Raw genomic sequence first — 72,089 nt, 5'->3', positions numbered from 1 at the left:
GCATTGCTCTCATTTCTCTTTCCATTCTTTCCTCCATCTCTCTAAATCTTCCTTCTATCTCTCCTACTTTCTCTTCAAAGTCCCTTTTGAGTGCTTCCATGGCCTAACACCAGTTCATATTTTTCTTGGGAGCTTTTGATGTTGAAGTTTTGACTTTGTTATTATCTTCTTCTGAGGGTGTATTTTGGTCTACTTCACCCCCAAAAAGCTTTCTGTAGTCTGCTGCTTTCTTTGCCTACTCATCTCAACTCAGAAGCAGATGTCTGCTTGAAATCTGATTCTCCAGGTTAGGAATCTTTGTGTGCCTGTTCCCCTCCCCCACTGGGCCACCACCACATGATTCAGCCCACTGGTTCAGAACCAGGGCACTCCACACCAACTCCAGCAGAGATCACAGCCACTTTACCTCGGCTAACATCCAAACCCTCTCCCTGGTCCATGAGCTGAGCCTCAGAAGAAGCTACTGGCACTGAAGACTCTGAGACCCTGTAGGCTCGATCTGTTCCTGGCCGGGTCCAGACCACGCTGAGCTCCTCTCTTAGCCCAATCAGCAGGTGATCCCAGTTGCTGTCTTTGGATGGAAAATAGTCTCACTCTCTTCTTATGTGAGTTAGGCTGCTCCACGGGTTATTTTATGGCATTATTTTGGAGTGAGTAGGCAGTTTAGTGGGAGCTTGCAGGAGTCACAGCCTCTCCTCTGCCAACTTGGCTCTGCCCCCTAACCCTGGTCTATTGTTAACAAAATATCTTTGGTATTAGATCTGTGCCCTTCCCTATTACTTACAGCTGGAAGAAGAAAAACTAAGTTAAGAAACCCAGAGCATAAGCAGATAAATCAATAGAGAAGATACTAAGAGCAGAAGGAAGGATGTGTAACGAAACTTCTAAAAGACTGCAAATATCTCTAAATAAATATTTCAAGACAAAGGCAATTGAACCAATATTTGATGAAACATAGATTTCCATGGATTCCCCAAAAAACATGGAACCACAAGAGGATGTTCCAAAATGACATGAGAACCTTGAGAGAAGAATTTAGATGAAAAACCATGGTCTTTATAGAAAAAAAAAATCATTAATGTAATAGAAAAGCTTTAATCCACAGAGGCAAGTCCTTCCAAATAAGTTAAAGAACAAGAGATTGAGAACACAAATATACTGAAGTGAAGGACAATCTGGAAGAAGAGAAACAAAAAGAGAGAGCATTAAAAGAACCAATGAACTTTACGAGCAAAATGCATTGATTTCAGAAGACAGGCTGTATAAAAACAATTGAAACATCATAGGCTTCCCAGAACATTGTGACAGAACAATCACTTTGGCAGCTAAGTGGAGGATGGTTTAAATTGTAACATGAGACAGGAAGACCAATCAGGTGACTATTGCAATAACCAAGGCCACATCAACTTGTCTAGTGACTTATAGGGTAAATCACTGGTGTTAGGAGAGTGGAGAGAAAAGGATGCATACAAAAGATGTGAAAGTAGACACAATAAAATTTGGTGATGGTTTACATATGTGAGGTGGGTGAAGACTGAGATATCAAAAATGATACCAAAATCACAACTGGGAGAATGTTAGTCCCTTTGACAGGAATAGAAAAGTTGAGAAGAGAAAAAGGTTTACAGAAAAAGATAATGATTTTTGTTTTGGATATATTGAGTTTGAGATGCCTATGGAGCATATCTCTTCCTCTTTCCACCAGAAGAGGATCAGCCCCAGTAATTACTCAAAGGATATTAGAAAGGTTGATGTTGTCTCCTTATTCCTCTTTTATAGTAGAAGGACCCACCATCTGTAATCCTTTTCTTTTTGGGGGGGATCTTCCCCTCTTTGAGACATTTCAAATTTAATTTATCAGTGCCTTTAAATTATATAAGCTCTGTGTGTATTTGGTTGGGTCCAGCTATTCTTCCGGCCTTCACCTTCTTGAGTTCCATTGCTACTCCCTTAACCTCTGGTACAGAGGTGGTGGCTGCATACAATGTGACCATCCTACTATCCTCACTTATGAGAATAAAAATAAAAAGAAAAACTGAAGCTGTGTTTCCACTGGCATTGGAAAGTCCTAAATAAGGAAACTCTATTAATTCAGATCAGCACATTTTCTGCAACCAACTTAGATTATTTTTTTAATGGGGCAATAAGGGATAAGTGATTTGCTCCAGGGTCACACAACTAGTAAGTGTCAAGCACTTGAGGCTGGATTTGAACTCAGGTCCTCCTGAATCCAGGACAGGTGCTTTATCCACTTTGCCACCTAGCTGCCCCCAACTTAGATTCTTATAAAGTTGTGTAATGATTGGAATGACCCCACTGCTGGAGACTTACTGTAGGAAAACTCCAACATGAGTAGAGGGTCTCTGATGGCAGGACCATGCGGTTTTTCTTAGGCGTCAAGAAGTGATGTTGGCTTCTGGGAGGAAGAAAGGGGAGGCTGGCGCTCTGACTCGCTCTCTTTCTTCAGGACTCTGATGGAGAAAGGCAGCTAGAAATGCTCTCTCCCTTTAATAGATAGATGAATGTAGGCCTTTCTTTCTCTCTTTACCAAATTCTTATTCTCCTTAATAAATGCTTAAAAGTCTAACTCTTGCTAAAGCTTATAATTTATTGGTGACCACTCATCATATTTTAGACAGTATAGCTAAAATTTTAGCCCCTTACAGTTGTCAGGAGTGCTGGAATCAAATAGAAATGGGGACCACTCATCTGGCCATAAAGATCCTTACAGGTCACATATTGACTTAGTTTTAAAATGCAGTGTTACCTATATTTCACTATATTTTTATTTATTTACTTGCTTATATATTTATTATATTATTTTATATTATATATATTCTATTATTTACTCTATTATTTTATCTTATTAAATATTTCCCAGTTACTTTTTCATTTGATTTGGCCACACTTAGGAGTGCTGTGGGCTATGGGCAGTGTTTTTGACACCTCTTACCTAAACAACTGAGAAATTAAGTGATATGCCCGGAACCGCACAGCCAGTATATGTCAAAGCTGGGACTTTAACCTAGGTCTGACTGGCTCTCTAACCATGACAATGTGCAGCCTCTCAAGATCCATGGGATCACTCAAGATCACTCTAAAAATGTCAACAGATCTTTTCCATTTCATATCTCTTGTCTTCTTCCCAGTTTCATCTAGAAATGTGTACAGTATAATCTGACTTAGCCATTTATTTCTCAGCTAAGCTTCTTCCAGACTTACTTTTTCCTCAATTCCTATTCACTGTCTTAGAGGCAATTATGCTTGTAATCATTGAATCTCAAATATAAAATATGCTTTAAAGATTATCTAGTCTAACCCCATAATTTTATAAATGATGAAAGTGAAGTGATAAAGTAACTCATCCAAGGTTAGTGACATGAATGGGACTTGAATACAGGTCACATGTTTCTCAATCTAATTTTCCTTAAACTACATGACACTTCCCTCTGCCCCCCTCCCCATCGCTGTGCCACTCTTGGCTTTAATAATCTTCCCTTTATGTTTTATAAATGCAGTTTCATTTGAAACCAGTGTTCTTCATGACTATCTTATCTCTCTGTTTGGCTAGTTAACTAGTGCTGGCTAGGGCAGTTTCTAGGCTATTAAAGTCTCCTCATTGTGACATTTGTTTATCAGTTAAACTCTGCAAAATTGTCATATTCACAGTCAATGTTTTCACTTTTGTCTATTTCTCGCTTTTTTGAGGTATATTTATTTTAAAATTTTAAATTGAATCTCTTGTAATGGCATACAGCATCTCCCAGTTGTAATTTTGGTATCATTTGGTATCTCCCTGGTTCTGAACCTTTGGTTGTCATTGTTTTATGTAAATCTCCTCCTCTCAATTAGCTCACTATTGATTTTTAAAAATGTAGCCTTGTGGCATTATAGTGTAAATTTTTGCAAACTCTATTTTTAAATCTATAACTTAGTTTGTTTCCAGTTAGGGCTAATTTGGTTTGTTTAATCTTAATGACATTGGAGAAATCTTGGAATCATGATTCTTTTTGACTGTAGAAGAGTATATTGATACAACTCATTTGGTATTAGCCTCTTCTAAGTTGCCTGCATCATGAGAGGGTAGTTTTTTTTTTTTTTAATTAAAATCTTGCATGAGATTAAAGTTAACTAATGATGTTTCATACCTAAATCAGCTCTCCTGGCTGTCTGTAATTGTGGTAATTCTGATAATAAATTCCCCCCTCCCCAATAAATGGGGACTTACTTCCACTGGCACTTGGATTAGACTTTTCAGTGAGAGAGGAGGTTTTAGAATAGGCTTGAAAATCTGTATGTTCCAAAGCTTTCAAAAAACATAATCTTTTCTCAATCTTCTCAATCCTGGCCAGTTAATATTGTAGAAATAAAAGCAGACAAGAGAAAGGAAATCTCTTTTTCCAGTTTGCAGAAATTTGAGGCATTGTCAACTAATTAGAGATTAAATTTGTAACTAAAAGGCAGTATCTGTATTTTAAATCTCCAAATGTATGGTTTCAATGTTTTTGTAAATGCTTAAATATTCTACTGAGATTTGTGGGGTGAGGGGTTGCAGCCCCCTAGGAGTAAGTTTAGATGCAAACAGCACTTTTTAATCACTCTTCTCTCCCACCCTCCCATTTACCACCTACATTCATAGATTCATTGTTTTAGGGAAGAAAGTGATTTTACCACCTAGAGAATTCTAGGAAAGCCTTAAAGTTGGGGGTGGGGAAGGATGGTTTCCAGTCTGCAGCTTTTAAGCCTTATTAGGTAATTAAGGAATTATTTATTAACTCTTTTCTCCACCTTGGAAAAGAAGAGGGTTGTTTAATTCTGGGAGCAACATGAAAATAAGCAAATTTAATTTTATGAGGATGTTTTACCTTAACACTCTATTTTCTTCTATGAATGATTTAACAGAACTTAATTGCTTAATTAGAAATGAAGTAACCTAAAAGAAACTGTTAAGAGACTATGCAACCTGAAATGGAAATGTTTTGCAACTAATTGATATAAGAATTGATATAAGATATAAGAAAATTTATTCTTTTTTTTTTTTTGGTGAGGCAATTGGGGTTAAGTGACTTGCCTAGAGTCACACAGCTAGTAAGTGTTAAGTGTCTGAGGCCACATCTGAACTCAGGTCCTCCTGACTCCAGAGCTGGTGCTCTATCCACTGCGCCATTTGGCTGCCCCGTTTTTTTTTATTCATTTTTTTTTTTTGGATATAAGAAAATTTATAGAGAAGAGATACAACAGAGTGTGGTGGAATTTGGAAATAAAGAAAAGATGAACTAAGAAAGGAGAAAAGAGAAATTAAGTATTAGAATGTAAAAGAAGTGATACAGTTTGAAGTTTGTGTAGAGCAAAGGAAGAGAGAAAAGAGAGGAGGTTGAGGCAAATAAAGATAAGACAGGAATGGATAGAAGGTTAATGAAAGTAGGGGACAGTTAGGCAGCGCACCAACCCTGGATTGGACCTGAGTTCAAGTCTGGCCTCAGACACTTGACACTTACTAGCTGTGTGACCCTGGGCAAGTCACTTAAGCCTCATTGCCCCACCAAAAGAAAGAAAGAAAGAAAGAAAGAAAGAAAGAAAGAAAGAAAGAAAGAAAGAAAGAAAGAAAGAAAGAAAGAAAGAAAGAAAGAAAGAAAGAAAGAAAGAAAGGAAAAGAAAAGAAGGTTAATGAAAGTTAGAGTCCATTTGTACTGATTGTGTGAATAAAGGGTTTGAAAATAAAGGTTTAGGGGAGGGGGCAGGTAGGTGGTGCAATGGATAAAGCACCAGCCCTGGATTCAGGAGGACCTGAATTCAAATCCAGACCCAGACACTTGACACTTACTAGCTGTGTGACCCAGGGCAAGTCACTTAACCCTCATTACCCTGCAGAAAAAAAGGTTTGGAATTATGGAAAGAGAGGTTTGAGGAGGTTTGGGGAGTTTTATGCCATTGATATAAGAAGGATATGAGAAATTTTCTATGCCTGTAAATTTGTGAACACTCTTTGGAGAAATGCCAGTTAGAATCAGTTTTGAGATTTCTCGTGATCTCTGAGCTTTATTTTACTAATTTGGATATTCTTTTTAGATAGAAAAATAGTTAGAATTGAGATTAAACTTTCTTTTTACCATGTGATGTCACTCTCATACTGCATCAAACCCTATTTATATGAGTACCTCCCTTTTGTTCAGGGCTGTTGCTATTTACTGGTCAACTACCTATCAGCTGATGCTAGTTAAAATTTTTATCGTCTAGCTTTGCTTCCTGATTTGTTGACCTCTAGTCAAAGAGGCCTGATACAAGTTAGTCTAGATGACCTTTGAGACACTTCCAACTCTCAGGTTCTTTGACTTGACTGACAACTAGACTGAGTCTATTATTTCAGCCTATATATATAGTCATTTGTTGTGTGTGCGCACGTGATATTATTCAGATATTGGTATATCTAGCCCGTTGCAACTGTCTTCTCAAAGAAAGTATTCATGATGTACTAGCATGAGGCAGCTGAGCAATCTAAGTTTTTGGCCTCTTATTTCTTGGCTGCAAATGATATTTTCCAAAGTAGTTTCTATTGCCCCGATTCTGTGTCTAAAACCACTTTTGATTTGAATGAATAGCAAGACATATGATTAACTTATTTTGAAGAATCCTGTCAAATTTTCAACAGAATTTATATACCTCTTCATCCTCTATGATGAATATTACTACATAAATTATAATTTTTTCCTGATGGTCTGTTTGCTTAAGTACTGCAAAGCAAGATGTTCCAATTATCACCTAAATTATGTTTCTAATACTTTGGCATACAGCCTAAAACAAATTTTGCCAACAAGGACAGAGCATGCTATAGTAGCAAAAATGCTGGACTTAGATACTCTTATTCAATTCCTTGATCTACTACTTATATAGGGCATGCACTTCCCTCTCTGGGTGTCAGTTTCCTCATCTGTAAAAGGAGGGGGTTAAATAAGCACTCTAAAATAATTTTTAGCTCTGAGTCTAATCTTTGATCTGTCTCTCTAAGGAAAGTCTATGCATAATCCTTTCATATTGGTCTGCAACATCTTTATATCTTTTCTTTTCCGTTACAGAGAAAATATCAATATGGAAGTGGTCCATTTCCTGCAATAAGTGTGTCAACTCCTTGGTAATTGGACAAAAGTCACAAATTAAGAGTGCCCACAGTTAAATTAATGTTTGTAGACAGGCTAAGAACTGGAATATTTGTAACACCTCTGACCCCTTTCTTGTAACTCTACCACAGTCATTATGGAAGCATTAGGAAGCCATTTATGGCTTTAGTTCTTTAGAACTAAAGGCAATGTAACTTTTTTAACCATTCCATTAATCACCTCTCATGGCTTGAAAGCCCTCTTGAAATCCTTTTTCAGAGTTCTTTTCAGCTTTCCCTTATGGTACTGCTGACTATTAGTCTCTTACCAGAGTCTATTTTGCTCCATTTGCCCTAACCTGAAATTCCTACTTATTTTCTCTTTTAAACAATAAAAGGAAGGACATTGTTTCTCTTATAAACATATACTGATATTAAACCTTAGATGAAATTTACCACCCACTTTAGGGGGCATTCTCAAGCATCCCAGGTCAGAGAAGGCCTCATTCAGTAGGCAAAGAGACTGCTGTCTACCTCATGCTATTAACCAGTGCATAATTATGATAGATATGTGTCCATTAGTGGCCAGGCCCACTTACGGGGTGCTACCCTATTGATGCCACCCACAAATCCAAATCCTATGGATCACCTTGGTAAAAAAAGAAAGATTTCACCCAGTGATCAACCTTTAGATGATATCTTTCTGTACTTGGATAGGCTGGTCTTTCAAACAACCAAACCATTTTGTTGTTGAATTCATATAAATATTCCAGTTTTGTAACACTTGCTCAAGTTTGTGTTGTACTGACAAAGATTTCTGTCCAATTGTCAATGTATGTCTCGACATTTAATTTAAATCAAATGTGATATTAGGCACAAAAGCAGAACAAAAGACACTATATGATCTGTAATCAAGAAATAAAAGAGGCCAATGGTTTATAAGCTACTCAGCTACCTCAGGCAAGCACAGTTGAAAGGAGCTAGACATGCCAAAGTCTGAATCACATCAAGAAGATGACACTGACCATATCTTAACATATAGGAAAGTACTGATTGCAGAAATAGCAGTCATTTCAGAATCAGCTGTGTGGTAGGATTCTTGGATGATTAGAGCCTGGGTCAAAGTTGACATCACAGAATCAAAGGATTGAAAGAGACCTTAGAGGTCATCCAGCCAATTTGTACAAAGCATAGGAAACTTTTCTGCAAAATTCTTGAAATTCTTCAAGAACCCAGAACCATCTCTGCATAAGTATGAAACATTAGAAGGATTCCTTTTATTTTACATAAGAGAAAAGTGAGGCCCCAAAAGATGAAATCATATTCCCAAGGTCCCATAGTTAGTCATTGGCCAATAAAGGATGTGAATTCCTTCAGCTCCAAAGTCAGAGTTGCTAAAGGCAACTATGTGGCATGGTGGATGGCAAACTGGGACTAGAGTTAGGAAAATTTTAATTCAAATATAGCCTCAGGCACTTAACTAGCTGTGTAACCTTGGGCAAGTCACTTAACTTCTATTTGCCTCAGTTTCCTCAACAGTAAAATGAGGATAATATCAGTACCTATCTCATTGGGTTGTTGTGAGGATCAAATGGGATAATATTTTACCTGTCACATAGTAGGCACTTAATAAGTTATTGTTTCCTTTCTTCCTCTCTCTTTCCACTATGTCATATCAGCTCCCTGTTCCCTGGTAGTCATTATCTCTTTTTCTATGACCTATTGTTGTTAGAACTTCATAGTTTGGGTTTCCATCAGATGAATCAAATGCTTTCAACACAGACTTCATTCTCTAGCCAACAGTTTTCACCAAAGTCCATTGGCATGATTAGTTAGAAAGAAGTAAATCTAAACTTGATCTTGCCTTTCCATTTCGTGGGACAAGCATCAAGATACTATCTTCAGTCTCACAGAAAGAATGATTTCATTAGATATCTGTGCAGTTAGGACCTACTTTTTTCCCATGGCATCAGCCAAATGTTTATGAAACCACTAGCATCATTTAATCATCTTCCTACGAAATACTGATCCTGTTAGTCAGCTACTGCCCATCTCCTGCTAGTATGGTGAGAAATTGTACCTTCCCAAGGCACGCCATTCTGTTTTCTAACCACAAGGAGCGACTCCAAGAGTTTGAAGACACCTCACAAATTAAACTTCATTTCCACCTTGGAATATATAGGGGATTGCCCTCATTTTTTAACTAACTGAAGTTCAGAGGCAGGTAGATAGTAAAATGGAGAGACTTGGAGTCAGAAAGATCTGAGTTCAAATTGGGCTTCACACACTTGCTACCTGTATGGCCCCCAAATAAGTCACAACATTGAGAGTCTCAGTTCCTCATCTGCAAAATGGTAATAATAAAGCACCTGCCTCCCAGGGTTGTTGTAAGGATAAAATGAGATAATATTTGTAAATTGTTTTGCAAACCTTAAGGTGCTATATATAGGTTACCATTATTATATAGCTATTATTAAAAGACATGGGCATGAAATGTGGTCATGGCAAACCACAGAACAATTCAATGCAAGACTCACTGATGGCTTCCTTTAGTGGACTTTGGGGATGGGTAATGAGCTTTCTCCTCCTGGCCCTTCCTAGCAATACACTATCATGCTTTCTTTTATCAGATTAATTTATTTGCTCCACCTTTCACTCTAGTCAAGCCAGTCTTGTATCGTCAGCAACAAACTCCCATGCCAGTTCTCACCTCTGTGCCTTTACTGTTTTTTCTCCCTTGTCTAGAAAGTCTACCACTTTCTCTGTTCAAATACTACCATTCTTCAAGCCTATCTTCTGCTGCCTCCTCCATGAAGCCCTCCCTGACTAATACAGAATCATGGTATTTGTGAGTTGAAAGGGACTTCAGTGACCATCTAACCCCACCTCGGCCCTCAAAAATCTCCCTTTCCTCTTGGCACTTATAGTCAGCATTTAATAATAAACTTTTCTATATGTTTACTATTGTTTCCTGGAAATTTTATATCTTTCCCAACTAAATAATGTAACAATTGGAATGACGCCACCTGCTGGAGACTTACTGTAGAAGAGTTCCACCCATGAAGCGAAGGTCTTTGAGGGCAAGACCAGGAGTCTTTTCTTTGGCATCAGGAAGTGACGTTGGGTAGTGGGAGGAAGAAGGAAGGGACTAGCACTCTGTCTCGGGCTCTCTTTCCTGAGGACGCTGGTGGAGAGTGGAGCTAGAAATGTTCTCTCCCTTTAATAGATAGAAATCTAGGCCTTTCTCTCTCTCTTTATCAAATTCTTATTCTCCTTAATAAATGCTTAAAAGTCTAACTCTTGCTAAAGCTTATAATTTATTGGCGACCACTCATTAGATATTTTAGACAGTTTAGCTAGAATTTTAGCCCTTAACAATAACTACCTTATACTTTTTTCCATCCCCCAAAATGCTGGACACATACTAGATATTTGTTGATTATGTGATTGATTAGCCATTACCCTGGATGTTTAAGAAACAGAAGAAGGCAGGCTCTAAGATGCATTCATTTCAGTGGGGTGAGGGTGAAAGGAGAATGACAATATATAACCTCAGACACTCTTTGGGGCCATGGGATTTTGTCTTCATACTCTCTCTCTTTCAGAAGGTCCTTGACTTCCCTGCTCCTATATCCTTCATCTCCTAATTAAAAATACCACTAACGATCTGCAAGACAGACCATCTTTGATGGAGGGCAAAGATCTAGATCGTAGATCTATAGCCTGGAAGGGATCTTAGAAGCCATCAAGTGCAAACTTCTCCTTTTGCAGATGAGGAAACTGAGGCTCAGGAAGGTTCAGTGACTTACTCAAGGCCATCAAAGATGGGATTTAAACCCATATCCTTTAACTTCAGATTCAGTGCTCTTCCCTCTGTACCACATTTAGGGAACTTAGGGTTGTGGGGTCCTGGGTGTAGAAAAGCTGGAATACAATGCTGTAAGCCCTTATTCAGATCACAGCTTTAAAAGACCACACCTTCACAGAAAGTATTATGAACGAGCTGTTCTATGGTGGAGGATTCTTCTAAAGGAATGTGTACCTTACATCAGCAATCGCTTGATTTGCCAATTTTGATATTTTCATGTTTTCATCAGATTGTGCCTCACCAAACCCCTTTCAATACCTGACTGCCAATGCTTCTCTGGCCTTCTGGCTATGTCATAACAGAAATCCCAGGGAGGTACAACCTGTTACTGGGAATGGCATCAAATCAGCAATATGAGTTTGGAAGAATGAAGGAAAATATGTAACCACTAGGGGGCATCAAAGTATCTCACTTCATTTTATCGAGTCAAAAATCTACCTACGTTCAGTTGATAGAAATTTTATCCTAAGAAACTGATGAATTGGGTATGACCATATAGCTCCAGTAAGCGTGGGCTTTGGGAAAATTATGAACTGAACAAGATTATTTTTCTCCTTTGTCTCCCACTTGTCATCTCTATCACCCAGTACCTTTTTTCAATTTAATAAACACACCTATATTCAAGGAGCTCTATTAGGCACTAGGGATACAGAGACAAAAATGAAAAATAGTCTTTGCCCTCAAAGAACTTGCATTTTGCTATTGTTCTTTGACTGCCAACTCCCTATACCAGGTCTACCTCCTCAAAGGTCCCTGTACTCAAAAAAATGATTCTCTTCCTTCTGTCCTAAGTCAAAATAGTTTCTTTCATGGTTTTTAAAGTAAATAATTAGTTTGAATATAGCTAATAAGCTAATTCTAATTTTATTTTTTAACTACTGGTACACTAAATGTAATTCCATTATTATCTTTCCCAAGGGGATCTATATTTTTTAAAGGATGCCCTATGGTCAAACAAATCGGGGTACATGAATGTGATGGAATATAGCTGCACTGTAAGAAATTATGAACTTCATTAATACAAAAAAGCATTGAAGGACTTACATGAACTGATGCAGAGTGAAGCATAACCAGAAAAACAATATACAGGATAACTTCAATAGTATAATAGAAAGAACCACCACAAAATAATCAAAACTGAATGTTATGAAAGGTTGAACCCAAAGAAGAATGAGAAGATATCTCCACATCCTTGACACACCTCTTTTGTTGGTCGATAAACATTTACTATGTATCCACTGTGTACCATAAACTGTGCTAAGAGCTGGGAATACAAGAGGCAAAAGACAAACCTTACCCTCAAGGATTTCACAATCTAATGGTCTTCTTTTGCAGAAATGTTGTGGAACATTGCATTTAAAAAATCAGTTTTTTTCTATGTGTTGACTAATTTTAATGAATTCTTTTTTCTTCCTCTTTTTTCTTTTTTTTTTTTCTTGTAAAAATTTCTGGTTGAAGGGATAGCTCTCAGATCAAGAAAGGCTCAAATGAGATGATGGACATAAAACACATTTGTAGATCTTAAAGCACTATAATGCTTGTTATAGAACTGATTATTGGTATTGTTACTATTGTTGTTATTATTATTTTTATTATTATCATTATTACCAGGCCTCCAGATTGGGGATAACTTCAATCCCTGTGCCTTCTATTTCAATCCTGCTGAGCTCAAGCAGTGTTTACAGAACAATAAAGGGGTGTGTTAATAAATGTTTAACAACCAACTCCACAGAAGAAAATATACTTCTAAATTTAATCTGCACGACTAACACTTTCTTAAATCTAGACAACTAACAAAACAATAAACCAAGCCTTGATTTGCAGCAATTGCTATTTTTGAGGTATAAGTGCTCACACTGCAAATTTAACATGTCCATTAGAACTGCTTCCAACACACCTCTGCTTCATAATTAATCTTTTCTAAATTTCCTGGTTTATGGGGCATGGTTCTTTCTAGAGATCTCACCTTATCTTATTATGGGTACTCCATCTACTATCTAATTTTAATCTATGATGACTAGATTATATTTGGTCACTACCCATGAAAAGGTTTATTCATTCAATAACTACCTTTTGTGACTAACTCCTTTGAGAATCTTGATAATCAAGGCAGCTATGTGGTACAGTGGGTAGAGCACTCGTCCTAGATTCAGGAAGACTTATCTTCATGGGTTCAAATCTGGCCTCAGACATTTACTTGCTGTGTGATGTAGGGCGGTTACCTTACCCTGTTGCCATCTGTAAAATGGGCTAGAAAAGGAAATGGCAAACCACTCTAATATCTTTGAAAGAAACTACCCAAATGGGCGTTGGATATGACTCAACAACAACCTTGATGATCTAAAATTTTCTCTCACTGTCTTCTTAACTCTCTGTAGTCTGGCTTCTGTCTTCATCATTTACTTGAAACCGCTTTCTCCAAAGTTAACCAATGATTTCTTCCTTACCAAATCTAATGGCTTTTTCACAAATCTTCATTTTTCATTCTTCTCAACCTCTCTGCAGTCTTTGAAACTATCAATCACCCTTTTCTCCTCGATACTCTTTTCTCTTTGGATTTTCATTGTGCTCTTCTCTTTTGTTTCTTTTCTTACTTGTATGACTGCTCTTCTCAGTTTACTTAGTTTTCATCCAGGGCATACCTTTTAACCATAAATGTCCCCCAAGGCCCTGTCCTGGGTCCTGTTCTCTTCTCCCTCTATGCTATTTCATTTGGTAATCTTATTAGTTTACACAGATTCTATTATCATCTCTATACAATGGTAATAAGTTGCCCCAAACTCTGTCCTGACCTCTATTATTGAATCTCCAACTGCCTATTGGATATATTGAATGTGACGTTCCCCTTAGACATCTTAAACTCAGAATGTCTGTTTCCCCCAAACACCTCCCATCTTCCTAACTTCTTTATTAGTGCTGAGGTCACCAACATTATCCCAGTCACCTAGGTGTCACTTTGTTAGTCAGTAGGTCAATAAATATTTATTAAGCACTTATTATAGGATAATCACTGTGCAAAGTTCTAGGGATATTATTGTTGTTTGTCTTTTGTTCTCAAAGATGATTATGAATTGGATTTAAGTGAGGGTCACCAACTTCACTCTTTCCCCCAGAGCCATCAGGGTTGCAGTGGAAGGATATATATCAGGACAGCTGGAGATGTCCTGGATGTTTGAGGCAATTGGGGTTAAATGACTTGCCCAGGTTCACATAGTTACTGTCTGAGGTCAAATTTGAATTCAGGTCCTCCCAACTTCAGTGTCAGTGCTCTATCCACTGTGCCACCTAGGCAAAAGATCATCCCCACCTTCAAAGAGCACATTCTAGTGGAGAAGATAGCAAGCAAACTCATAAGTACAAATGAGCTAAATGGAAGATAAATAGGAAGTAAGTAAGAGAAGAACGGCTTTAAAATTAAGTGGGATTGGAAAAATCTTCCTAAGAAAGATGAGATTTTAGTTGTGACCTAAAACTTCCAGGGAAGCCAGTGGGAAGAGATTAAAAGGGAGACCATTCTCTACTCTTCACTCTATCTCATCCCCCATATGTGATTTGTCACCAAGTTCTATTGATTCTACCTTTCTCTTCTCTCCTTTGATACTACTACCAAGCTGATCCAGATCCTCATCACTTCATGGTTGGACTATTATAATAGCCTTTGGTTTAGTCTCACTTCCTCAAGTCTCTACCCTACTCTTGTCCATCCTTCACTCAGCTATCAATGTAAACTTTCTAAAGCACATGTCTAACAATGTTATTCCAAATCAATAAACTCCAATGATACCATATTACCTCCAGGATCAGATGTAAAGTCCACTATTTGGCTTATGAAGTCCATCATAGCCTGGGCCCTTCCTATATTTCCAGTATTTCATACATTCCTTACTCCCTTCCACATACTCTACAATTCAGTGACACTGACCTACTTTTCTGTTACTCAAGACATTCTCTCTCCCAATTCTGTTCATTTTTCTCTGGGCATCCCCCATCCCTTAAAGTCTCTCCCTCCTTTTTTGAGTTCCTCAGGTATCAGCTAAAATCCTATGTCCTGCAAGAAGTCTTTCCTGATCACCCTTAATGCTAGTACCTTCCTTCTGTTTATCTAGATTATCTCTAATTTATCCTATCCACATCTTATTTGTACATACTTGTTTATATAATATTTGTACATACTTGTTTATATAATATTTCCTCTGTATTACTGTGAGCTTCTTGAGGGCAGGGACTATCTTTGAATATCCAACTAATAGTATAATTTTGGGTACATAGTAGGTGCTTCATAAGTGTTTTAACTTGACTTGACATTCTAGCTGTAACCTACCCACTCTCCCCAAGCTTTCAAATAACACCTGATAATAGTTTCACAATCACATCTGCTGGTCTTTCAGTACCATGGGATGCAATTTGTCTAGGCCTGGCTACCTGAGCTCATCAAAGCCAGGTAGGTGCTTTCTTACAATCTCAACACATACCTTAGGTTTTAATTCCCTGTTAGTCATTTCTGTTTTTCCTTCCCTGTGCATCTCTACCTTCTCACCATTGTCATCCCCTTAACGTAGATTCTATGCCTTAATGAAATTTCTCACACCAAACATAATTTAATTATCCATTGTTATTGTCCTTAGCTTTCATCACTTAGGCTTAAGTGGTTTGGGGACTTTGGTCCATCTGACTCTATTTTTTTTATATTTGTTTTTTGTGGGTATAAGAATTGATTGCGATTTGGGGACCCCTTCTTTGTCTAAAATTAGAAAGCCTAGGATGTGCCTGCATGGCTCCCTCTGCCCCCAGGGGTACCCTGGCCCCACAGCCTCCTCCATGCAGGCATGGTGCTCCAACCACTGGCTGTGGCCATTGCCATGGCACTGGAGCTCACATCATCACCATGCACCAATGCCTACATGGGCCTGGCCAAATTATAATGACTAGAAGTCCAGTGAGGGCAGTCATGTGACTGTCAATCAGGGCTGCCAGCAATTAGCTTGGGGCTGTGTGCAGACAGCCCAGGGTTTTCTGGGAAGGAGAAGGGAGAAGTTTCTCTATTCTGGCATGTGAGAGGGAGAGACATGGGGTGCAGCCATTTTGCTCTTTGGTAACAGCTGAGTCTGGTTGGTGTGATTCCAGGTCATAGTATTTTCCTTCCCCTATTCCCTTTTTCCATTGTCCCTAGTTCTACTGATCTTATTTGAGTTTTAAATTCATTCTTGTTAATAAACCCTGTTTCGTTTTTGTTTTGTTTTGTTTTTTTAGAAGAGGATGTTAATCTCCTTCCTTACCCCAATATTATGGCAAGCCACCTAACTAACACTCCCCAATTAAAATTTGGCCCTTACATGGGGCAATGAGGGTTAAGTGACTTGCCCAGGGTCATACAGCTAGTGTCAAGTGTCTGAGGCCGGATTTGAACTCAGGTCCTCCTGAATCCAGGGCTGGTGCTTTATCCACTGTGCCACCTAGTTGCCCCCATCTGACATTATTCTTACTGAACTTTTTCATTCTTTCATATTCATCATCCATCACCTGCTCTTGCTTCTACCATTCTAAATATGTCCAATCTATTTTTCAATGAGTTTCCTTTAAGTTTCTCTTTAATGTTTCACTTTAAGCATCTTTCTATTTCTTGCTCCTCAGAATTCTTTTATTTTATGTCTTTTTAGGTTTCTCCTTTCATATTTGAGACTGTGTTGCTACCATTCCTTTCCCAGAATCCTTTGAAGTCTGCTGTCTCAAAATCTAAAGCAAGTGTCAGATTATCTATTCCTTAGTGTTACTCTCTTCTCGCAAATACTAAGATGGGCTAGTCACTTGCTCCCATACGTCCATCAATTTGATGGTAACAACCACTTCTTCCTTATCAGTCAAAATCTAATCCAGTCTATTTATCCATCATTACTTTCTTTAACTTATGAACATTCATTCTTTATGATCCTAAAGACAAGTCAAGAATTAATCAGCTGCTTTGCTTTTGATATAGAGAAAGTTTGAGTAGTGGATAGCTAGCTTGTTAAAGCCCCACATCACTATTTTATATCTTTATACCAGGTTTATGACCCTGAACTCTTCACTTATTTCCTTTCTCTGACCTAATGCTCTGTATATTTATTTGAATGACAATATGGCTTCTTTATAGTCAGTCATTGAGCCTCATCCAAATATTCCCCACCGTGTTTTCCCAATATGGTTCCTAGGTTCCCTACAGTGGCTATACCTTATCTATTACACCATTATCTTTTTGTTAGTTTGTTTTTTAATAAGGTATTCTTTTTTGTGATTTGCATCCCATCAAACTCTGTAACATCTATGGACTTGAATTTATCTTCTTGCATTATCATTTTTGTGAGACTGTGTGGCATAATGGATAGAGTTCTGAAATCAGAAAGACTTGGCCCAGTCTAACCTCCTCATTTTACAGAAGAGGAAATTGAGGCATAGAGAAGTGACTTGTCCAAGGTCTCATACTTAGTAAATACTAGAGCCAGTATTTAATCAAGCACTTCTCTTATATACCACACTGCCTCCTCTTAAGAACCTCCTGGAGCCATGAGAATTTTAACTGCACTAGCCTCAGAACAGGCTACATGTTAGTACAGGCTGGCATATTAGTAGAAATTCATTCATGTCATTAACTCATTAACTCAACTCTCCTTTATCAGAGAACCAGGCCCTAAGGGGAAAACATCCCTGGGTTGGATTAAAAAAAATTCAGTGAACCCTTCAAGATCCAGCTCCAAGGCTACCTCTTTTAGGAATCTTTCCATGATTCCTCTTAGTCTGAAAAAATCTCTCCCTCCTCAAATCTCTCATAACACTTTGTTCTTTTGTATCCATTTCTCACAATCTATTTTGTATTGTAGTTATGTTTGTTCATATTTTATCTTCCCTACCATACTACAAATTTCTCGAGGAAGGGGTCCTGAGCTCATTATACTATGTCCATACTCACATCCCTTTTCAGCACCTAGGATGGCTCCTTGGACATAGCAGGTGGTGAATAATGTTGAATTGGACTCTGAAGGATTGAATAAGATAGGAAAAGAAAAGGTTTAAAGGCTGAGGTGTCACCTGGCCTCAGAACAGCTAGAGCAACTTTGAGAAGAAAGGGTACTGGACAAGGGAAAGGGACATTGAAAGGAATGCTTAATCCTGGGCCTTGGTATTAAGAAATTATTCATTTCAGTTTAGACAATATGACTTAAATAGAAAAATGAGCACATTTCTTCCTGACAGAATGGGAGGTTTGAAATTCATTCTTCTTGAGAATGTAGACTTTCTTACAGAAATATCTCAACACTAAAGCAGATGATGTAGCCTTAACGAATTTATTTAGAATGCAAATTCAAAGCATAGGTTTAGAGCAGAAAGATATCCTAAAGTTCATCCAATCTAAACCTCCCCCCTTATTTTATAAATGAAAAAGCTGAGTCTTTAGATGGACTAAGTTACTGATACAAGGTCACACAGGTAGTATCAGGGCCATGAATAGAACCAGGTCCAATTCGTGAATATTTTGATGTTAATTTCATCCGTGTTAACTATTAACTTTTTTTAGAGACTTACAGTATGACTATGGACAAGTCACTTAAACTTTTTATGCTTCTGTTTCCTTATATGTAAAATGAAAGGGCTGTTTTAAATCTATGTTGGTGTATATATGTGGTACCTGTGTGTATATGTATATGTGTATGTGTGTATACACACCAACATAGATAAAGATATAGACATGGATGTGGATATAGATAATATATCCACATTATTTCAAGAAATACAACCAGGGATTTGATAGTAAGGACAGTTGATGCATAGGGAAGTGTTAACTGAGATTTTGTTGTTGTCATTGTTTGCCAAAATATAAAAGTCTAGGTACATCTGGCTCTGGCTGTTTCATAGGATGTTTCTGTGGTGTTGTCAGTGTGCCTAGTAAGGCAGAATCAAAACAAACCAATGCTAACAAGGAATCACTGAGCCATGATGAATGGAATGAAACTCTTTGGAAGTGATGAGTCAAGGTGCATAGGCCTTAGTCTGTTCAGATCTGCTTCTCCCTCTTGTTTTCCAGAGCCCTGCCCATCCACATACTTACCAGATGCCATTGTTGTAAAAGTACTCACGGAATCCCACCCTCTTATTTTACAGATGAATACATTTAAATTTTTTTTTTTTTAGTGAGGCAATTGGGGTTAAGTGACTTGCCCAGGGTCACACAGCTAGTGTGTGTGTTAAGTGTCTGAAGCCGGATTTGAACTCAGGTACTCCTGACTCCAGGGCCGGTGCTCTACCCACTGCACCACCTAGCTGCCCTGAGATGAGTACATTTTGAGTAGAGAAGTTAAGTGACTTGTCCATGGTCTCACAGATAGAATGTTTGATATTTGAACCCAGCACCTCTGACTCTAGAGTCAGAAAGGAAACAACTTGCCCAACGTTGTTTATTTGGTTACTGGCAGAGCCAGGAAGCTTCAGGTCTCCTAACTTCTGGTCCAGTGCTCTTTCCCTTACACTATGGAGATAAGAACGATAAATCAACCAATCAGCAATCATTTATTATGCACACAGGAACTGCACTAGGCTCTGAAAATACAAATACAACAAAACAATCTTTTCTCACAAGGAGTTTCCATTCTGAGGCGAAGGTGGGCAAAAAAGCTTCGCTGGGGTCCAGAGCCTCACTAGAGTTTAGAATTCAATGAGGAAAAAGGTGAGAATGGCAGCAGTCATTGGGAAGGTAGCCCCCCCACACACACACAGATACAACATGAAAAGCTCTCATTAGTCTGTGCAACCTCATCCTACCCTGTCTATCCAATCTTATTTTCCAGTACTCCCTATTAAACACCTTTGTTGTGGTCAAGCCTACCCTATTCATTTCTATCTTTGAGGTTTTGCTCAAGCTGCCTTTGTAGCTTAGAATTTACACTCCCCTTTACATATCCATCAAGGCTCAGCTAAAAATGCCTTCACTCCCCTTATAAGAGCTTTTCTGACAATTCTGATTCCCAATGACTTAATAAACATCCTTATACTTTTTATGAATGTAACAGAGTTCCTCATCTGTAAAATGAGCTAGAGAAGGAAATGGCAAATCACTCCAATATCTTGCCAAGAAAACCCAAATAGGGTCACAAAGAATTGGACATGACTGAACAACAACAAAAACTGGGGGGTTCAAGTTTGAGCATTGGAAAAAGACTCTCCTCATTGGTGGAAAATACAATTACTCTATGTTCTGTGCCTGTGTGAGGGGTAGAGCTGCCAAGAGCCTGAGAGAAAAGACTTCTTCTGGCTTCTGACTTTGAGGATATACACAGTTCCAAATTCTCTTCAGTTAAAAGCTCCCTGGAGACCCCGGGAAGAAACTGACATGTAGAAGAGCTAGTGCCTCAAGCATGTCCCTCATTTCCCACTTAGCACAATAGAGACTTTGACTTCTTTCCTCTTGAATGAGATTGGGAATTGTCTCTCTTGGCTGAGTGGCTGAGTTGAGATGTCTCGGTTGCAATGGGAGATCTCATTCACTCTGCATGTTTTCTAATATATTCTAAACTGTATAGCTTTTTCTGATGTCTCTTTGCCAGAAGCTTGGATAAAATGGGGTTATTTGCCATTTACTGTTTGTGAAGGTCTTCATTTAACTAGGATTTGGTAGAAAAGAAGTTATGCCTTTGGATCGAGCTTGGGGAACCCTTTCTCAGTCAAGGAATAGCAACCAGGAAAATGCCTTGAACCTGAAAATCATTTTCCCTAGACTAGCAATATTTGGGGGAGCAGATAGATACAATTCTATTCCAGTCCCTTCCCTGAGGTGAACAGAACAGCCCAGCCTGCTGGCCTCAATCTCTTACTCCCCTCTAGGCATTACTCACAATCTCTTTTGGAGAGGAATAGACAAGATGCTATAACTATTCACACCTCCCTCTGGGACATATTTAAACAAACCCATGTGGACTTACACATAACTTACATGGGGGACACATACACACCTTACATCTAAGTACCACAAATTTGGTATTTCATTGTATGGGCCCTCCCTTCAATTGATTGATTTCAAAAGCCACATGCCTCAGATGTTAGTTCTCAAAAGTTATTCAGAAAAAAATGGGAAAGAATGGGATCTGCAAAGGAGAAATAATGCTCAAATTAGGATCACATGACCCTGATTCAACTTCAGATGCTGGTTACTACCTCATTACTTTGGACCAGTCACTTAATCTCTCCAAACCTCAGTTTCCTCATATGTAAAATGAGGGGTTTGGACTTCCCTTCTATCACTACATCAAAGCTAAAATCATCCTAGGATACTGTTTTCTGTTCCTAGCAAAATTGTTGGGGAACATCTAGTAAAGAGAACAGTGTTTGCAAAATCTGCATGTCTCCATTAAGAACAAGTCATGACAGACTTTTTTTTTGACAGCTACTAGACTGGTAGATCAAGGAATACAGAATATAGCCAGGGGTGTTATAAGGCTAAAATGAGATAATGACTATAAAGTACTTTGCAAATCTTAAAGTACCATATAAATGTCAGTTATTATTATTAATTATTGTTATTATTATTATCATTATTGGTCTACAGTCTCCAGGCCTCCAGGCTTGTGATGACTTAATTCCCTGAGCCTTCTTCTACCCTTATGCTAAGCTCTAGTAGTATTTTTTTTTTTTGGTGAGGCAATTGGGGTTAAGCGACTTGCCCAGGATCACACAGCTAGTGTTAAATGTCTGAGACCGGATTTGAACTCAGGTCCTCCTGAATCCAGAGCCAGTGCTCTATCCATTGTGCCATCTAGCTGCCCTCTAGTAGTATTTATAAAGCAATATAGGGGTGTTTAATGACCAGACTCTCCAAAAAAAAGCATGAACATAATTTAACATTTGACCTCAATTATTAACTCTATCTTAAATCAAAACAATCAACAAAATAATAAATAAAACCCTGTTTGTAGAGTTGCCTATTTCTGAAGTATAAATGCAAATAATGAAAATTTAACAAATGGTTCTCAAACTTATTTAGGACTGCCTCGAACACACATCTGAAAATACAGTTTACCTAGATTTTAGAAAAGTATTTGAGCTGAATGTGATGGCAGGCATGCCTGTGAAGATCTGCTACCTTGGAGCCTGGAGCAGTTGGGTCATTTGAGCTCAGGACTTCTGTGTATTAACAGGGCAAAAACTGATCGGGTATGCACTAAGTCCTGAACCAATGTGGTTAACTCCTTGGATCAGAGGGCCACCAGACTACTATCTAAAGAGGGATAAACTGGGGCAGCTAGATGGCTCAGGGGCAGCTAGATGGCTCAGTGGATAGAGCACCGGCCCTGGAGTCAGGAGTACCTGAGTTCAAATCCGGCCTCAGACACTTAACACTCACTAGCTGTGTGACCCTGGGCAAGTCACTTAACCCCAATTGCCTCACTAAAAAAATAAATAAATAAAAAAATAAAGAGGGATAACCTGGTCCATGTCAGCCATCAAACAGGTCAAAGGTTTTGTACAGATCAGAAGTTGTATCAAACCTGTCAGGAGCCACTGTACTAGAAGAGATAGGAAGGTTTTGTATCAGAAAAAGAGAAGAGGAAATCATTTGATAGTTTCTCATACTGTTGTGGAAAAGATAGAGAGATATAGGCTAGATAATAGCACACATAGGCAGATACAGACCTGCTGGGAGATCTGTCCCCAAAGTGTACTCATTTTTTATCAATTTGTCTGCAGTTATTTTAAACAGAATTTCTCTTTCTAACTTTTCCTGGTGGATTTTATTGGTAGTATATAGAAATATTGATGATTTGTGTGGGTTTATTTTATATCCTTGGCTAAAGTTGTTAATTGTTTCAATTAGTTTTTTTTTTGTTGTTGTTTTTGTTTTTGTTTTTGTTTTTTAGTGAGGCAATTGGGGTTAAGTGACTTGCCCAGGGTCACACAGCTAGTAAGTGTTAAGTGTCTGAGGCCAGATTTGAACTCAGGTACTCCTGACTCCAGGGCCAGTGCTCTATCCACTGCGCCATCTAACTGCCCCTCAATTAGTTTTTTAGTTGTTCTCTGGGTTCTCTAAGTATATCATCATCTCATCTGTAAAAAGTGATAGCTTGTTTCCTCACTGCTTATGCTTTTTTTTTTTAATTTCTTTTTTTGTTTTTGTTTTTTGGGTTTTTTTAGTGAGGCAATTGGGGTTAAGTGACTTGCCCAGGGTCACACAGCTAGTAAGTGTTGTCTGAGGCCGGATTTGAACTCAGGTCCTCCTGACTCCAGGGCCGGTGCTCTATCCACTGCACCACCAAGCTGCCCCTATGCTTATTCTTTAAATTTCTTTTTCTTCTCCTGTTGCTATAGCTAGTATTTCCAATATAATATTGAATAATAATGGTGATAATAGACATCTTGCTTCACCCCTGATCTTATTGGAAAGGCTTCTAGTTTATTCCCAATACATATAATGCTTGCTCTTAGTTTTAGGCAGATAGTATTTTTCATTTTAAGGAAAGTTTACTTATCCCTATGCTTTTTAGTGTTTTTAATAGGAACGGGTGTTGCATTTTCTCAAAAAATAATTTTCTGAATCTACTGATATAATCATATGATTTTATTGTTTTGTTATTGATATGGTCAATTATATTGATAGTTTTCCTTATATTGAACCTACCCTTCATTCCTGGTACAAATCCAGCCTGGTCATAGAGTGTGATCTTTATGATATTTTGCTATAATCTCTTTGCTAGTATCTTATTTAAATTTTTTACATCAATACTCATTGAGGAAATTGGGTTCTAGTTTTCTTTCTCTATTTTTTATCTCTCTGGTATATATATTAAAACCATGTTTTGTCATAGAAGGAATTGGTAGAACCCCTTTATCTATTTTTTCAAACAGTCTATGTAGTATTGAAATTTATTGTTCTTTAAATGTTTGGTAGAATTCACTTTGGTAAAATTCACATCTAGTCCTGGGTTTGTTTGTTTTTTCCTTAGGGAAATCATTTATGACTTATTCAATTTCTTTTTCCTAAGATTTAAATATTATTAAATTTTATTTATTAAATATTATTTAAATATTTTATTTTCTCTTTCGTCAATCTGGGCAATTTATATATTTATTCTTCAATTTCATTTATTCTTCAGTTTTAATTTTGATTGTCAGTTTTGTTTGTTTGCTTGTTTGTTTGTTTGTTAGTGAGGCAATTGGGGTCAAGTGACTTGCCCAGGGTCACACAGCTAGTAAGTGTTAAGTGTCTGAGGCCGGATTTGAACTCAGGTACTCCTGACTCCAGGGCCACCTAGCTGCCCCGCATTGGTTGTCAGTTTTAAGGGTATATAATTGGGCAAAATAGCATCTAATAATTGCTTTAATTTTGTCTCCATTGGCTATAAATTCACCCTTTTCATTTTTGGTACTAATAATTTCATTTTCTTCTTCCTTTTTTAGAATCAAATGAGCCAATAGTTTTTCTTTGTTTATCTTATGTTTGTTGTGCTGTTGATGTTTTTCACAAAACCAGCTCTTAAATTTTTTGCTGTCAATTTTATGAATTTCTACTTTGATTTTCAGTATTTTCATTAAGGTGTTTCATTGGAAATTTTTAAATTTGTTTTTTTCTAGACTTTTTTAAAATTAGATCTACTCTTTCTTTCTTTTATTGATATGTATTTAGAGAAATGCATTTTCCCTCACTGCATTGGCTTTATCCCACAAATTTTGGTATGTTGTTCCATGTCAGACTGGAAGAAAGTCTTCAATGATGTGACAAAGATCGACCTCTGTTCTGACCTGTGCCATTTAACATTTTTATCAGTGACCATCTACAAATATTAATTTAACTGTTGGTGATCTTAACATGAAAGCAATGAAATTAGATGGATAGAGAGTCAGCCTTGAAGTGAGAAAGAAAAGGATTCAAATACTGGGTCAGAAAAATACTGGTTATATAATCCTAGGTAATTTACTTAACCTCCAGTTCCCTCCCAGCAGCTCTCTAAGATTATACATTGCAGAAGAATTGTTGATCTTCATTGGTTGAAGTAGACTTATTACTGAAAGTTCCCTGAACCAATGAAATAAAAGGTGTGGATAAAAGCAACAACAACAAAAGTTTTCTTTGTCCAATGTGTTGACATTCTATTAGAGGAACTGAACCATAAACCATCTTGCATCTAGGGTAGATCTTCTATGAAAGATTTGTAGAAAGATGAGGACAAGAATACATGAAGAGGTTGAAATCTGGTCAATGAACTGGCTGTCGCCCATTTCTGTAATTCCCTCCTAATCTCCATCTCCTGGATGGATCTCTTCCCTCCTTCAGGACACAGTTCAAGTCCTACCTTCTCCAGGAGATCTTTCCTGATCTATTCCTCAACAGCCACCACTATGGCTTTTCTCTTCCCTCTATGTGAACATTTGCTGCACCCTTGCTAAGCATCCTTTTCATGCTATTACTAAGTTAACTTCTTTTTCATAAAATTTTGGATGTTTTATGAGGATTTTATTTTGTTCTAGTCCTGAACCTGGACCACTTGAATATACTGGCAGGCCTGGCCCATAATAGTTGATCATTGTCAAAAGATGGATGTGTCTTAGGTAATCTGGCTTCCATTCACTATGATCTTAAGAAAGGTCAATCAAGGTTGATCTTAATTTTATCTTCTGTACAAATATTTATAGCATCTCTGAAAATCAAAAAGAGACCCATTTGCTCCAGTAGTCTTAAAAACTGGCTTCCCACTCCCTGGGTAGACTGTGGCATCAATTTTTATCTTTGTGCCTCAGCACCTAGCACAATGCCTTACATATTTAAAATGTTTAATAAAAGTTGAATGGAATGGAATCCAATTTCTAAAAGATTGGCTTGGAATACTCTTAAGAGAGCATGGTAAATCACAGAATTTTAGATTTAGAAAGGATTTGGGGGATCATATATTTCAAATAGTTCATTTTCAGATACCCAAGTTCAGACAGATAGTAAATGGTGTTCCTTCCACAACATGTTTGTTCCCTATGTTTTCTGTTGGTCGCAATCCCAACTGTCAATAATTAGATGATGATGATTGGGACACTGAGAAGGTAAGTGACTTGCCCAAGGTAAAGAGATAATGTGGTTCATAGGTAGCCCAATGTAGTAGATAAAGAGCTAACACTTTTACCCACAATGGCTATGTGACCACGGGAAAGTCATTTACCTTCTCACTGCTCCCAGACAGTTCTCTAAGGTAATAAATTTCTGAAGAGTTTGTAGACCTGCCATGGTAAAGGTAATTTGCTCATTAGGAGTTCCCTGCATCAGTGAAATCATGGGCTGGTTCAAAAATAATGATACTATCTGATACACATAATGCTTTAAGACTTGCAAAACTCTTTCTCCCCACAGAAACTCTGTGAGGTAAAGTTGTGGTTGAACTATTTGGGACAAGCAATAATTTTGATATAATTTCCTTTTGTGAAAGCAATGATCATGTATGAGTGCTTTTACTCACTAAGATGAATCAGAACACCTGACTTTGACCAAACAGAATTAAGCTCATATTCCTATGTCTGCTTAACTAACCAGCTCCAGCACTGGATTTTGTACCATAAACACATGGTTTATAACTTTTTTTGTTGTGTTTTTAACTGTCATTTTTAATAATGAATATTACTCAAAGGAAATTTGTGAAAGGTGTATCTTTTTTTTTTCAGGGCAGTGAGGGTTAAGTGACTTGCCCAGGATCACACAGCTAGTAAGTGTCAAGTGTCTGAGGCCATATTTGAGCTCACAAATGATTGCTGCAAAACAGCCTAATTAATCTTCACAAAAGAAGCAAGGCTGTTCAGAGGCATCTAACATCTGGGAAGGTTTTTATTGATTCCTCTATAGCATTAATATAGGCCTCTGGGAGTTAAAGAACTACTGAGACCAGTAAAAAAAAATTTAATAAATATTGCATTGAAGAGAAAATTCTCATCATGGCCAAGACAATACAAAGAGAGTATGAATTTCTTAAAACTAATTTTTACCAGTGAAACTCACTTTTCCATTCATGGCTATACAAAACCATTGTCAGAAGAAATCTAAGTGAGCCTGTTTTCATCAGACTGTAAAATATCTACCCCAAAAAAGTTTGGAGGACTTTTTTTTACTTCCAGTGGACTTAAAAATCTTATGTTCATTAAGGGAATGAAAAAGTCTTTGATAAATGGACTATTATATAAAAAAGCAGGATTGTTCCAGAATTATATAAATGTTCAAATGGAAATGAAATACTATAAAATGGCCTTGAATGATGCCGCAGATCAGAAAAGGTTAAGATATTTATCAAAGATATGAAGATTAAGCATGCTTCCATATCCTGAGAACTTACTTACCTGTTTTAAACCCTATTGAAAAGTTATGAGATATAATTCAGACTAGGTTTAGAAAAATAGACTTTATCAAAGTTATACTTAATATTGAATGTGATAATAGTGTGGTCTCATTATGAATTAAAGTATGTGCATCTAATTTTTAATGCAATGCTAAATCATATAAAATAAGTGATGGCAAGTTTTTTTTTTTAATTTAAGGTTATTAAAGTTGTATGCTACACTGAATAAGTCAACATATTTATTTTACTTTGTCCTAGTTAATATGTACATTACCAAAGTTTAAAGCAATAAATATGATCTTATTTTATATTCCTGGCTTATAACAATAACCCACATTTATTTAAACTTTAAGGTCTACAAAACGCTTTAAATCAAATATCATATTATAACCATGAAAACCCTATGAGGCAGATGTTACTCATCTCCTGGTCCCCATGAGGACACTGAAGCTAGCAATTTGCCCAGGCAAACACTAGTAAGTGTCTGAAAGGATAGAGAATGGACCAATCGTTTCATTAGTATATGTAACTATAGAAGATGATGCAATGCTGTATGTTGTGTAGTAGATAGGGCGCTGGACTCAGGGTCAGGAAAACCCAAGTTCAATTTCCACCTCAGACACTTAATAACTATGTGGCCCTAGAGAAGATGCTTAAATGATCTCAGCCTCAATTTCCTCATTTGTAAAATGAATGGGTTGAGCATGGTCTCTTAGGTCTCCTCCTGCTCTAAATCCATGATACACTGATTCTTCTTCTAATGCAGGTGAGCACCTTCTTCTGCAACCTATAGTCCTAGAGACTGGCCCAGAGGGTTGAGGAGTTAAGCAAATTGCCCAGTATATGTCAGAAGTAGGATGTAAACCAAGGCCTTCCCAACTCTGAGGATGGCCTTCTTTCTTTCCATTCTGTCATGTGATTTTAACAACAACAACAAAATGATGATGGATGATTCTGATATTTCCATAAAATGTCTTTTTTCCCAAAGAACTCAAGCCAGTATCACAGGAATCATTTCATTGGCCCTACTATAATCTCTGTGAAAAAAGGAAGGGCTAATATTAGATCCTTTTTATGGAAAGAAAAACAAGGATACAGAATAGTGAAGTAGCTTTCATTGGCAGGGACTATTTCCCTTTTCTTCCTTTGTATTGTCATTGTGCTTTGCCTATCCCAATGTCTGACAAATAGTAGGCACTTAATAAATGCTTGTTCATTGACCAGTTGATAGATCAATCCCCCTGTAATGACTCCTTTCCCAGGGACTCCCTCAGTTGGCAACTGGTTCCCCCCTCCCTGGGCAGATGGCTACATCTTAAGGAGCTGAGCTGGGAAGACAAGTCCTGCCGCAAAGCCACTCCTTCATTGGAGTAACTCAAAATTTCCACCACGCCTCTCAAAGGAATGAGTGGGGCAAAACAATGACCAACTATTACCTCACTGCCATCTGCAGGGGAGGAATGGGTCTCTTACAAGGTACACTTTTTTGTCTTTGGAGGCCTGTAGTGGGAGCACATTTGGACCCCAAGACAATTGTGGACATAATAGGTGCATAATATATGCTTGTTGATTGATTGATAAGGGGGCAGGTTTTGAGAGAAAAGTTAACCCTTCAACCAAACAGCATGAAGATGAAGGCTTTTTTTTTTCCCTTGTTCCTATTGAAATGTTCTTCCTCCCACTTTGGGAAATCTTAGCTCCTTCAGCTGGAGCATCACACACTGCCTCTACTAATCCCCCACTCCAATAATTAGTCCTCATGCCAAATTACTTTGTATATTCTAGGCATTTGCCATGCATACATACAAGTACATAATGATCATTCAGTCATCTCAGTCATACCCAACTCTTTGTGACCCTCTTTGAACTTTTCTTGGCAAAGACATTGTGATAATTTGCCATTCCCTTCTCTAGCTCATTTTACAGAAGAGGAAACTGAGGCAAGCAGGGTTAAGTGATTTACCCAGGGTCATACAGTATGTATAAGGCTGGATTTGAATTCAGGAAGATGATTCTTCCAGACTCCTGGCCTGGCATTCTATCTACCACAGCACCTAGCTGTCCTCAAGATTCATGAAGAGTCAGAATAATAATAATCACTCTCATTTATATAGCACCTACTTTGCACCAGGCACTACTCTAAGCTCTTTACAAATATTATCTCATTTCATACTTTGGATTTCATATATACATCAGACCATAGATTTAGAGCTGGAAAGGACCTCAGAAGCCATGTAGTACAACCTTCTCATTTTATGGACAGGGACCTCAGCCTCAGAGAGATTAAGTGATTTGTGAAAAGTCACACAGGTAGCAAATAGAAGAGGCACAATTTAAACCTAGATCTCCTGACTCAAGATGCAGTGGGTTGTTGTTTTTTTTCCCTGCACCATAGAGATTCTCCATGCTATTTCCAGTAGAAGGTAGACTTTTGAAGGCAGGGAACATATTATTGTTGTCTCTATATCACCAGAACCTAGAATAGTGACAGGCACAGAGAAGGCATTTAATAAATGTTTGTTAAATTTAATAGGGATAGGGGACAGCTAGATGGCACAGTGGATAAAACACCAGCCTTGGAGTCAGGAGGATCTGAGTTCAAAATCCAGCCTCAGACACTTAACACTTACTAGCTGTGTGACCCTGGGCAAGTCACTTAACCCTCATTGCCCTGCAAACATAAAATTAAATTAAAATTAAAAATAAATTGAATAGGGACCCCACAGATCATGGGCAGGATATGAAAGGTACAGTAGTCAATGGGAAAAGCCATTGGCCACAGAAACACAAGTCCTAAATCCTTGTGTTACTTGGCCTCTGTGTGACCTTGAGAAAACTATAAAACTTCTAAATGCCTCTGCTTCTCCCTGTGAATATGTCTGTTCTCTCCTCTGTTCACACTAATACTGCTAAAACCAATTAGATGATTCATGATTCATTGAGTTCTTTCAAAGAAAGACATTTTATGGATTATTTTACTTTTCAGTCATTTTCAGTCATGTCCAACTCTTTGTGACCCCATTTAGTGTTTTCTTGGCAAAGATACTGTAGTGGTTTGCCATTTCCTTCTCTAGCTCATTTTTTATATATGAGGAAACAGGGAAACAGGGTTAAGTGACTTGTCCAAGGGGGCAGACATGGTTCTTGCTCAATATCTAATTCAAGTCGTTAAATATTTAATGGCAGCTTAGTTAGTGTCAGAAGCAGTATTTGAATTCAGGAAAATGAGTCTTCCTGACTTGAGGCCTGGCACTCTATCCACTGTGCCAGCTAGTTGACCATTTTATGAATATAATTTATTAATATCATAATCAGCATGCATCTGACCTACTTGTCATTGGCATTCTCTCCTACTTAACATCTAGTTCCCTACACTCTCTTTTCATTATCTTCTCCCTGTTCTCCATCATGAGATCTTCTTCCCTGTCCAGCTTGGCCCCTGCATTTTCTTGACCTTGCTGTTCATTTTCATCCTGAATTTAGTTCAATCTATGCCCCAGATTGCATCCCCATTGTAAGCTTCATTGTTGTCTCCCATATCAAGGCCAAATGACTCAGCCTGGTATTCTACTACCTCTCTACTCTAGCACCATACTACCTAGTCAATCTTCTCTCTCACACAAACTATCCACTCAATGCTGACAGATCTCTTCTCAGTTCCCTATACCACCATCTCCCACACTGATACCATTTTCATCCTCACCCTTATGGCTTTGCTTGGGATGACTCCTCCACCTGGAATGCCCACTTCACTCCCTTCCACACATTCAAATTCTATGTACCTTTCAAGAACCAGTTCAAATCCCAGCTCTTCCACAAAGTCTTCACACAGTCTTATAGCAATTATTGTCTTTATCAAACAACTGAGCATTTTATTACAAATGGCTGTGTCTGATGTTTGTTAGTTCTTTCTCCTCCCTGTCTCCCCCCTCTTCTATTAACTGCCACCAACAAAAAGGGGGCATTTTTTGAAGATAAAAGACTCTCTCTCATATTTCCTTTATATCCCTGACAGCACTGATTTCAAAATCAAATAGAAACAGGGTCACTAATCCATACATAAGGACCACCCACAAGAAGCATATTGACACAGTTTTTAAATGTAATGTCTATGTTTTGTTGCATTTTTATTTATTTTGTGAAATATTTCCTAATGACATTTTAATCTGATTCAGCTCTCATTCAGGAGTGTTGCTGGCCCACGAGCCAAATGTCTGACACCTCTGCCCTACAGTGCCATTAAATGTTTAATGACTTGAATTAGATATTGAGCAAGAACCATGTCTCTCCCCTTGCTTTTGTATATGGCTCACTCACTCATTCATTTCTTTAGCAAACACTTATTACATACCTATTGGGTGTACTAGGTGTTTAAAAAATTATAAAGTTGAAATAAGACATGGTCCCATCCCTCATATAGTTTAGAGTAGGGTGAGAAGACACCAATATTGATAGCTATAATGCGCAACAGTGATAAGTTCACTCAAGAGTCATAAAAGAAAATGAGACATTGAGGGTCTGCCAGGGGAGATCATTATTACCTGGAGAGAAAACAGATGACTCATTTTGGACTTCTTTAACCTCCCCACCATGCCCCATGGCTGTGTATCTGTTCTTCCCCTGCTTTTTCAGCTTTATTTTGTGTGTTGTCTTCCTCCATTAGATTGTAAGGTCCTTGAGGGCAGGGACTGTCTTTCTTTTTCACATTTATCACAGTGCCTGGTACATAGTAGGAGTTTAAGAAGTTCTTTTTATTTATTTGTTTGTTTGTTTTCTGGGCAATGAGGGTTAAGTGACTTGCCCAAGGTCACATAGCTTGTAAGTGTCAAGTGTCTGAAGCCAAATTTGAACTCAGGTCCTCCTGAATCCAAGCCAGTGCTTTATCCACTGTGCCACCTAACTGCCCCAAGTTTAATAAATTCTTATTGAGTGCTGATTCCCTAGAGGAGGTTGTATTTGAGTTATATCTTAAAGGATACATAGAAAGACAATGGGCAAAGAAAGAGGGGAAGGGATGATATTCCAGGAATGGGCTCAGCAAGAGATAAAACATGGAGGTAAGAAGGTTCAAAGTATTTTTAGGGATCAGAGAATACTACAGTTTCACTGGAGTATGGAGCATGTAGTCTAGCCTATATCCCAGGTGCAACAACAAGCTCTCATTGTTCCTCATTGCTTTATCACTTTTCTCCTTCTACCCTCAATAGAGGCAGCCTCAATAGCAGGGGGACAAGCAATGAGTATGTCAGTCATCTTCCTCAACTACACTTTGTGCTTGGCACATGTTAAATAACAACAAATTGGAGATTATGGTGAAGGAAAGGGAAAAGAAATATCATAAACAGTCAAGAAATCTTTGGCATAGATCAAAGGTGGACCAGACCTCAAAAACTGACATCTATCTGGAATTTCCAATTCATGGATCAAGAGCAAGAAATGTTTAAACAGCTGGCGGAGGGGGGAGGGGGGGGAAGGGAGAAACTGTGTTGATTGTCAATTAGGAAGAAACAAAGGTGGAACAGAAAGACCTCGTTGGAGAGATTTCTTACATCTTGAATCTATCCAAACTGACATGTTTAGGGACAGCCAGGTGGCTCAGTGGATAAAGCACCAGCCCTGGATTCAGGAAGGACCTGAGTTCAAACCCAGCCTAAGACACTTGACACTTACTGGCTGTGTGACCCTGGGCAAGTCACTTAACCCTCATTGCCCTGCAAACAACAACAACAACAAAACAACAACAACAACAACAACAAAGACAAACTTACATGTCTAAGAATGAAGTAAACAACTGGGAAACTAGAATTATATGTTGACCAGAAACTGGTATCATGTAAATAGTCATGACTTCTTTAGAAACCAAGTCTGGTCTTTTTTCCAGATGATGCAGCATCAAGGAGACAAGCAAAAGCAAGGCTTTAAAATAAAGCCAGTAGTGAGACACTCATCCTCTTGCTCATGATGATTCAGCAAGCAGAGATGATAAAGTATTTCCTCTGAGTACAAAATGTACTGCTTAAGATAGAGAATCCCACTCCCTCACTTGTCTCACTCTCCCCCAGCTGGGTTAATTTCTATTTCAAACCAAAACTATAGTAGCTCTTAGTGAAGGTGAATATTTCCTACCATCATACCTTTGTACAGGCTGACCCATATGCCTGGAATACATGCCTTCCCTCCTCATCTCTGTATCCTATGATCTTTAGCTTCTTTCAAGGCTCAGCTCAAATGCCACCCCTTACAGAAAATCTTACAGGAAACAGGAAACCCCCTGCTTGTAAGTTTTTCCCTCCTTCCTCAAATTATGTTGTACTTATCTGTAAAATGAAATGGTTTCAGCCCCCAGGGTAGAAGGAAAAGAGTGATAAAGCAGTGAGGAATAATGAGGACTTGTGGTTGCACCTGGGATATAGGCTAGACTATATGCTCCATACTCCAGCGAAGCTTTTTCTTCATAGTCCCAGAGCATAGCACAGAGGTGGGCAAATAGTTGGTACTTGCTAAGTGTTCATTGAATGAATTAGTCTTCACAGAAAATAACTTAGAAAACTTTGACCAATCTATTTCTGCCACTGGAACCAATCAATCATCAAACATTTGTTAAGCACCTTCTGTGTGCCAGGAATTCTGAAATACAAAGATAAAAGCATCTGCCATCAATGGGCTTACATCCTTTAGTTCTATCTGAATTAAAGAGCTGGCCCAGAATCTTATGAAAATAAAATATATTGTGAGAAAATAATTATTAATAATGAATTTCTTAGGGGAACCCAGAGATCAGTTTCAATCCTTTCTCTACCTGCACTCCAGAAAGTCCAGTTCTTGAGGAACTTCAGCAAATCTTATCTGGGACAATCCCAAGGGAACAAAAGAAATGGCAATACACATAGGAAAGGGACACTGATTTATTCTTTATTTTTATTGTTATTTATTTATTTTGCAGGGCTATGAGGGTTAAGTGACTTGCCCAGGGTCACACAGCTAGTAAGTGTCAAGTGTCTGAGACCAGATTTGAACTCAGATCCTCCTGAATCCAGGGCCAGTGCTTTATCCACTGTGCCACCTAGCTGCCCGCCATTTATTCTTAATACAGAACAAACAGCAATGTCATCTTTCATACATACTGCATACACTGATTTTTATGTATGCACCTACACACATACAGCCCCTCAAGCACGCTCTAAAATTTCCCCATTTCACAAGTGAGGAAACCAGAGTCCTAAGAGTGCTTTTTCAAAGGTTCAAAATCGAACAAAACAACTAAGGCTTTTCAAGTGTATCCTCCTTGTCAGAAACCACCTTGGATTCACTTTCCCCAAAGGACATCCTGCATCCCTCAAGGTACCCAGTGCACCCCAGGAGAGAGAAGGATCCATCCATAGGAAGGAAGGCCCTATTTACTTAATAGAAATACCACATTTCGGCAAGAGAAGCCAAAGTCAAGAGGGTTCTTCCTTTCCTAAGGAGAGCACAGCAACTTTCAGGCATATTTATAACTTCTACAAATTTCGAACAGGCTTCAACATGCCACCGACAGGTCACAGGCTCAGCAGAGAATTCCTTTAGGCCATAGTCTTGGTGATCTTATTTTACATTGTTGGCCCCGGTTTTAGTTCAGTGGGGGCAATGGGATTGAAAGGAAAATCATAAATCCTACTTTCTCTTCAACCTTCTTTCCAAACACTTCTTCCCTGGAAGCATACCTGTAAGTCACAGGAAACCAAGATTTAAGATGTAAAACAAGCCAATAGACAGTCAAGAAAAGAGTCAGCCTGGGGCAAAATGATGCCATAGGCATTTGTTCTTTTATACCTCCCTACCCCAGTTTCTGTTTTCATAACCCATTCCTTCTCTATATAACAACTCTCCAATTCCCCCCATCCTCCCACCCCCTGCCTTAAACATCCAGTGCCCTCTCTAGCTTGATTCCTGCCAACACCTGTTTAGAAGACAGGATATGGTATCACTCACACTGAAGAAGGACAGTGATGAATGAATGCCATTGAAAGAATCCTGGATATTCAATCAGAAAACCAGAGTTCCTATCCTGGCTCTGTCACTTACGATCTGTGTGACCTTGGCCAAGTCACTTCGCCTTAGACTGTGAGATCCATGAGGGCAGGAACGATCTTTTGCCTCTCTTCTGTATCCCCAAAGCTTAGCATCATGCATTTGTTGTTTGATGGTCTGATTCTTTGTGATCCCATTTGGAAGTTTTCTTGGCAGAGATACTGAAGTGGTTTGCCATTTCCTTTTCCAGCTCATTTTACAGATGAGGAAACTGAGGCAAACAGGTTAAGTGACTTGCTCAGGGTCACACAGCTAGTAAGTGTCTGAGGCCAGATTTGAACTCAGGGAGGTGAATTTTCCTGACTCCAGGCCCAATACCTAACTCCAGGTCCACTGAACACCTAACTGTGCTCTTTACATGTGCTATTTCATTTGATCCTCACAACCCTCTAAGGTGGATATCACTATCATCTTCAATTTACAGATCAGAAAGCAGTCAGAGAAAGGTTCAGTATCATTGCCAGGATGACATAGCTAGGAAATGTCTGATGTCGAATTCTAACACGTGCTTCCTAACCCAAAGTCTTTATCTCCTCTGATACCAGGCTGCCTAGAGGGATTGCATGCGAGCCCCAAGGCAAGTTTGGTAACAGAAGGCACACCCAGGGCGGCCACCTAGGAATAAGGCTGAAAGGGTGGAGTAGGGAAAAGGTGAAGATAAACTTTTCCAACTCCGAAACTCGTGTCTTGGCTCCACCCAATTGTTGACTAATAACAAATATCACTTTTGAGTTATGTTACTGGGTCAGATCTGAGAGACAGAGGAATAAGAGGATAGGCTACCCCACATTGTTTTGAGCAGGGCTTCTTAAACTTTTTCAATTCAGACCCCTTTTTTGTGCAACCCTAGGTAGCTAGGTACATAAAAGAGGTATACATAACCTTTTACTGTTGCCAGATTTTTTACGACCCCCCACATTCACTTACATGACCCTATATGGGGCTGTGACCCACAGTTTAAGAAGCTAAGGTTGGGAGCAGCTAGGTGGTGCAGTGGATAAAGTATTGGCTCTGGATTCAGGAGGACTTGAGTTCAAATCCAGCCTCAGATACTTGACACTAGCTGTGTGACCCTGGGCAAGTCACTTAACCCTCATTGCCCCCCCCCCCAAAAAAAAGCTAGGGTTTAGAGTATAGAGGCTCTCCAAAATCTCTTTAGTGAAAAGGATCATTCCCCAGGGAAGTTTGGCCACAAAAGCCAGAACTGAGAATGATTACTAGAAGATTGTGTTGTTATGGTGATATTTAACAACCAGCTTGGGGAGGAGGAAGGGGGGAATGTAAAAATAAAACTTTTTTCAGTTTAATCTGCATTACTAACATTTTCTCCATTGCTTTAAGTCTAGACAATCAACAAAACAATATATCATTTTTATAGATTTTACTGATTTTTAAGTTGTAAATGATCATACTAATAATTGAACAATCATTTCTCCCCATTTGAGCTGGCTCCAGTATACCCTGGATGGAGGCAATAAACATTCTTCCATACACCAAGATGACCATTTCTGGGTTGGTTCTCTTCCTCAGTTAGGGAAGCTTCTCTTTCTTCATATCCACTATAGGTACCTCAGCCCAAAAGCACTTGTAGCAGTCACAGAACTGGTGTTCAAATCCCATGTAATCCTGGGCAAGTCTTTTTAACTTCCCTAGGCCTCTGAGTAGATGGCTTTGAGTAGATGGCCTCTGAGGTTTTCTTCCAGCTCTAAATTTATGGTAATAACATTCTAGATTTTACCCTCTCTCCCCATGCATGTATGTCAATATCATATGTATAGAGAGCCCATCCCTGGCTGCTACATCCCTTCTGTACCCCCTTGGCTCCCAGATGCTACAAATAAACCATATAAACCCATTTCACTGTGATCCCACTTGATCTCCTTCTCCCCGACTTTGCCTCTTAGCGACTGCCAGCCCTGATCCATCCTCTTTGTATTGTTGATCAGTTATTTTTCAGTCATGTCCAAGTCTTTGTGACCCCAATTGTGGTTTTCTTGGCAAGGATACTGGAGTGGCTTGTCATTTCCTTCTCCAGCTCATTTTATAGATGAGAAAAATGAAGAAGACAGGGTTAAGTGACTTGCCCGTGGTCACACCAATAGTAAGTGTCTGAGATAAGATTTCAATTTAGGGAGATGAATCTTTCTCTCTCCAACCTTGACACTCAATGCACAGTGCCCAGTCCACCTCTCTCTATATATACCATATATGTGTGTACCAGATAGATAGATGATAGATAGATATAAAATATGTGCATACATGTGTGTATATGTATACATATGCATGTGTGTAGATATGTATGTAGATAAATAGATAGATGTAAATTGCGTGTATGTGTATACAAATACATATGGGTGTATATGTATGTAGATAGATAGGAAGAAAATGTGTGTATGTATATATGTATACACATACATACACACGTGTACGCATACATACACGTGTGTACACATACATATGTGTATAGATAAATAGATAGAGCTTTTGTGTAATATCTTCCTCATGCTCAGAATGCTTTCCCCACTCTGATTCACTTCTTTTGCAATCACTGACTCACAATCACAATTGTAATCACTGGCTTAGCTCAAGCACCATCTCCTATCAAACAGCTTTGCTGATCTCCTCTCCCATAGTCTATATTTTGTATTCACTTATCTGTGTACTCATTGTCTTCCCCTGCCCTCCCCCCAGCAGAAGGTGAACAGGGACTATTGAGGACAAAAACTGCTTTGATTTTTTTTTTTTTGTCTTTGTTGTTCAGTTGTTTTCAGTCATTTTTTAGTTTTCATGACTCCATCTGGGGTTTTCTTGGCTAAAACACTGGAGTGGTTTGCCATTTCCCTCTCTGTCTCATTTTATAGATGAGGAAACTGAGCAAAACAAGGCCACATGACTTGCCCAGGGTCACAGAGCTTGTAAGTGTCTGAGGCCAGATTTGAACCCAAGAAGATGAATCTTCCCGATCCCACCTGACCATCATGTAAAAGGAAATAGTGGGGGCAGCTAGGTGGCGCAGTGGATAGAGCACCGTCCCTGGAGTCAGGAGTACCTGAGTTAAAATACAGCCTCAGACACTTAACACTTACTAGCTGTGTGACCCTGGGCAAGTCACTCAACCCCAACTGCCTCACTAAAAAAAAAAAAAAAAAAAGGAAATAGTGGATGCTGAAGAAATGCTTGTTGGATTAAACTAAATTGGGGGTAGAGGTGGAGGAAAAGAATCTCTAGAACAGGAGAGAGATGAGCTGGCTTTCAATATGACATTCATTTATTACCACAGAACTACACTGCACTATCCCCAATTCTTAAAAATAAAAACACCAGGAATCCAAAGAGACAAAACCCTAACTTGAACTCAAAGGAATAAAAACAACAACATTCCAACGTTGGAGGAATAGAGAAAGAGGGAGGAATGATAACACCAAATTACCACAGAGTATAGTGAGAACACTGGATTTGGTGTCCAAATACCTAGGTTCAAATCCTCCCCTGCTACTTAATACCTGCATGACCTTGAGCAAGTCACCTCTCCTGAGTCTTGGTTTCCTCATCTGTAATATAAGGAGGTTGGACTCCATGGTCCTTTCCAGTTTTAAAGCCTACAAGCTTTCCAAGCTACAATATGATTTCTCTTTCTACCTAGGGAAGCAGACAGCACAGAGAAGGAGTTGAGTCTGGCCAGACTCTTCTTTGCATAAAATCAGCCCCTCAGAAAAATGAAAACTCCTATCTAAAAGGCAAGGTTCTCTCCATCTCTCCAATATCCTTCAAGTTCTGGATCGCCCCTTTGTGGCTTTTTCCCCCTTTAAGGCTACTTTTCAAAATAATTTTATTCTAATTTTATGTAAAACTCTATGGAGCTAGAGGTTTTATGGAAAAGGAAAAGGATCATCCTTTAGAGTAATATGCCCATCTCCCATCCCAATCCTTAGATCTTAGCCCAATCACCCTTCCAGAAAGAAGTCTACTTGTCTCAACTGGACCTCAGTCAAATTTTTCTACTTATACCAAAAGGGCATATTCCACATCTTACCATCTAGGGAGAGGATGAAAGCTAAAGTAGAAGGAAGGTAGGAAGAGAAGGGGTCTCTGAGTGTAGAGTATTGGACACACTAACAGACAAATATATTATGTTTTGCTTGACTTATTGTTTTCTTTTTATGGGCAAGGGCTCATTCAATGGCTGGGAGAATATATCCTGAATTTACTGAGATGTAAAAACAAAAGATATTAATAAGATTTATTTTTTAAATTAAAGGTAATTGAGACTTCAGAGCACTGTGAACATAAAATCATATTGCCTATATAAGAGCAAATGAAACCTCACTCTATTCTTCTCATTGTGGCCAAGGGACAATGGAGTGCTGAAGGTTTAGTCACCTAAAAACCGGTAATTACTTCAACATGTGGGTTGGAACTAGGATGACAATTTTTTCAAACAAATTTATTTCATAATAATAATAACACATTCATGTAGCATATTTATCAGCTGTTTTCCTCATAATAATGTGGTAAAAAGTTTTAACAGTTGGTTAGCGATAATGGAGAGACGCCAGTTTTTTTAAGGACCACCCTTTGGGGGAGGAGACCAACAGCATGAGCTACGCACGCCAGTCCGCCTGCTATGCACTCAACTTCCGGGGTGCGAGCTTAAAAGGCAAGGAGAGAACGGAAGTGGGAGCTTTTTCCTGCTCTGCTGGTCTCCTGACTGGGCTGCACAGACAGATGCTGACTGGAGTTCAACTCGGCCCGGCTTGCGGTTAGCAGTAGCACGCGCTTGACTCGGTCTCTCTCTCTCTCCCCAAAGGTGGCCTTGGGCTTTTGGTGAGTTTTATATGGAATATAGACTAAGCTTAGACTTAAGATGATTTGTATTGTATTTCTACTTTCCTATCCCTCTAATCAACATCACCTGGTAACTACTATAGAATAAAAGCTCTAACTAGAAAATTAGAAGCTTCTTCCATTTACTAGTCTGGGAGATAAATTAAGGGAAAGGTTAAAGAGGGGAGATTTATGATCTAAAATCCAATTTTAGATCTCACAATAACCTGATAAGGTAGATAGCATAATCATTATCCTCACTTGAGAGATGGGGAAACTGAGTCAAAGCAGTCAAAGACTAGTCTAAGGTCACTCAGCTATTAAGTGCCTGATGCAGGACTCAAACTCAGATGTACTTTTTCCAAGGTCGGTGTTCATATCTCTACACTAAGCTATACTTCAAATTGTACTTGGATAGTAAAATGGGTTACTCAATCATTTAGACATTTTTCAGGACCCAAAGTAAATGTTAATTGCTCAAAGATGCAAGATAACTGTCTTGGAAAATAGACATAGCTATTATTCATTCATGCTTTAATTTGTTCATTCAACAGTTGAGTTCAAATCAAAATCTCCTTATTCCAAGTTTAGCATTTTATCCATTCTACCACAACCAGGGAAACTTTATAGTCCCAGAAAAAGATCAGCTTTGTCCCCCAACCCCAAGTAATAGCAAAAATGTTAAACAAGTAAGCTATTAAATGATTTCTTATTCTAGAAAAAGGAAACTTTGGGTTTGTGGTTTAATACTCACTTTTTATCTGGAACGAGCCACTAATTTAGATCCATTGTTAAGATTATATGTTGAATTCTAAATAAGGAAAAAAATAAAAGCAGTTTTATAAGCCCCCCAAAAATACTTTTCATGATACTTTTTAGTTTACAAAAATCTTCCCTTCGTACAACCCTTCAAGAGTGGTCACTAGCTCTGTAATCATGGATAAGTCACATCAAGTTGCAGTCTTAGTTATCTCTTCTCCAAAATGGGCACTATCAACCTCATGTTGGTAGGAAAGTGCTTTATTTAAAACTCTCTAAACAAAAAGAGCTATTACTCATTTAACAGATATGGAAACTAAAGCTCATAAAATGGGACTTGTTCAAAATCACGTGCACAGCCAATAAGTAATAGAATTAAGACTTGGTCTTAAGTCTTCTGACCCCAAGTCCACTGTTCTTTTCACTACATCTGTCTTCCTTCCAAAATGTACCTGTTGACATTGAAACCTTGCCTGGTTGATTACTATATCCCGTATGAACAGCTTCTTCCTCCTCCAACCATCCCATCCCATCCCATCCCATCTCATGCCACCCCCCCATCTCCCTTATGCCATGCCAGGATTCTTATTGCAGAGGAGAATATAATTGCCAAGTGTCACTCCTATCCCAGTCCATTAATATACTTTAGTATTACACTCAACATCTGCCACTTGCTAATTATTAGAGTTTAGGTAAGTCACTTTGCCTTAATTTTCTCATCTGTAAAATGGGGATAATAATATATATGGGATCATAAGATTTAAGGAAGGACATTTAGGGATCATTTTAAAGACGAGGGAAATGAGGCCAAGAGGGAGGAAGTGATTGGCCCTAGGTCTAATAGTAAATAATGAATGGAGTGCAAACTTTGGTCCCAACTCCAAAGTAGGGCTCTCACTGCTATAGCCTACTGCCTGTGCTGGCTACTTCATAGGGATATTATGTAAAAGCTATTAAGAGCTATGTGTAAATGTTAGCTGCTGTTATGAATATCCTCTATTTCCTACTTTTCTGTTAGCAATCTCCCTCTTGTATCCAAACCTAGTGATCTTCAGGCTTTGGGACAATAATGTGTCTTTTCTCCTCACACCATAATTGGGAATCTCTGGCTTATAGAAAAGAAACATAGAGGGGTGTTTTTTAAAGAAAGAAAAAAAACTGTGTGGGTTTAGGACAATTTCCTGAAAAGATTTATGTAATGGCTGTGCTTTTCCATATATGTATATCATATATATATGTATATATATACACATATGTATTATGAGCATAGACCTGTGTATGTATGTATGTATGTATGTATGTATGTATGTGTGTATGTATGTATATGTATGCATATGTGTGACTGTATCTGTACATAATGTGTGTTGTGCATATATATGTTATATAAGTTTATATTTATGTATATAGTTGTATATCTGGAATAATATATGTGGAATAAGGCATATGAGAGCAAACAGAAATTATATATGTATATGTGGAATGTATATGCATACATGTAGACTATATGTGCATACCCATAAACCTATGAGTATATACATATATATTTTTTAAAGTTTAACATTGCACTAAGACTTTTGGGATAATTTGTGTGTGCATACACATAGATAAACATGTATGAATATGTATGTGTGCAATCTTGATGTATCTGTGTACATATAGATGCATGTACATGTGTGTGCATATATGAATGCATTTTGTGTGGGTACACATGTGCATACATACATATACACATACATACAGCCCATGGACAATTAGGTGACTCACAGGATAGAGCACACTGGTTCCAAAGTCAGGAAGACTTAAATTCAAATCTGACATCAAACACTTTCTTGCTATGTGGCACTGGGCAAGTCACTTAATCTTTTTTTTTTTTTTGCCTTGGTACCGTAAAATGATGATAATAATATAACCTAATTCTCAGGGCTGTTGTGAGAATCAAAAGAAATAATATTTGTAAAACACCTAGCACAACACCTGGGACAGATTTAGTGCTATATAAATGCTAGATATTATTATTATTGTTCTATTTGTGCACATATGTACATATATACAAGGTGAGCCAAAAGACATGTTTTAATAACTTTTGAAAATTATTTTTCTCTATTTTTGCCATTTACAAGATTTAATTTTTCACACATAATATAATTTCATTTCCTATATATACTGTATATGATTCTATCATGTTGTAAATTATAAACAACAACAAAAGTATTTGTTAAATACTCAAACCCCTTTATGACATTTGGCTCACCCTGTCCATGTGTTTAACATATGTGCCTGTTGGTGTGTTGTGTGCATGTACACACACACAGAATGCCCCCAAGATCTTAGTGCTGTTATAAGATTTAATAGTTTAGCTTCCACACTGGGAATTTTCAATCCTGGTGGAATTATAGATTTGGAAGAAATAAATACAAGATGTCCCCAAAGTCTTAGTGCTGTACATAGTGCTCTATATTCTATCCACTGTGCCACCTAGCTGTTGCCATCAGGGAAAGGCTCTACAAGCCAGAGCAATTAGGAAATGCTTGACGTAAATGGTGGCACTTAGGTTAATTTGGGGGGGGGGGCAATGGGGGTTAAGTGACTTGCCTAGGGTCACACAGCTAGTATGTGTCAAGTGTCTGAGGCTGGATTTGAACTCAAGTACTCCTGAATTCAGGGCCAGTGTTTTATCCACTGCACCACCTAGCTGCCCCCAGGTTAAGTTTTGAAGGAAACTGTTATTCTAAGAGATAATGACAAGGATGGAGTATTCCAGACGTGGGGGTGCATTCTAGCTCAAACGTAAGAAACACCAAAAAGTCGATTTGCCTGGACTATAGAATGAGTGCGGAGTAGTAATATATAATAAGTCTGCAAAAGCAGATTAGAGCCAAGTTCTGAAGAGCTTTAAATGCCCAGTGGAAGAGTGTGTATGTGATCCTACAGTTAACAGGGAACCACTGGAGTTCATTAAGTGAACATGGTTTCAGTAAAACCACTTTAGCAGTTGGGTTTAGGCTAGACTGGAATGGGGGAAAGACTTGAGACAGGGAAACTAGTTAGGAAGCTATTATAATAATACAAGTGAGAGGTGATGAGGGCCCAAACTAGGACAGTAGGCATGTGGGCAAAGAGGACTTGAGTGCACATGATGTAAAAGTAGAAATAGCAAGATTTAGCTATGGATTGAAAATGAGAGGAGGAGGGATGGAGAACTGAGGGTGTGAACCTAGGAGACTAGAGAGAGGTTAAGGGGAAAGATAACCTCTCTTTCTGAAATATTGACTTTGAGATGCTTATAAGACATCCAAATAGATATTTCTAGCAAACAATTAGGAACTAGAGCTCTGGAGAGAGACTAGGGTTGAGAGTCAGATTGCATATTGTTAAGGGCTAAAATTCTAGCTAGTCTGTCTAAAATATCTAATGAGTGGTCGCCAATAAATTATAAGCTTTAGCAAGAGTTAGGTTTTTAAGCATTTATTAAGGAGAATAAGAATTTGGTAAAGAGAGAGAAAGGCCTAGATTCCTATCTATTAAAGGGAGAGCACATTTCTAGCTCCGCTCTCCACCAGAGTCCAAAGGAAAGAGCCCCCGACCGAGCGCCAGTCTCTTCCTTCCTCCTCCCACTAGTCCGCGTCACTTCCTGATGCCAAAGAAAAGACTCCTGGTCTTGCCCTCAAAGACTTTCGCCTCATGGGCAGAACTCTTCCACAGCAAGTCTCCAGCAGGTGGCGTCGTTCCAATTGTTACAATATGGATGAATATTTTTAAAAAATGACCCAACCATTCTGGAGAGCAATCTGGAACTATGCCCAAAGGGCTATAAAGCTGTGCATACCCTTTGAGCCAGCAATACCACTTTTGGGTCTTTTTCCCAAAGAGATCATAAAAAAGGGAAAAGGACCCACATGTACAAAAATATTTATAGCTGCTCTTTGTGTGGTGGCAAGGAATTGGAAATTGAGGGGTTGCCCATCAATTGGGGAATGGCTGAACAAGTTGTGGTATATGAATGTAATGGAATTCTATTGTGCTGTAAGAAACGATGAGCAGGAGGAGTTCAGAGAAACCTGGAAAGACCTGCATGAACTGATGATGAGTGAGATGAGCAGAACCAGAAGAACATTGTACACAGTATCATCAACATTGTGTGTTGATCAACTGTGATAGACTAGATTCTTCTCACCAATGCAATGGTACAGGAGAGTTCCAGGGGACTCATGATGGAAGGGGATCTCCAAATCCAGAAAAAAAAAGAACTGTGGAGTATAGATGCTGATTGAACCATACTATTTCTTTTGGTTTTGGTGCTGTTGTTTCTCTGTTTTGAGGCTTTTCCTCATTGGTCTGATTCTTCTCTTATGACATGACTAATGCAGAAATGTTTAATGTTATTACATATATATGTATATATATAATATATATAAAACCTATATCAGATTACCTACTGTCTAGGGGAGGGGGGAGGGAGGGGAGGGAGGGAGAAAAATCTGAAATTGGAAAACTTGTATAAACAAATGTTGAGAACTATCTTTACATGTAACTGGATAAAAATAAAATACTTTTATCAGAAAAAAAAAAGTATCCACTTTGCTGAGCACTGAATGCTTCTGAGAGAGACAGGATCCATGCATAAAAAGATGAGAGAAGTCTTCAAACACTAAAGATTCTCTTCTCCAGCAAAATCTGAGCACTAAGCTATCCTCCTTCATAGCATAGCCCCCCTCTATTCTTCTGTCTCACAAATCCACAGATTCCATGATGTTACAAAGAGGGGAGACTTACTTCTTCTGTCCTTGATGCACCCTTCAGGGAAGACATCCTCACCTTTAAGGCTTCTCTTGTCTAAAACCAAAGGAAAAAATAACAATTTCTGGCAGTAATAGACTGCTGGAAAGCCCAGGTGAAGAGTAAAACCTACAAGACCTAAATTTTCCCCACTTCAACTTGAGGATAATAATTCTAGATCTATGAGGCAATTGGCCCCAAATCCAATTCATCATGCAATAACCCTGTCAAAAACACAAGTAACCTGCATGCACTGATTACATGTTGTTTTTCGCCTTGTCCTTTCCTATACTCACATACAGTTGGTGTTTATTTGAGTGTAAATCAAAAAGAATTTTCCTCTCTCCCCAACTCCCTCCCATTTTCCCGACTCCCACCCCCAACTATATACTTAGGCTTTTGTTTACTCACTCCTGAACTTTAAATAGATCTCTGCCAGATTCGCTTAAATGCCCAATAAGGAAATTGAGTTCACTGCCCAAAGTAGACAAAGTTTACCTTTTGATCCAGAATGGTTCCAAACAGCAAGATGAAGAACCCCTAAGACAATGATCAATATGTATAAGAACAAGGGAGCTCTACCAGACCATGTCCCCTTCTGATTCTCACAGAGTCATAACTAGGGCAAAGCAACTAGAGTTTTATTCCAGGGCACAAAAATATAAATGGTGAAAATAAATCAAACAATGACATTAAAAGAATGTATAATTTAATTTGTTACATTTACATGTCAACACCACCTGCAATCCTTCAACAATATAGAGACAACAGTAATTAACACTTAACTAGCAAGAAAAATAGGAAGCCAACAGATAACAAGGATTGTTAATAACATTCATCTGTGAGCCATTATAGTAACTAACTCCCCTTCTACTCAACTAAATTTGTTTTAATTACCTCTTGTATTATTTTTATATCATGAATTACAAGGTTGATTTGTGGTTATGCATTTAGTGTTACTTACCCCCGGTATCAAAATTTCTAAATTTATGACTCTGGAGTTAAGACTCATAGGACTCTTTATTACTATCTTCAAGGAAAAGAGTATCAGAATTTTATATGCCATTTTCTAAATCCAAAAAAGTGGAATTTTTTTCCTTTTACACTATATTTATCCCTGTAACCTCTTCTTTGGCTATAATTGTCATATATCATATTGCATCATATTGTATTGTAATATATTCTGTGATGTAATATTCTATATGACATATGTTGATATTTACTTATATGATTTTATTTATTTTTATTATTTCATATATAACATATATAGTTTGAATATTGAAGAGAGAGAAGGGGAGAGAGGGAGAGAGAGACAGAAACAGAGAGACAGAGTTTACAAGAATTGGGAAAGAATTGCCAGTATTATAAAATCGGGGGAAGGTATATTTGTTTTTTCCCAAAGGCTAACAATGATTTTCAGTCACTAGGTCAAGGATTAGGAGCTGTATCTTAGGAAAATAACATAGATTCCAATGAAGAGTAGATATACTTCATTCCTTGCTTCAACAAGCATTACTGAGTACCTACTATGTGCTAAGCATTATGCTAGATACTGGGAAATTTTTAAAAAACAGTCTTTGTCCTCAAGAAGCTTATATTCTATTTGGGAAAAACTATCTATGTAAAAAATTAAATATAAAATATGTAGGAATGAGTATATTCCATTCCATATACTAGGGGCAGACTATACAAAGGTATGGAGATGGTAGATAAAAAGTTTTATATGGGAAACTAGCCAGCTTAGCTAGAACAAAGTGTGTGAGGGAATGTAGTATGCAATGAGTTTGGAAAGGTAGGGTGAAACCATGTTGCAAAAGGCTTTGAAGAAAGAGTAATTTGTATTTTATCCTAAAGGCAACAGGGAGTTATTGAAGTTTCTGAAGCAGAGGAGTGACATGGTCAGAACTGTGTTTTAGAAATGAAAATACAATAGCAGTGTAGAAAATGGATTAGAGAGGGGAGAAACTATTAGCTGTGAGACTTGTGAGTTCCAGTTAGGATGGAGACATAAGGCATGCCTGTACTTCTTGGGATGGTAGAGTGACTTTTTGTCATAGATATGCAAAGATACAATGAAGATAAGGCAGCATATTTTTCTTTTTTAAATTTTTGGGTCACTCCTACTAAGTAATGGCCATAAGTGGTTTATATAGGAGATTCATGTCACAAGCAGGGATACAATTACTGTGAACTACACATTCCAAGAAGGAGAGTTTTGAAAATGATGGTGACAGAGGTCTGGGACACAGTAGGTGGTGGAAGATAGCAAGATTTTAAAAGGCATGGGAATGAGAAGAATAGAGAATCAGATTGGGGAAAGTATTGGAAGAGGGTAGTAGTACAGAAGGTATTGTGAAAAAAATAGATGTAATGTCCTTTTTTTTTTTTTTTTGGACAGGAAAACAGATATCCCTGAAAATAAAAGAGCCAAAACCCTCTAGGAAATTATGTTTTAGATAATAATATAGCAGATATCTACTACAACGAGAATGGGGACAAGGGATTTTTAACCCCAAGGGCTGCTAAACAATTCACAAGGCTAACAACACTCAAGGTATAGTAAGCAAGAGAAGAGTGTGGGGAAAAGGAAAAGAATAACTTCAAACTGGTTAAGGAGCAATGAGTAAAGTAAAAAAACATTCTGAGTGTTGGCATATTTCTCAATATTACTCTTGAGAGCAATAAGCTTAATTTAATTATTTATTATATTATTAATTATTAATTAAAACTAATTCATTAAATAATACAAATTAAAGTTTCCATTTAATTAAGTGATAGTTTGAAACTGCACTAAGATTTTGGGGGCATCCTGTATTACTTTTGTAAATCTTCTGATTCAAGATTTTAGTAATAGCAATGCTTTACTGTTTAATAAAGAGTTGTATGTCTTTCAAAGCAGAGTTGGATTGGGGCAACTAGGTGGCACAGTGGATAAAGCACCAGCCCTGGATTCAGGAGGACCTGAGTTCAAATATGGCCTCAGACACTTGACACTTACTAGCTGTGTGACCCTGGGCAAATCACTTAACCCTCATTGCCCTGAAAAAAAAAAAAAAAAAGCAGAGTTGGATAAAAAGATTCACTGAGTTCTTTCTATATCTTATCCACAACTATTACAAATTTCTTTGAATGGACCACTAGACTGTAATTCAGGTACCACCTGTAAAGAATTAATTGTTATTTGAGGTTTTTATGATCCCATCTTTTGACTAGAATTTTTTCATTCTTGGAATTGCTGTGGATTGTTATAATCCCAGTTTGGCTCCTGGAGAGGCCACTCTGTTAACACTTCCCCAGAGGTCACTAAGAAATTTCCTGCTGTGACAATATCTGCAATTTCACTTGGGGATAGCATAATTTCCATAAGACAAGTGATATCGGCCCAAGTGGGTTGATATGTATTAAATATAGACCTTAACTGCAAAATTACTGACTTCGGATTCTGATCAAACCTAGGTATAAGTTTCTTCCATGCATTCACATCCTTTGGACTGAATGGGCTATACATTTTATGCCGTGCTCCTCTGCAGGCTGTAACATCCTGTAGGGGGAGCAGTTTCTGTTGATCTGATTCTAAAGACTGGTCTAAATCTGTTTCTGGACTCAGGTCATCTCCAATAGAGGGACCTGTTCTGGTATCCCTTTGAACACGTGGTCTGCTATGGTCATATCCCTTCTTCTCTCTCTCTTTTTTTTTTTTTTTTTAGTGAGGCAATTAGGGTTAAGTGACTCACCCAGGGTCACACAGCTAGTAAGTGTTAAGTGTCTGAGGCCAGATTTGAACTCAGGTACTCCTGACTCCAGGGCCGGTGCTCTATCCACTGAGCCACCTAGCTGCCCCCCCTTCCTCTCTTTACAACTTTTTTGGAAAAAATACCACATTTCAATAATGATAATAATGAGAATAAAATTTATAGCCATTTGAGCTATAATTATAGTAGTATAGTAAAGTTCAAATTTAGTTGTAATGCTTCCAGTAAGTAATATTGGATATGTGCTCAGTGGGAAAGATAAACTCTCCCATACCATTGTTCCAAAGATTTTTTACTGTGTTTGGGAGGAGGAAACCAGCAATGCCATGAATAAGTATTGAGCAGGCCAATAGTTTAAATCAGGACAATATGCTGTCCCAAAATATGCCAATTAGAATATACAAGGGGGGAGCCAAATATTCAATCATGGTGCAGTTCAAAATGGACTGGCTTTTCTCTGACCAGCAAGATAAACGCTAAGGTTTTTTAAGAGCAAGGGAGATTGCCTAAGGGGGAAGTGGGGGAGGGGCAAGAAGGTCCCCCAGGTTAGTTGGTTCATGGCCAAATAAGGGGGATGGGGTGGGTTAAAGAAATTCACTAGGTTAATCAACTCCTGGCTGGCTCTCCAAAAACTGTGGGGACCAATTTTTAATTGGGGAGTGTTAGCTAAGTGGCTCACCGCAATGTTGGGGCAAGGAAGGAGACTGGCAGCCTCCCTCAAAACAGAACAGGATTAATTTTAACAAGAACGAACTTAAAAAAAAAAAAACCACAAACAGGATCAGTAGGATCAAGGGAAAGGAAATAAAATGGGGAAAGGGAAATTATACAACCTGAAAAAATACCACCACCCAGGAATCAGCTGAGAATACACAGCCCCGCTCCTGTCACCTTCCAGCTTCCAGCGAGAATGGCAAGTTCTCCTCCCTGCTCTCAGCAAACCCCAGCAGCCCCCATCCAATTGTCTGGCCGCTCTGACGGTCACATGACTGCCCTCACTAGACTTCCAATCATTATAATTTTGCCAGGCTCACGTAGGTGTCGGTGAGTAGTGATGACATGAGGTGCCAGCACCATGGTGACACTACAACCAGTGGGTGGAGCACCATGCCATTTGTGGAGCCCTAGAGGCCAGTGCACGTGAAGAGGTTTTTGTTTGTTTTTTTTAATTCTAGCCAAAAGTTGGGGGTCATAAAAACCTCAAATAACAATTAATTCTTTAGACACTGTATCACCTGGTGACAGCAAGCTGAATAGGCATAGTACTTACAGAGGTAATAAGGATCCTAGAGGATTAATTTTACAAGTCAAAATCATAATATGAAAACACACCTACCAGGCTGGGAATAAGGAGCCTTATGGAGCCCTTAGCAAAATAACATATGCAAAATTTTCTTATATAGATAATTGGGTAACATTTCTATAATGTCTACTATGTGCCAGGTACCTTTTCCAATTATTATCTCATTTGGTGCTCACAGTATCCCATGGGAGGCAGGTGCTATTATTATCCCCATATAACAGTTCAGGAAACTGGAGCAAACAGAGGTCAGGTGACTTGCCCAGAGTCACAAGTTAGCAAGTGTCTAAGGCTGGATTTGAACTCAAGTCTTCCTGACTCCAGGCCCAGAGTTCTGTACATTGAGCTACCAGCTTCATCTGTAGCACTAATGACACCAGAGAAGAACAATGACAACAATAGAAATGCAAGGACAGAGCCAAGTGGGAGAAGGAGAGATGAGCAAAGACATGAAGAAGTTATCACACATCCATAATTGCAACTGATAAAGTTATTTAGGATATATCCACTTGGCCCGGAGCACTCAGAATAGTAGAAAAATATTCCCCAGTTTGTGTCACTTACCTGGAAAGCATTGAGTAAGGAGAAGATGATGTGGAACACCAAGGAGCTGCCCTTTATTAGAGTGGCTATTCCAAAACCCCAGGTCAGTCCCAGTAGTGGGGTGAGAATGGCAACATTCTTACTGATCCTCATAATAGTCACCATATCCTGAGACTTGGAGCTTCCAATAGAAGGCCTTCGAGTGTTGATGGCCACAATGAAAACCACAATCAGATTGACAGCCACAATGGTCAGTGCTGGGATGACAAAGGCAAGAAGAGCTCTGGAGTTTTCCCACTTGAGCCAGCAGGCCTGGGACCGCACATAATTTTTTCTTGGTTCTGTGACAGCAACTGTAATGGCAGCAATGACCAGAGGGCACCCATAGCCAACTGAAAAGGCTGTGGCCATCATAGCAGATTTCATCATCCGGCGGAACACAATCAGTATGCCATAGAGGATGAGGAGGGCTTTGATCAGCATCCAGAAGAAGAGAGAAAGGTAGAAGTAATGACTAAAGAATGTCACCACGACACACCAGCTGTAACTTCGTTCCCTGCCCTCAAAGAAGGATGCGGCAATGAACCATGCATTAGCAATCAGTAGCGATGTGGCTATGTTCACAATGCACACGTGGCGCATGTATGAGATCTCTGTCACCGTCACCTGGGACCACACTGTGATTTCAATGATCAGGCACAGAATAAGGCTTAAGATGGAGATGCTGAGGCCAATACAGGTAATGTAATCCAGGGTTTTATTGGTTACCGTCTTAGGGGACATCAGAATGGAGAAGGACATCAGCAAATTGGTGTGGTTGCAGCGGCACTTGGCTCGATCCATAATATCTACTGTTGTCTCACAGGCCTCGTCAACCCACCTCCTCTTCCGGGAGTGCCAGCCTACACATTGAGCTTTGACATTGTGGGATTTATTGATCTTCTCAAAAGTGAGTATGACTTGCCTCAGGTTTTCTGGCAGGATCACTGAGAGAACCAGCCCGTTCACTTGTCTGGGAAAGCTCTCATTCTGCAAATGAGCTTCTTCCAAAATATCTCCCAGGGTTGGGAAAGCAATGCTAATGGCCTGGGAGGGAGCCGAGAGCTTCTGTAGCTCTTTCTGGGGGATGGACACTATCCCTTGTACATCCTCCTCACCATCAGTCACCCTCATGGAGAAATTGAAACTCTTCTCTGGGGTGTTATGGCTGATTCTAAAGCCTTTGGTCTGAATAAAGGGCTCATCCACAATATTCTCAGATTCATCACCAATGGTAAGATTCTTGGCAAATAAATTCACTGACTGTAGCAAAACTGAACTAGTGTTTCTCTCAGGAATGAAGGTCCAATTTGAGATGACTGCTCTGTCGAGGACATGGTTAACTATTGTGCTGAAACTCTGCCAATGGACACAAGAGAAAAGAATGATTATAGATCATACTTGTTCAGTACTTTTTTACACTTTACCCATCAACTTCACAGTTTTATTGTCATCCATCCCCAGTTTAAAGATAACTGAGGCCTGCTGAGTTTATGTGACCTAACCATAATCACACGTCCAGTAAGGACTAGACTTTGAACTAAATCAGATTCATAATAAATTCATAAGATAACTCTAGGGGGCAGCTAGGTGGGGCAGTGGATAAAGCACCAGCCCTGGATTCAGAAGGACCTGAGTTCAAATCCAGCCTCAGACACTTGACACTCACTAGCTGTGTGACCCTGGGCAAGTCACTTAACCCTCATTCCCTGCCCCCCCAAAAAAGATAACAGTTCTAGAAGTAAAATATCAGAGACCACTCTGTGCAAACCTGTTATTTTAAAACTAAGGAAACTGAGGCACAGAAAGGTTAAGTTATTTGCCCAAGGTCACATAGGTAGTGGGAAGACTCAAATTCAGGTCCTCTGATTCCACATTCATCTCTCTTTCCATAGCACCTCACTGCCTCTTAATCCAGGGCTCTTTCCCCCAAATAAATTCATATTTAAAAACAAAACCATACTTCCCTTCTAGACCCTCTAATTAATTCTTAGCACTCACTGTGGCAATAGAGGAAGATAGGCACAAGTCTCCTACAGTGTAAGTTGTGGCCCACTTCACTGGAGGGAATGCCAACCTGATGAGAACATGGATCCCCTGGAGAATTGGGATGATTCTTTCAAGTAGCCAAATTTTAATGGGGAATGTCTCCTTTTTAAAGCACTGGTCTTGAAGACCTTTTAGTCTATGGACACCCTGTTGGAATATAAACATTCTTGGGAGAAGTTATAACTTAAGCTGTCATCGATGAATACCTTATTGGGGGGTTCTTTTCAAATATGATAGTGGCCTGAATCACCAAGGCCTAATGGAATACAAAATAGACCCCTGGTGGCAGTGAGCAGGCTTGAATCTAAGTACCAAAAGAAGGGCAAGAGTCTACTAAAGACAAACCTAATTAATTTTTGTTGTCATTTTTAAGTCTTTTCAGTCCTGCCTGACTCTTCATGACCCATATTAGGACTTTTTTTTTGTAAAGATACTGGAGTGGTTTGCCATTTTCTTCTCCAGCTCATTTTACAGATGAGGAAACTGAGGTAAAAAGGGTTCAGTAACTTGCCAAGGGGAAGAGAGCTAGTAAGTGTCTGAAACCAGATTTGAACTTAAGAAGATGAGTTTTCCTGATTTCAGGCCTGGCGCTCTATTCACTTCACAACCTACTTGACCTTTTGAAAAATATAGCTGATAACATTTTATTACAAACAAACCCGCAAAGAAAACTATACCTGCATTTTCCTTCGGGTGATGTTTGCAGACAATTGCATGGATATGTTTTTCAGCAACTCTACTATGAAGGCAATATTTCCAGATGTAGCTTCTGAAGACCTCACACCATTGATTATACAGGCATAATCATCTGGACACTTCTTCTGGATGCCTTGAGCTACTGACTCAATGATCTCTTGATTATAGGGATTTAGTAATGCAGTTGGAAAAAACCGTGAGCCAATAGATAGGCTTGGCTCATATACTGAAACTGCACTGATCTCCTATAAAAATAAAATAAAACAAAAACCAAAACTATTAATTGCCTTCTGTAGAAGAGACCTCACTGGAGTGAGGGGGGGGGCGGGTCCTGGGGTGACCTGGTTACCTATCAGATACCAAAAGAGTAGAAAATCATCTTTTTTTCTGGCACAGAGAATCAGAAACAGATTAGGCAACATCTCAATGACCACCCAAAAGGTTCTGAACAATTCTCAAAATGAAAATAATTGATTCAAATTAACAAAATGTCTTTAAGCCATGATTTAGCATTCTTCTTTTTAGGGAAAGGGAAGGAAGGGGGAAAAATAGGAAGCAGATAAAATTGAACATGGTGATAGGGTGTTATGACTTCCACAAAGTTAGTAATTTAACCTGATTCACTTTCTCTCTGAGATGTTCTCCAATTTAACCTATCAATATATTTCGCTTGTACATAATTGTTTGCATGTTATCTCTCCCTCTAGACCTGAGCTCCTTAACAGCAGGGACTTTTTTTGGCCTCTCTTTGTATCCCCAGCACTTAGCACAGTGCGTGGCACATAATCAGAACTCAATAAAAGCTTATTCACTTGTTAACTTGATGTCTCATTTCAATACTTTCTAGATAGGTGACTTCATTGTCGTGGATGCTTCCTCTATACCACCAATATTGTTTCAGAAGTTGCTGTCACCAAGAGAAGTCATTACCCTGTGACCAGCCCTGTGGTAATGACTCTCTGACATCCGATTTGGAAGAAAAAAAATGTATATTGTTTCCCCATTCACTTACAAATACTAATACTGCCAAATAACTTTTAGAAATTCTCTATGCCTTGTGCCCTGTGATTGGGGCATATTCATAACCTGCAGCAATCCTTGATGTAATCTCAGAAAATGAAGCAGGGAGTCAGTGCTTTAGCAAGAGGTTGGGGGGAGTGGGAGGAAGGGGTTGACTGCCTACAACTGACTGGAAGAATACAAAGTAGGTCTTACTTTCTGCATCCCTCTGAGGCATCTAGCCTCTTGTTCAGTGCTTAAATGATTAAGAAAGCAGAAAGGGATGTTAATTAGCTCAGTATTTTTGTCAAGCTATCTGGCAATGTACAATGTGTTTTATAAAACTGATGAAACAACCCTTTTGGCCTAGCGATCCCAGTACTAAAACCATATCCAAAGGATATTATTGAAGGAAAGAATGGGGAGAGAGACTTATCTGTGCAAAATATTCATGGATTTTTTATTTGTAAGAGTAAAAACTAGACATGGTCTACCTGCCCAATTGTTGGGAAATAGCTAAATAGATATTAGCATATAAAATACTATTGTGCCCTAAAAAATGACAAATATGAAAAATAAGAAGATATATAGGAAGATATACAACATGAGGCAGAGAAAAGAAAGCAGGATCGAAATAATAACATACGCAATATTGCCATAGGAATTACAGTGATTTTGATAGCTGGAGAAAAGGAGGGTAAAAGTCATGAGTTGGGGCAGCTAGGTGGCGCAGTGGATAAAGCACTGGCCCTGGATTCAGGAGTACCCGAGTTCAAATCCAGGTTCAGACACTTGACACTTACTAGCTGTGTGACTTTGGGCAAGTCACTTAACCCCCATTGCCCCGCAAACAAAAACAAAAACAAAAACAAAAAACAAACAAAAGTCATGAGTTCCCTTAGGCTGAAATCTATCAATCTAGCTATCTATCTAATGTGATATATACATTATATATAAATATAATGTAAACTATATGACCCTGGGCCATTCATATATACATATTTCTCTATGTACACACATCTATATACACATATCTACATATACACATCTATACAAATATGATGTGTCTATGTGTATATATGGGTGTTGTTGTTCAGTCTTGTCTTACTCTTTCTTGGCAAAGATACTATAGTGATTTGCCATTTCTTTCTCCAGCTCATTTTACAGACGAGGAAAACTGAAGCAAATAGGGTTAAATGACTTGCCCAGCTAGTAAGTTTCTGAGGCCAGATCTGAACTCAAGAAGATGAGTCTTCCTGAGTCCAAGCCCAACACTCTATCCATTGAACCACTGAGCTGCTCTAGGAAGAAACAACTATTTACACTTCTAATATTTTTTTATTCTTTTTTGAAAGCAAATTTTGATAGCAATGGATTAAAGATATTGAATGGCTGAAGGATGAAGGAGAGACCTGATTAAGAAGGAAAGAAGGAAGAACCTGGAGATTTAGGAATGGTGCATGACAAACTTTACTTCAAGATTTTTCTTGTGCTTCACAAAAGCTTAATGATGAATGAAGCTTGAGGCATAATTATCCCCCCAGACTGATAAGGTCAACTTCCCCCCACCAACCTCTTGTCACACCTTTCATTGATCTATACCCAATAATGTAACAAATGTATCATCACCTGAAAAAGTGTTTGGACAGTAAGACTCGTGCATGTTTCGATAGATTTTTGCCACCTTTTGTTATTACATGTGAATCCTATTTCTCCACGGAAGGGCTTCTCACAGGACTGTCTGCAATGGGAGCCATTCCTACAGGTGCCTTGACATTGCCCTGAGAAGAAAGAAGTGACACCCAACCCAACAGGCTGGGCAGTTAGCCATTTTCACCTGATCTTCAAGGCACTGTAAGATACAAGTCAGATCACCCCTGTATGAGTTCAGCTGTAGGAAAAAGCCAGCTCATAATACCTCTCACTTATATCACTTTCCAAGAGTCCCAAAGTCTTTTACTACATACATTATTTCACTGGAGCTTCATCACAACCCACCCTTTCAGGGAGGAGTTAACAGATATTATTATCCCCATATTACAGATGAGAAAACCGAAGCTCAAAGAGGTTGGGATGTGTCCATGGGCATGTGGCTAGTAAGGTCAGAGGTGGAATTTGAACATAGGTTGTTCTGACTCCAAGTGCAGCACTTTATCTTCTAATGAAACTTCTACAACTAAGGGGGCCCTGGCTTCCTTACTCTGCATTTCCTCTTCCTAACTGCAAAGCTAAGTTGTGCTAGTCTAAACATTTTACTTTTTGTTAACCGACTCGCTAGGTGAGCTTAGGAGTTGGCTGAGGACATGTAGAAGCAAGAAAAACACAACAGAACAAACACCATACCATTATGGTGTTTCTGCCATTAAAGCAGTAGTTCTTTCTTCTATCTTAAAGTTACAAGAGACCTCAAAGATCTGAGTGTGTCTGTGTGTGCATGTATGTGTGTGTATATATAAAAACACACATATACACATATATATGGATATGTGTGTGTATACATACATATATATACATATATATACACACATACTATATATAATCCTTTGTACAATGTCCACAACAATTGGTCATTTGGTTTCTGCCTGAAAACCTCTAGGGACAGGTAACTCACTACTGTATGAATCATCATCATTATCATAGCAGCTAACACATATAGCACTTACTATGTGCTAGGTACTGTGCTAAGCACTTTACAATTCTTATCTCATCTAATCCTCAAAAAACCTTGGGAGGTGGGTGCTATTATCATCCCCATTTTGCAAATGAGGAAAGTGAGGCAAAAAAGGTTAAATGAGTTGCCCAGGGAATTGTACAAGGTCACATTCAAACTCAGGTCTTCCTGACTTCGGCCGACACTCTATCCATTGCACCATCTATCTGCCCCACTTACTCTATTTTTGGACAGCTCTGATTGTCAGAAAAGTTTTCCTCTGATCTAGTTGAAACCTGTCTCTGTAATTTGCAACCTCTGTGGCTAAATTATAAAGAAATGATAACAGATATTATGTTTTATAAAGCGCTTTTCCTCACAACAAACCTGGGAAATAGAGCATCTGTTTCTTTTATCTGGAAGCCCTTCAAATGCCTGGACAGGAATGATGCCCCTACCAAGGCTTCTTTTCTCCAGGCTACATTCCCAATTCTATCAATTGATCCAAATAGGATAAGATCTCTAGTCTTCACATAGTCTAAGTCACCCTCCTCTGGATATAATCTAGCTTATCAATGATGTTCCTAAAATGTGGCAGCCAGAAATGAACAGAACATTCCAGATGTATTCATTCTAACCAAGGCATGAAACAACAAACACTATCAAACTCCCTTGTCTTGGTCACTGTAACCTTATTAACATAAACTAATATCGAATGATTGAGGTGTTTTGGCTACTATATGTCTTATTATTGGCTCATATTGACCTTGCAGTCCACTAAAAAGCCCAGATGTTTTTTTTTTTCATATGAACTATTGCCTAGATGCATCACCCCCATTCAGTACATGAACAGATGATATTTTTAATGCAAGTGTGGGATTTTATACTTAACTTTATAAAATGTCTATTTTCTTCAAGAAGCCTTTCCTAATTAATTCTCCTTAATTTTAGTGATTTCTCTCTTAGACCATCTCTACTTATGTACAAATATATTTTGTTTGAACCTGATTGTCTGAATGTTGTCTCTGCCACTAAACTGCGAGCTCTTTGTGAGGAAGGACTATTTGTCTTTGTATCTCTAGTACTTAACACAATGATTGACACTTAATAGCCACTTAAATACTTCTTGACTTGATTTTTCAGATTTTAACTCTAATCTTAACATGCTAATAAATTTAATTTAATTAATCCTAACATGCTAATTTTTACTCTAGACTTTGGAATATTTGTAAATCTGACAAATACGATATCTGTGTCTCCCTCCAGGTCACAGATAAAAATGTGGGACAGCACAGGTCCAAAGACAGATCCTCCCCGCAAAAAAAACCGCAAAACAAAACAAAGACAGATCCTTTGGTCAAGCCATTAAACTCTTCCTTGGTTGACAATGATCTATATCTATCTATCTGTCTATTCATCTGTCTGTCTAATCTATCTATAATCTATCCATCCATCTAACTATCCATCATCTATCTATCCACACACATATCAACATATATATACACATATGTGTATACATCTATGTATATATATACATACATATATACATAAGCTATAATCATGGATAAAATGGTATAATATATACCACACATATATTTATCTTTTATAAAGTTGTATATCAAGATACAAAATATGTATGCATATATAACTTTAAAAAATTTAAATATCAACTATTATATTAACTAATATAAACTATTAACTATTAGATTGCATGGTACACTAAGTATACTGCTGGATTCAGAGTCAGTAAGACCAGGGTTCAATTTCTGCCTTAGACTCTTACTAGTTTAATGACCCTGGGCTTCACCACTCTGTGCTTCAGTTATATTATTTATAAATTTGAGCATAATAATTTTCAAATGGCACTTTTTTCTTGCCTCACAAAGTTGTTGTGAGAAACATGAGATAACACATCTTATTTCTACAAAACAAAGTGCTACATAAGTGTTAGCTATCATTATTACTATTATTATTATTATTATTATTATTATTATTATTATTCCCCTGGGTCTAGGCAGTTCATTAGTGTAAGAATAACAACGTAAGCATCCTTGGAAATAATCATGTGTCTAATTCCCTAAAGCAGGTATATTCTAAACCATGATAATGGTGATTATGATGACAATAACGGCAACAACTACCACATGTATTCACATAACTAAGGTTTACAAAGTACTTTCATAGAACATTGATGGGGCAGCTAGGTGGCACAGTAGATAAAGCACTGACCCTGGAGTCAGGAGGACCTGAGTTCAAATATGGTCTCAAACACTTGACACTTACTAGCTGTGTGACCCTGGGCAAGTCACTTAACCCCAACTGCCTCACCAAAATAATTAATAACAACAACAACAACAACAACAATAATAATAATAATAATAAAGAAGATTGAAAAAGAAAAAGAGCTTTGAAGCCAAAGGATGAAAGTTCAAGTCCCTGTGGTAGTACTTAGTGTGACCTCAAGCAAGTCACTTAACCTCCCCAGTGCCTCAGTTTCCTTATGTATAAAATGATGGAGATGGACTGCATGACTTCTGAAGCCTCTTCCAGCTCTAAATGGATAATTTATTTAGCATCATCATCATCCTTGATGCTTATGATAAATCTGCAAGGTAGGTAGCACAAATATTATTTTCTCCATTTTACAGATGAAAAGAACTGAGGCTCTGATAAGTAAAAGTGAATGTGTTGGGATTTTATGGATAAAAAGTGGCAGAACCACAATTTAGACCCAGCTCCTCTGACTTCAAAATGTTCTTTTTCCACTCCACAAGACTTCATTCATTTCACTGCCTACTCTGCAAGAGAAGGCAGACTACTAAGAATATCAATGCTCCTAATGAATTCAGGGAAAATACTCTCTGCTTGTTCTAAAAACTCAGGTACCCATGTTCCCCAACTACAGGATGTCAGGGATCTGCTTTGCTTTCCCACATTCTTCTTGATTTCTGGAATGGTAAATAATGGTCCCTAATTACATACCTTGGAAGCCTCTAGTTTTTGGTTTTTCATTCAGACCTTGAATTATGTCATCAACCTGAAAAACACAAATTCCCAAATGTGTTCTTTATTATGGCTCTGCTATCTTACTGCTATTCCTCACTGAGGTGAAAAAGATTGTTTTTGGTGCTGGGAAGAGCCTAATAGCATACTTCATCCACAGGGCTGCCTGGGAAACACTACAGATTTGGATCACTGGACCATAGATGTACAGCTGGAAAGGACCTCAAGAGCCACCTGGCTCAATTCCTTCTTTCGGGGGGGGGTGTCAATAAAATTAATGGACTTAGAGGCATGATGGACTTTGAAGGACATTTATTCCAACTTCCTTCATTTGACAGGTGGGGAAACTGAAGATGGGGAGGTCAATAATCATAGAGTTAGAGCTAGACCTCAGAAGGCACCTCATACAACTCTCTCATTTTCCAGATGGCAAAACTGAAGCCATTAAGATCAATAAATAATGATAGATCTAAAGCTGGAAGGGATATCAGAAGACATCAGCTCAAGCCCCTCATTTCATAGCTGAGGCCAAGGTCAGCAACATTAGAATAATAGAGTTAAGGGGGCAGCGAGGTGGCACAGCAGATAAGGCACCAGCCCTGGATTCAGGAGGACCTGAGTTCAAATGTGACCTCAGACACATGATACTAGTTGTGTGACCCTGGGCAAGTCACTTAACCCTCATTGCCTTACAAAAAAAAAAAAAGAAGAAGAATAGGATTAGAGCTGAGAGAGACCTCAGAAAGTACCTAGGCCAAACCTCTCATTGCACAGATGAGCAAACTTGTGCCCCACAGAGGGTAAGTTAGCTGAGGTCACCCATGTAGTAAGCATCAGAGATGAGTTTTGAACCCAGATCTTCAGATTCCACAGGGAATACCCATGCTACCTCCTTAATGGAAATAGTTCTGAACTAAGAGTCATAAGGCCTCCTTCCTAGCCATGTGACTTTAGAAAAGTCTTTGGATAAATTCACCTGGCAGAGTCCCAGCTTCCTCACCTGGAAAATGTGTAAAATAATATTTGCACTACCTACCTCACAGGGATGTTTTGAGGAAAGCACTTCCTAAACAATAAATCTCAAAAGGGTAATGAGCTATAGGAGATGTATATATGATCACAGTTTGCAAACAAATTGATCCCACATATGGGCTGGGATCATTATTCTCCAACTGTCCAATTAGTACAAATAGCACTTTTTGTGGAGATTATGTCCCCCTGGAAAAACATTGCCTCAGTGCTATTACCAATGAGGTTCTCCATGAATAATACAAAGCTAATCTTGTCTACAAGATATTGTGGGACATTTCTTTAATTCCTTAGAGAAGTGATGAATGAAGACAATGGGTGAAGAGACTTTAGCAGTCAGCCAGGCCTACCCCTCATTATAGAGTAGGAAGCTGAGGCCCAGAGAGGTGAATTAACTTGCCAAATGTCACATGACTTGTAAATACCAGTACCACACCTGGAATCCAGGTCTCTTGACCCCCTAATCCACTGGTATTTCCATTACATCACAGAGCCTCCCAGTGGTCTTCTTAACTTGCAGCATTCCATTTGTTATCTGAACCCTTTGAACATTTGCCATCTTGAACCCTTTCTTATGTGGTTTTGTTTTCTTTTGTTTGTTTTCCCCTCTCAACTCAACTTTCCCTTGTTTGCTTCCTGATAATGCTTGGAACAGAAGTGAATTTCTAACCTCCAGAAAACTTTCTGAAAACATGCAATGGATTCATGAGCAACCCTGCAATCTATTTCTTCACCCTGGCTTTAGAATTTGTTAGAGGATTGGGACAATGAGGAGTTTTGATGGTTCTTGTTCACAAGCTTACTTTTGGAGGGAGCTTTGGTCTCTGGTGGTAGCACTCTGTGGCCAAAAACAATAATAAACAGCAGAATGTGGCCACTGCAGATACCATTTTCATACATGAAGCTTTTCACCTGGAGGGAAGAAAAGATGAATCCAGTTGAAGGTATTAAAATCACTTAATTAGCACAGACAGGTGGTTGTAGTAGAGCTCTGCAGGTTGTGCTTATTTGGCAAACCTTGTAGCCCAAAACAAATTTGAGCTGTCATCTTTTTTTTTTTACCCAGAACTATAATATCATTGGTATAGAGAACTCCCAAAGAAAATATTCCCTCTACCAAGACCTACTGGCACCAGCTCTGCAACTTAGAGAATTGCAATCTATACAACCAGTATGTATCTGAGGTAAGACTTGAACCCATCTCTACTCCAAGGATGGTTCCCTACCCACTACCAGCCCAAACTAGACTAAGATGAACTGGGAAATATTTAACAAAATAAATAAAAATGAAATAAAACAGATAGCATTAGATTTTAAAACTAAGTCAATATGTATCGGACAGATCCTTATGTCCAATAGCCCTATTTCTGTGTGAGTTTGATGCAGCTGCATACAGCATCCTATTGCTTCTCTGTTGTTACGATTTGTGGTTTTCATTCTTCTTATCTTATGTTCAATGAAATTCAGCTAGAAACTATCCTGCAACAATTTTCTAATCTTTTTTAATCTCTAATGTTCAGAGGATTAACTATTGCACAGGTGGGCAAATGTTGGATATAAGATTATTGTTATTTTTACCTGGGAATTTATGATTTCCTTTTTTATTATTTGGACTCAGGGGCCATTCGTCTTGTAAACTTTGGTTAATTTTAACATAGCCTGACCAAAAGCTCTCCCCTGGTATGTAAAAATTTACTTAGAGCCTATTCGTTGGTGACATGTAAATCCTTCTCCTCAATCAAGCCATTTGTAATCCTCTAAATATAGTTTGATCTGCAAAGCTATAAAGTTTATTTAACCAGGCTTGTTTCCTTAGGGAATGTATGAGATTATGGCTTTTTAAGTTTGTTTTACTTTTATGAGATTGAAGTATGTGATTATGAATCTATCTTTTAAACTTTTATGGTCTAAGAAGAAGGCACAAGATTGCAATATGTAAATGAATTCTTCCTCTGTTGCTCTGACATAATTTTTCCTATAAGAAACCTTGTTAGAATCATAATGATTGTTTAAGGTCTTCCCTAAGGCCCGAACCTATGCTTGAGCATAATAATAAAACCTCCATAATATATAGTGGCAGCAGTTACCCACCACATGAACTCAGAGAGGAGCTTTTTCCCTGGTAACATTTTTGAAAAGTCATGGAAATTGAAGACATACACTGAGCCAAGAGAACTGCAGAAAGATTTGTTGAGAGAGAAGTGATTGAGTCTCCCAAATCCTCTACAATTTAAAGAATACTGATTTAAAATGTAGAGCATATAAAAAAATACATAAAATGTAGCAGTATACCCCCATAGAATGGAACCCCATTGATACTTCCTATAGAATTCTCATAGCAGAATAGCTGTATAAATGCCTTATTTTTTCTCTTAGTATTTGGTTAATATATGCATGGACCCCAAGGAACTCAAAACAAATTATGCCTATGACCTCACTGATCTCTTTTCCTAATTCTCCAAGTACAAATTCAAGTACTCCCTTTTTTGTGTGTGTGAGGCAATTGGGGTTAAGTGACTTACCTAGGGTCACACATCTAGTAATTATTAAGTGTCGGAGTCCAGATTTGAACTCAGGTCCTCCTGAATCCAGGGCCAGTGCTCTATCCACTGCACCACATAGCTGCCCCCAAGTACTCCCTTTTTGAAAAGAAGTTCAGGTGAGAAACACTCAATCCTGTTCCCCAAGGACAGGTGTGGTACTTGAATAGAATTCAGGCCTCCTGCCCCTAATCGCCATTTCTCCCATTTCTCCTGGTAACTTTGAGACACTATCCTTGAGAAACTCTTTTCATCACTACAAGTACCACTATTATGGTTATATCATTGCCATATCCTCCACAGGAGATGTGACACTGACTATGCCCCCTCTGTTTCTTTATTACCTCAATGGTTAGAACTCACTTCCTTCTCATATTACTTTGTATTTACTTCTCTGTGTACTCCTGGATACTAGTGACTGGTTTTTTCGTTTGTATCAGTGATAGGACCAGCATTTTCCTGAAGCAATTCTTCTCTTCCTTTACAACTTATTGGGATGAGACTTTACCTAAAAGAAGACAAAGCTGACCCGAGGGGCGTAATTGACCCACAAAGTTTCCTTCCCTGTCCTTCTCCTATTACTACCCTAGCCAATATTGGGTTGTTGTTGTTGTTGTGTTTGTCCTTTATTCCCAAAGAGAACCATGACATTGGGCTGATGTCATGACTTGCAGTAAAATGAATTTTTAAGTGAGGGAGGACTGTGACCAGTCTCATTCTCTCCTCCAGAGCCATCTGGGTCCAGTGGCAAGATATATATATCAGGATGATTGGAGATGGCCTCAGATGTTTAAGGCTACTGAGGTTAAGTGACTTTCCCAGGGTCACAGAGCTCATAAGTAGGCTCTGGACAAAGCTGCCCTTAGGAAAAAGGAGCCTCATTGATCCCAGCTTCCCTGATGCAGCATCCTGGTTATCGAGGGATATACAAACTCCCAGCGACCGTGGAGTTTGGGCCTCTCAGAATTGCCATGTACCTAAAATCACCTAAATTACCAAATCCTGATGACATACTGATCAAATGCATTTCCAAATGGAGGCAAGGTTTTCAGAGAAGCCAAGTGCCACTTTATCCTTGTTGCATATTCTTGCTGGACAAAGTAAACCTCCTTTGTTAAATATTCATTGACTTACAAGTACCTTATTTCATCCTCCTTTCCTCTCAATATCTAATCTGATCCAAGAGAATGCAGCAACTCCAGAAATATCCCTTGTACCCAGAAAAATAAATATTTGTTGATTTAAATTGAATGGCTCGAGGAGCAACTAGGTGGTGCAGTGGATAAAGCACTGGCCCTGGATTAAGGAGGACTTGAGTTCACATCCAGCCTCAAACACTTGACACTTACTAGCTGTGTGACCCTGGGCAAGTCACTTAACCCTGATTGCCCTGCAAAAACAAAAAAGAAAAGAAAAGAAAAATTGAAAGGCTCTAGCAAGTTGTCCATTCACTTTAATTGGTCTTTTAGACACAGAAATAGATTCGTCTGATCCAGGCTAACTCTTATTTTTCTTATTCCCTGACAAAAAACACTTATACCAGATCAGGGCAGTTAGTACTACAGAGGCTGTGGGTGCTGATGAGTGAAGTAGACCATAACAATTAAACCTATGAGTATGACTTGATTAGGACAGTGTTCTATTTAACTGTTGTGCATAATCTAAATAAAATAGGGGTTTTTATTTGTTTGTTTATTTTCAGATTTTTCCACCTCTGTAAGAGTCCTTATCATCAGATGGAGGAAAGTGTATTGAATTGATCAGTGTATTGCAGAAGAGGTCTGAGCAAGGCAAATGCATGAAAAAAATCCATGAAAATGTTGAAATGATGAACTAGGTCTTTCTCTGAATTTTCACAAAAATTTAGGTAAAAGGTCCAGAATTTATCTTTTTGTGGTTAAGGGTTATCAACCTGTGATCTTAAACTACATGGAAGGGGAGAGGAAAATGATGGTACATGTACAATGATAACAACTGACAGTTCTATTTGGCAATTTAAGATCTGAAAGGACCATTACATTCATTATTTCATCTGGCTGACTGGTATCTGGAAACAATGAATTATCAGCATTTTTAGTGGCATGAAGTCATGAAATTGCAGATTTAGAACTGGAAAAGAATTTACAGATCAACTAATCCAAACCTTTTTGCAAATGAGAAAACTGAGGTGCAGAGAAGTAAATTATTCATCTTGAAAGATCCTTCCAGCCCTAGAATTCACACCTGAGAAGAACCCCCAGCCCTTTTGCCCCCTCCCTCTGATTGGAGAGCTCCTTCCATTATCTCCATCTCAGGAGGGGGCAGAGGCCAGCCATCTCCTCATTTCTCACCAGGCTATAATCCCCAGTACTTCTCCCTCCCCAACCTTTTCAGTTTCCTTTTATGTAGTGTTTTCCCCCATTAGAATGCAAGCTTCTAGTGACTAGGGACTGTCTTCTTTTATTTGTATTCTGGAAACAGCACAGTACCTGACACATAGTAAGTACTTTAATAAATACTTGTTAGGGGCAGTTAGGTGGCACAGTGGATAGAGCACCGGCCCTGGAGTCAGGAATACCTGAGTTCAAATCTGGCCTCAGACACTTAACACTTACTAGCTGTGTGACCCTGGGCAAATCACTTAACCCCAATTGCCTCACTAAAAAAAATAAATAAATAAACAAACAAACAAATAAATAAATAAATAAATGCTTGTTAACTTTAGGGGCTCACCTCACAGAGGTAGTTGGTAACAATGCCAGGATGAGAAGTCTGACCCCAAATCCAGAGTCCTTTTCGCTATGACAGGCAGGTTATTAATCACCTAAAACTGTGGTCTGCTCCAGAATTTTCTCTAGGATTGGGTATATAATAGTATAAAAACCATGCACATACATAGGTTATAAGATCTATTTTTTTAATTATCTAGATTTCATTCTCCACCTGTTGAAATCCTGCCCCTCCTCTAAATTCTAACTCATCATGATGTCATTCATTGGTCCTCTTTGGGAACCAATGATGAACAACAATAACAGTTCATATGCAGTTTGGAACTATGCCCAAGGGCTATAAACCTGCACATACCCTTTGACCCAGCAAAACCACTATTAGGTCTATATCCCAAAGAGATCATTAAAAAAGGGGAAAGGACCCACATGTACAAAAATATTTATAGATCCTCTTTTTGTGGTGGCAAAGAATTGGAAATTGTGGAGATGCCCATCAATTGGGGAATGGCTAAACAAGTTGTGGTATATGAATGTAATAGAATATTATTGTGCTATAAGAAATGATGAGCAGGCAGATTTCAGAAAAACCTGAAAAGACTTACATGACTTGATGCTAAGTGAAATGAGCAGAAGCAGGAGAACATTGTACACAGTATCAACAACGTTGTGTGATGATCAATTGTGATAGACTTAACTCTTCTCAGCAAAGGACTCATGATGGAAAATGTTCTCCACATCCAGAAAAAAAGAACTGTGGAAGCAGGGTGCAGATTGAACCATAGTTTCTATTTTTTTCTTTTTCTTTTCTTTTTTGAGGTTTTTCTCTTTTGTTCTGATTCTTCTTTCACAACATGACTAATGCAGAAATATGTTTAATGTGATATATAACCCATATCAGATTGCTTTCTGTCTTGGGGAGGGGGTAGGGAAGGGAGAAAGGGAGAAAATTTTGGAACTAGAAATCTCATAAAAACAAACATTGAAAATTATCTTTACATGTAAGTGGAAAATAATAAAATACTTTTATTGTTAAAAAAATAACAGCTCATATGCTATCTTCTCCATGAAGCCTTCTTTGATCCTTCCTATTTTTTTCCTCAGACTTTATATTGCATATTATAATGCTTCATCATAGGATTTAGAGTTGCACAGGTCTTTAGAGATCATCTAATTTAACCTCCTTTGTGTTATAAATTAAGATACTAAGGCCCAGAGAAGCCCAAGGCATACTCCTAGAAAATAGAAGAACCAGAATTCCAACTGAAGATCTCGGACTTTGAACCTAATTCTTTTTCTGCTATATCAAAATGTCTTATTTCATCCCACATCATCAGCTGCCTAGTAAACATTTTCTATTGGATATCAGCTTACCCAAGTTTATGACTTTATATCATCATCAACTCCTGCATGCTTCTCAATCACCAAATCTTGGTATTTGTATATTTGTACCTCCACAATATTTCCTGTAATACATTCCCTTCTTTCTATTCATGCAACCACTACCCTGGTCCAATCCATCCTCACCTCTCTTTGGGACTATTACAACAGCCTCCTAATTGGTCTCTCTAACTCAAGTCCTTGTGCATTCTAATCCATCTTCCAAATGGCCAACAAAGTGATTTTCCTAAAGCAAAGGTTTTGCTACATCACCTCCCCACTCAATAGACTCCAATGGCTCTCCATTGCCTCTAGGATCAACTATAAACTCTTCCATTTGGTAATAAAAACTCTTCACAATTTAACGCCTTCCTACCTTTCTAGATTTATTATACAATATTCCCTTTTCTTCACTCTGTGGTCCAACTATACTGGAATACCTGCTATTGTCCCCCACACATGTTCCAGTTTCCATCTAGACTAGCTGTCCTCCATGCCCGGAATGCTTTGCCCCCTCACTTCTACCTCTTTCAGTGGCTGTTTTCCTTTAAAGCTCAGTTCAAGCACCATTTTTTGCAGGATGTTCCTCCCTCCAGATGTTGGAATCTTGTCCTCTAAGGTCATCTTGTATCCACTTTGTAGGTATATTGTATATGTCAACATGTCATACTTCAGGAATATAATCTTGAGGGTATTTAATGGAATTGTTAATGGCACAATGAATAATCAGTATAATTAAGGGAATTTTTGTCCTGCATATTCCTACAAACTACTCCAGATGTATACATTAGTGAGACAAAACACACCAAACCAGGAGGAAGGTTAGAGGAGAAATGGTGAGAGGCACCCAAATTCTTCTACAAATGATAGAACATTGGTCTAATATAAGCAGATGACCAATATAGCTCCAAGAATGGAAACTATATCTTCATAAGATCTGCCCCCTGAACTCTGAAGGATGAGCAGAACCACAGTTAAGAATTTTATCACCCAGGGAAAAAACGTCAAAAGTGCAGCTCAGAACACAGACAGTCCCAATCAGGTGCAGTAGTGCTACAGGATGAATATGGCTCAATGCCCGGTGAATTTGGCTCCAAATCCTAAAACATGCTCAAAAAAATTACCCCAAAACATGTAAGGATGTAAAATAGAAGGAAGGTGGGCAGCTAGATGGCACAGTAGATAGGGCACCATCCCTGGAGTCAGGAGTACCTGAGTTCAAATCTGGCCTCAGACACTTAACACTTAGTAGCTGTGTGACCCTGGACAAGTCACTTAACCCCAATTGCCTCACTAAAAAAACAAAAACAAAAAAGCAAAAAAAAAAAAAATAGAAGGAAGGTGCAGGTTGGGGTAAAAGCAGACCCTGGGAGAAGGATGGGACCCTTGACAATAGTACAATATGGTATGGGGCCAACAAACCCTCAGAGGACAATCATATGACCTGCTCCAATGTTAGAGCCTTGGGTCGAAACCCTAGTGGTTCCTCCTTACTTATAGCTCTAAGGACTCAGACACTTAGTAGCTGTGTGACCCTGGGCAAGTCACTTAACCCCAATTGCCTTAAAATACATCTGGGGTCATCTATAGTTGTCCTGATACATATCTTGCCACTGTTCACAGATGGCTCTGAGGAAGAGATGAGGGTTGGTGACCTTGCACAGCCCTTCCCTCACTTAAATCCAATTCACTGCAAGTCATGGCATCATCCCGATGTCATGGTCCTCTTCAAGAATGAAGGACAAACAACAACTGAGCTTTAGAAATATGTCATCATGTAGAATCAGCACTGTCAGAGCTCTGCTTTGGTGTTAATAAGCATAAACACAATGTATGGTATAATTTGAGGGAAAGATTCTCCCTGATCAAAAGTATCTTTCTCTCTGGTGTTTGGCTCCATCTTTATATTAGAACAATGAAACCTCTTGTAAAAATGGAAATGTTTACAATAAATAAAAAGTATTTTTAAGCATCTACTGTATACCAGGCACTGTAGATGCAAAGAAAAAAAATATTAGAGTCCCTGCCCTCAAGAAGCTTACATTCTGTCAGAGGGGACAGCACATGCATAAATAAGCAACAATAAAATATATCCCCCCCCAAAAAAAAGGAAAGTGGAGGATTGGTAGCCCTAGGACCTTGAGGCATCAGGACAGTCTTTATGTAGAGGTGATGCTTGAACTGAGGGTTTTTCTTTTTTCCTTTATCATTTAATTGGTTTATCAGAAATTAGTAAACACAATGGAATGCTGAAGGAATGGGAGAGAGGACAGGTTTGGTAGGGGAAGAAAAGGTCAGGAATGTCTGGAGCAAAGAACAAGGTCAGGGAAACCAGGGGAAGAAAGAATGAGAGACTGAGCACTTTGTGGGAGTGGAAAGTATTCTGAAAGACATAAGAAAGGTACTTAATGTGGGTGGAGGGCAACCACAAAAGAGCTTCACTACCTTGCCTCTGGTGATGACACAAAAAATTAACTGGCTGACTGGGCTTTGGCACAATGGAAGCCAGGATGAATGGGAGCTGACACACCTCATTAGCAGTAGCCTGCCATACAGTCTCCTTCAAGGGCAAAAGCATCCAGTCATCTGGAATGGCAGCTTCTCCAAGGTCTGGAACTAAACCGACAACTTTTTCTACAAAGGAATTGGAAAGTATGCCAAGTGCCACTCTACACACACACACACACACACACACACACACACACACACACACACACACACACACACAAGTACTGCCCCCTCCTATATTCTGATTGCTACACTGGACAGAGTAATTATGGACAGCTAGACTAAATGCAAGACACTCTGCTTTAAGATAACAATGATCAGCTTCCCACCGAGAGGGAAAAGAACATTTGATTGATCCATAAGGGATAAAGTCATCATGGGCAAACAGAGACAGACCAAGCAGAGAGAAGAGAGAAGGGCTCTGAGGTTGACTCTTCCCCCCACCGGATTGGGATCACAGATGTAGAGATAGAAGGGACCTCAGAAACTTACCAATTCAACTCATTCTTTTTTACAGATGAGGAAACTGAGGCTCAGGGAGGTTAAGTGACTTGACTTACACTGACATTGTCAGAAGTAGAATTTGAAATCAGAGCCCTTGACTTCTGAGTGAGAGTATTTGCCTCCTGTTTCTATTTTCTATTACCTCCAATACTATTCCAGTCCTAAATACTAGCAATGACTATAATGATGCCAATGGAACAGGAGATAAAATCTGCCTGGTCTTTCAGGCTCAGGGCCTAAGAGAAACTAGGGCTGGCCTAGTAGAAGAGAAGGGTACAAGAATGTGATAGCCATCCCTCCCTCCCTAAGCTCAACCCCCCACTACAAGGCTACACCAGATTCTAATGGTCTTAAAATGAAGGGTACAATTATAGTGACTCTAGTCAGTGTGGGAAGGTCTAGTGAACATTTTTGGTAGGCTAGTAGATTGTTCCATAACTTCTTGGCTGTCTACATCAAAAGTGTCAAACCTGTGGCTGGCAAAAATCCCTAATGCTGGCCTGAACCAGATTAAAATATAATTGGGAAATGTTGAACAAAATAAAATTTAAAATACAATACAATAAAAGTAGTTAATCTGTGGTTTTCTAAGCCAAGATGCAGTCTGCTGGAATCCCTTACTGTTTGAGTTTGAAACCACAGGTCTAGTTTCACCATAGGTAGGATTACAAACTGTG

At 38.6% G+C, this 72,089-nt stretch overlaps 1 protein-coding gene across 2 annotated transcripts; it reads right to left on the bottom strand.

The window, feature by feature from the left end:
• Positions 1 to 34,282: 34,282 nt before the first annotated feature.
• ADGRF4 (adhesion G protein-coupled receptor F4) lies at positions 34,283 to 62,681 on the bottom strand. Of its 2 annotated transcripts, none has more exons than XM_043963695.1 (9): positions 62,579 to 62,681; positions 60,726 to 60,780; positions 56,723 to 56,874; positions 54,076 to 54,339; positions 51,332 to 52,708; positions 46,214 to 46,255; positions 45,713 to 45,772; positions 40,935 to 40,991; positions 34,283 to 34,989 (listed from the first exon to the last, which is right to left on the bottom strand). In XM_043963695.1, the coding sequence occupies exons 1-8, from the start codon at positions 62,669 to 62,671 to the stop codon at positions 40,938 to 40,940; spliced, it is 2,097 nt and encodes a 698-aa protein (XP_043819630.1). In that variant the 5' UTR covers positions 62,672 to 62,681; the 3' UTR covers positions 34,283 to 34,989; positions 40,935 to 40,937. The 2 variants fall into 2 exon arrangements, with proteins under 2 accessions (XP_043819630.1, XP_043819631.1); XM_043963696.1 differs by lacking the exons at positions 34,283 to 34,989; positions 40,935 to 40,991 and adding exons at positions 43,428 to 43,495; positions 43,655 to 43,667.
• Between the last annotated feature and the right edge of the window lie 9,408 nt (positions 62,682 to 72,089).

Source organism: Dromiciops gliroides, chromosome 4 (assembly GCF_019393635.1).
Source record: "Dromiciops gliroides isolate mDroGli1 chromosome 4, mDroGli1.pri, whole genome shotgun sequence".
NCBI classification, from domain to species: Eukaryota; Metazoa; Chordata; class Mammalia; order Microbiotheria; family Microbiotheriidae; genus Dromiciops; species Dromiciops gliroides.
This window is presented reverse-complemented; position numbering and strand designations above follow the sequence as displayed.

Coding starts and splice junctions, on each gene's coding strand:
- ADGRF4 (XM_043963696.1), bottom strand. CDS start 62,671: ATGAAAATGGTATCTGCAGTGGCCACATTCTGCTGTTTATTATTGTTT. Junction 60,781..62,578: donor GACCAAAGCTCCCTCCAAAA/GTAAGCTTGTGA, acceptor TGTGTTTTTCAG/GTTGATGACATAATTCAAGG. Junction 56,875..60,725: donor AAAAACTAGAGGCTTCCAAG/GTATGTAATTAG, acceptor CTTTCTTCTCAG/GGCAATGTCAAGGCACCTGT.